The sequence below is a fragment of the Elgaria multicarinata genome, chromosome 1, assembly GCF_023053635.1.
Source record: "Elgaria multicarinata webbii isolate HBS135686 ecotype San Diego chromosome 1, rElgMul1.1.pri, whole genome shotgun sequence".
Lineage (NCBI taxonomy): Eukaryota > Metazoa > Chordata > Lepidosauria > Squamata > Anguidae > Elgaria > Elgaria multicarinata.
Window position 1 is genome coordinate 83959358 of NC_086171.1, and position 60948 is coordinate 84020305.

General features: G+C 41.3%; 1 protein-coding gene across 1 annotated transcript; it reads right to left on the minus strand.

Annotated features, from left to right (window-relative positions):
• Window positions 1–21817: 21817 nt before the first annotated feature.
• On the minus strand, window positions 21818–53439 carry INO80C (INO80 complex subunit C). The gene is made up of 5 exons (XM_063116474.1): window positions 53215–53439; window positions 36310–36420; window positions 33347–33458; window positions 29879–29946; window positions 21818–23881 (listed from the first exon to the last, which is right to left on the minus strand). The coding sequence occupies exons 1-5, from the start codon at window positions 53434–53436 to the stop codon at window positions 23750–23752; spliced, it is 645 nt and encodes a 214-aa protein (XP_062972544.1). The 5' UTR covers window positions 53437–53439; the 3' UTR covers window positions 21818–23749.
• Between the last annotated feature and the right edge of the window lie 7509 nt (window positions 53440–60948).

The window sequence follows — 60948 nt, forward strand, 5'->3', positions numbered from 1 at the left end:
GTTTTATTATCTGGGCTTGCAAACAGTATGTAAACCTCAACATTATCATGCAGAAACAGAAGTCATTCTTAGAGAAAAAGCTCAGATTTTTTTTTAAAAAGCCTTTTAAATAATAAAGGAGCGCCTAAGGTAATCTGTAAATACAAAGGATCTCAATATTCTTAATAGCAAACCAAGGTCTTGAACGTGGATACTTACATAATTTAATTTTAAAGCATTTTTCATTTAGGTAAATATAAATTCCATAGCTTTACATCTCCCACTAATGTGTGCCATATAATCATTTATAGCAGTAAAGATAATGTAACATTAAGATTACATTTGAAGTATCTTAGACCGGTTCTCTTCAGGACTTCATGCATTCCATAACTATAAAATTGGATATTTAGTGAATATCAACTTTTATTTTGTATCCTTTATAAGCCAGCATCTAGAGTCAGTTGTGGCAACAGAATTTTGCAAATGTTTGAATAAGAACAGAAGCATGAGCAAGGTTGTAGTAGCCAAGAAGTGGGGATCTTACACTCTGCTGCTTCTCATAGAGGACTTTGGTTTCTATTTAAATAATGATTTTCCAATGCTCCTACTGTGGATCAGATGAATTCCCAAATCTGCACAAGCTCTCCTCGATGGTTTATATGGCTACCAGATCAAACACTAACCAAATTAACACTGATGTGCCTTTGGTACTATGAAGCAGCTCTTGCAACACAATCCTAAGCGTATTTGCTCAGAAGTAAACCCCAATGAACTCAAAAGGAGTTACTCCCTAGTAAGTGTACAATTGCCTGTGTAGAGCTAGATCATATGGACGTTAACTTTGCAGTAAATCCAACTTTGTTCCATAGGACTTACAGTCCCAGGAAAGTATACATACAATTGCAACCTGAAAACTGAATTCTATGCACTTAATTGCACCTAAGATAATTGAAATCAATAGGCTTAGGGACACCTAACTGTGCATAGCTGCAATCCTATGCATCCTTACTTCAGAGCAGTGGAGGCTGTCGGATCCAATTTTGGCGAGACGGTGACCCTTCTGGGTTTGAGTCAGATCCAGCCAGACCTGTAAAGGAGCTTTCCAAGGTACTGAACCCCATCCCAAACTACTTTTAGCCCCTCTGATAGCTCCTTTAGCATTCTGGCTGATTCTTACTGAAACCAAGAAAGGATTCACAGCCCCACTGAAATCACAGCCAACAGCCTCAACTGCATCAGAGCAAACCCCTACGAATTCAGTGGGAATTGCTTCCAAATAAACATACATAGGATCAGGCTGTAAATCTCTCTTCTTCTTTTTTTGGAAGCCCAAATACGTCAAACCCAATACAGTTCCTCACCTACCCCCCCTTCTCAATCCAGACATGCCCTTAAATCAGTCCAAAATCTATACACCATTTCCATTCATGGACATCAGTTCGCAAGATTCATTGCTTCTGTACATTCCAGCTACTTTTCTATGCAGTTGCCTGCTCAGCTGGGCATTTAAGCTCTGTACTTGATTTATATTGTTCATTTTATAAGCAGTTAAAGCCCTTGGCAGGAAGAAAGATTTGGTTACACTGCTATAAAGCAACTGACATACTGTCAACACTCAATGCATGTTCAAAAGAAAGGAAGTAGGAAGATGCTAACTTTGCAACAAATGATAGACTGAAGCTAATGGTTCCATTGGAGAGGGCAACAGTGGCTTACAATAAGCCTGTTATTGTTAAATCAAAAACGGTTAAATCATAAGGACTTTCCAAATATGGTACAAGCATTTCCTGGTTTATTATGCATCTTTAAAACTAGGGCTGTGCTCCACTTTGCTTTGGAGTGTAGAAGCAATAGCGAGGTGGCCTGATTCGCCTCTGACAAAGGCGGAGTCAAAGCGGGTCGGGGGGGCTGCAGATCGAGGCGAAGAGGATCAAGACCATGTAGATCCTTTGCCTCGATCCGGAGCTCCGAAAAAAAGGTAAGTGGGGGCTTACCTGGCACTGCCACAGTCCGTGTGGTGATGGTGGCAGAGCCAGGTAAGGGGGCAGAGGGGAGGGGGGGCTTACCTGCCTCTGTTGTGGTCTAGCAGCGGCTTCAACTGAGGCTGAGGCTCAAACCGGAAGACCTGGCTGCAAATATCCCTTCCGCTTTGAGCCTTGGCCTCAGGTGAAGCCGCTGCCGGAACGCGACAGATGCAGGTAAGGGGGGAGGAGGGAGGGGTGCCTTACCTGCCACCACCACCGCCACCGCAGTCTGTGCGACGACAGTTGCAGAACCAAGTAAGGCCCCCTCCCTCCTCCCCCCTTACCTGCATCTGTCGCGGTCCAGCAGCGGCTTTAACTGAGCCCAAGGACTCAAACCATGGCCTGGTCTTCCTGTTTGAGTCCTCGAGCTCAGTTGAAGCGGCTGCTGGACCATGACAGATGCAGGTAAAGGGGGAGGAGGGAGGGGGCCTTACCTGCCACCGCTGCTACCGCTGCTGAGCTCTGATTCGGATCCGGAGCTCCACAGGGGAGTGGAGAGGACCATAGGCGGATCGATGCGGGGTGGAGCGGACCCGATCCAGAATTTGCAGATCGGGGGTCCGTGCACAGCCCTATTTAAAACCCTTGTTAAAGCTGAAAAGGCAAAGAAGAAGATTAGCACCCAATCACACAGGCAGTATCAGTGTATGGTAACCAAAATAAATCCACATAAACAGCTAAATAGGATGCATAGACCCAAAAGCAGAGGGGATGACTCCATGTTACTCATTATTGTACAGAACGGTACCCTAACACAGCTTTTTTTTAGGCTACTGCAGGAAGGGGAAATTTCGAGCGGAAAAGCAGAGGAGGGAGGAAAGATGTTTTTATTTTATTTTTCTGGCACACTTTTGAAACAATGAAAAAAAATGAGAGCCAGGCTCTGGTGCCATGAAACCACCTTTTCTTTTAATCTTGAATGATTTCTTCGCTCTGCTCTACGTGTTTCAGAAACACAGCCTTCATCAGGAGCTGAGGGAAAATGCACTTTACTGTGATTTTGCAGACATTAGTGCAATATTAAAACAACGAACCCTAAATGCAAAGGAGAGCAGTTCTCGAAACACTCCTCCTCCTACGCTCTAAGGGGGAAGCCACTTACGGGGCACAATTTGGAGCAGACAAAGAGCAGGCGGAGAAAGGTTAAGCACCCCCCCCTCCCGTGCTGTGTTTTTGCTCTCAACTCCCCTGCTGCTTCCTGAAGTGTCTTTGCCTATAAAGAATCAATCTGTAGTTGGCAACAGCCGTGGCTGATCTCTGTGTGTGGGCATGGCAGCACCCTCCCACGACCACCAGTCCATCCCCTGAAAATTACTGGCATTGCTGTTCTTTGCAGCTGCAAGCTTCTTCTTGCCAGAGAGTCACTCACTGTTGATGCTGGGCTGGAGACTGGACCTATGTGGTGAGTGTGCCTGTGTAACCCTTCTACTTTCACAGTGAGTTGGCATAGGAGGCAAGCAGTGCGCCTCTGTGGACTACTTTGTTTGTCTCCCATAATGGGCACAAAAATGTTCCTCTGTGCTTGCACAGGGTCCCAGTGGTGCTTACTTAGTGAATGAGCAACAGTGGGTGCCAGTAGTACTTTTTTTAAACAAACACATTTTTATTGAATTTTACATTTATAACAAAAGGATGTAACATCTAATCGCATCAAACATAACACAATAATCAAACATGAGATACCCTTGATACACGCAATCAATATCTATCCAAATTAATCAGGTGACACAGTGGACTGATTGTAATTGTATATATCCAAAGATAGAGGAAAATATATCAAAATGTCATCCCCCCACGGATTCTTATCCTAGCAGATCTTTCCAGCATGTTACATGAGTTGATGGAGGTACAATAACGCCTTTATTGCTATTAGCGCAATTGCAATACCAAGATTTATTTGTGCCTGATACATTCCTATTCATTATTTGTGCCTGATACATTCCTGATGGAGCCAGCAACCGAGTAAGTGAGTGGAAGAGCGCTTGGTGGATTATTAGTGAGTGGGAGGAAAAGGGTTTCAGGGGTGGATTGGAAAAGGATAGAGCTGAATTCTTTTCCAGCTTGGATTAAAAATGCAGCACAGCAATAACACAGATGTGAGATTGGGAATGGAGAATTGCCATGGTCTGTAGGGATTCCATCTTTCTCCCCAGGAAACCTAGGGACAGGCTAAATGGTCTATTGGTGTAGAAATCACCTGGTGGCCCAATAGTCGTCCAAAGCAGATCCAGAAACAAAACAAAACCTTACTGCATTATAAGCCAACTCCCATTAATGCAACCAAGAACAATGCAGCACTGTTGATAACAGGATGAGAGCTATGAATGCGAGTGAACCTGGCGGAAATCTACGAAGGCTTGCACCGTACAAGTTCCATACTTTTTGGAAAGGTAGCCTTCAAGTTCCATTTTCATAAACATCACAGGGTAAAAGTTTTACAAAAGCATTACAAAAGTGGCATCCTTTTTCATGGGAATCAGGTGACTGTAGGGAGCCAGCCAATCCCACGCCACTCCCTGTTATAAAGCTCCCATATCTGCTGCACCTCTTCATTCAGGGTAGCTTGTAAGGGAGAACCTGACCTGAGTGCTTGACAGTGGAAGGTGGTTATAATTTAGATTTATTGTCCTATAGAAGGAGCCCTATTTACACCCATAAACATTTAAATCAGGAGAAGCTGGTCCTCCTCACTTCCCTTTGTGTCTAAACTATAAACAATATTAATGTTTATGTGACTGAGGAAGTGTCGTGTGCAATGCAGATGTGGATTCCGATTAAAATGCTACACCAATGAAAGGGACTAATTTAAGGAAGAATCGTTATTTGTTCCTGGCAGAGTTGCAATATAACCCCTATATAAACTGGATTTCGAGTGCTCTTTTTGGCTATCAAAGCAGCAGCAGCAGCAGATCAGTGGTAGAAAACTGCATGACAGCAGTTTTGCCTTAAAAAGCATTTTTTTGGCATCCAGCATGAAATATTTTGCATATATTAGAAAGCTATAGTCTCTGCTTCTTTGTGAAAAACAACAACTGCCAGGTTCCTAGCTGTTGTAGTTGTGGAGACAACCTTAATTTATGGACAGTGGCCACAGTTCAGAAAGCTCCTTTTAGAAGTCAAGGAGACTGAGGTTCAAGTTCTGCTCAGCCTTGAAGCTCACTGGGTTCCTTTGGGCCAGTCAGTAGGGGTGTGCTCCGCTCCATTACGGATCCCCGGATCTGATGTGGAGCGGGCCAATCTGGACCTCCTAAGCCCGGTTCCGGAGCAGATCAGGGGAGATCCAGATTGGCCCGAAGTGGTTTGGAACAGTCTGAAGCGGTTCAGACTGTTCTGAAGCTTCAGAGCCAGGTAAGTGGGGAGGGGGGAGGGGCTTACCTGGCTCCGCTGCTGTTGCCGCAGTCCGGCCTTAGGCATGGGTGGCAGTTGAAGCCCCCGCACGGACCACAGTGGACAACAGAGCCAGGTAAGTGGGGGAGGGGGCTTACCTGGCTCCACCGTCTACTGCTGCTGCTGCGGTCTGTGTGGCGGCAGATGGAACAGCCAGATAAGGGGGGAGGGGGGCTTATTCGGCCCCCATTTTGTCCCCCGTCCCCCCTTACCTGCCTCTGCCATCCACTGCAGAGGCAAGAAAGTGGGGCAGGAGGGGCAAAATGGCGTCCGAATATTGACCCAGACCTCCGAATCTCACCCCAGATCTGGTTCCAGAGTGGATCGGGGGAGGTCCGGATCGACCCAAACCGGTTCAGACCCGATCCGGAAGGTCCGAATCAGGATCCAAAGTGGTTCGGGGAGGGCATGCACAGCCCTACCAGTCAGTCTTCCTTCCTAGTAAGATAAAAGAAGGTGGGGAAACTATACTCCCCTGAGCTCTGTGGAGGAAAGGGGGGGGGATATGAGATCCAGATTTAGTCATACTTAAAATAGATGCATTGAAATCAGTGGGACAGAACTAGTCGCAATTAAAAAGTCCCATTGATTTCAATGGGTCTACTCTAACTAAGTCTGGATCATACCCATACACACAGTGTATATATTGCAAGAAAGCAATTCATTAATGTAAATAAAATGAATCATAGCTAAATTGCTCAGACTATATAATGTATTCTAATAGATGATGATGATGATGATGGTGATGATAATGATGATGATTTATTCAGTGCTGATCCCCAAGGGCTTCCAGGTGCAACCCAAAGACTGTGTCTTTAAATTGTCAGTGCCTTGGCTGGCAAAGCAGCAAAGCCTTTTTATGCCTGATTTCCCTTGATGGTTTCATCTGCTCACCTTCCATCCCTCCACTTCCTGCTGGGGAGGGGGAAGGGGCAGGAGATATTGCTGTCGTGTCATTTCCCAAGAGAATAACAGATTGGAAAGAGAGAGGATCTTCGATGTCGTCTGCCAAGGACATCCTTTTCAGAGGGCAGAGCAAGATGTAAGGTCACAATTTGTGTTTTCAAATGTTGTTGCAAGCTACCTTGAGTGCAGGGTACATGGAATAGAAATATTTTAAATATGTAAATTGACCATAATTGAGTGAAGAGGTAGATTTATACCTAACGTTAATAGCATTAATAGATATTAGGAGTGTGCACCAACCACAAGATGCAGTCAACTTGCAATTCGGAAAACAGTCCAATTAATCTTGGACCAATTCAGAGGCTGCATGATTCAACTTGGGGCTGAATACGAATCGTGATCTGGAAATCCAAAACTTTATGCTCCTCATCGACTATCACTGAAAATCTACAAATAACTATATGGTTTTTTTGTGTTTTTTTGGGTGTTCCACAGAACTGGATGAAAGTCTCTGAGGTCGCATTCCTGACTTACAAGGGCAGCTGACGTGGTTCCTTCTGCTCCAGCCATGTGTGTGTGTGTGTGTGTGTGTGTGTGTGGAAGAGAGCGCTGATTCCCAGCTCCAAAGTTGGAGTGCTGTCCCCGAACTATCCGAATCTGAATCCAAACTATCCTATGGCTCCTTATATGCTGTCTAGGGACCATGGGATTGCTCCCAAAGTGTGTATAGGATAACAGCCTCAGTCGACACAGGGTAAAGATGGACTCAGTCCCACCTCTGCTAGGCTGTGTTTGCTTCCCTCAGCTTGCACGGGGCAGGCCCAGTTCTGCTAACCACTGTGTCTGTGGCCCAATTTACCTTCAATTCCTAGTGCAGTATAATTTGCTACTTGTCCATTAAGAACCTGTTTCACTTCTATCCTTCTGTCTCATTTCAAAGTCAAAATTTAATTGAAACGAGACACAGCTGGCATTAAGAGATTCTATTAATAGTTTATAAAATGTCATTTTTACAGGCAGAGGCGTGACCCACTTCAAATACCAGGAGGCGGGGGAAATAGCCATGTGAGGGATTTTATTCTTTCATGGTTATTTATTTAAGCCGGTTGAAGCAGATGATGACATTTTCTGGTTTGGTGCCTTGTAAATTTATTTTACAAATAGCTTGATGCATTTACCAGTTTAAATGGCACTCAGATCTCTTGAACAGAAACGGCAATGCTTTTACGTTCCTATCTTCAGCCATACATATGGCTGCATATTATGTTGCCTTATAACTAGAAAGTAGACTCTTTCCAGGTTTTTTGTTTTGTTTTCCTCCCATTTCACGGATGTTTTTGTACATGTCTATTCAAAGTTATCCGGAGGGCTAATCTTTTCTGAATATTTCTGAAATTTGGTTATTTACCCCAATTCCTTGCTTTTCCAGAGTTGGACCCAGATTTCAGCTGGATCAACTGTGCTGATGGGAATGGACTTTTCCGGTCTCCCCTTCCCATGAGATCCCCTCCATCGTGAACATGACCAGTCACAAAGCACTCATTTCGTAGAAGGCAGAATGGGGAGACCAAAAGAAAGATTATCTTGCCCAAGAACCTAAGTCCAAGGCAGAGGTGGGGTCTGAGCTTCAAAACACAAAACCGCACTTTGGAACCCAAATAAACATGGTGCTGGAGGGCAGCACTTTGCTTTGCAGCATGCCTGCCTCCCCGATCACTTTTTTAAAATTAAAAACAACAGCAACTTAAGAAATAAAATAAAAATCAGGAGGGACAGGGAACCTGGTGGGTGATGAGAGAGGTGTCTAGAGGCACTTTGGTGCCCATGGCCACTATCCTGGAGACCCCAGCTCCATACTACGTGTGCAACTGTCATTACTCATTGACACCCGTACAATGTGCTAACTTAAATAGTGAGAGGAATGTGTATGGCTTGTTGCTCATTTAACAGTGTGGGTGTGGAGGTTTTATGGGGCACAGTTATGCATAGGGTCAAGGGAAATGGATTAATATTCACCTCCCTGAGTTACTAACCAAGGAGCTTACTGAATTACTCTACTTCTCCTTTTCATCTTCATCAGGTGTGGATGTGGATGTGCTGAACCAGTGCCTGGCTGCGACAATGGACTGGATGAGGGCTAATAAACTGAAACTCAATCCAGACAAGACTGAGATGCTGCTGGTGGGTGGTTCTTCTGATCGGATGGGGGGGGGGGGTGTTCAACCAGTTCTGGATGGAGTTACACTCTCCCTGAAGGAGTAGGTTCGTAGCTTGGGGCTTCTCCTAGAACCATCTCTGTCACTTGAGGCTCAGGCATGGAGTGCCTTCTACCAACTCCAGTTGGTGGCCTAGCTACACCCCTATCTGGACAGGGATAACCTAGCTTCAGTTGTCCATACTCTGGTAACCTCCAAATTAGATTACTGCAATGCCCTCTACATGGGGCAGCCTTTGAAGATGGTTCGGAAGCTGTAGCTTGTGCAGAATGTGGCAGCCAGATTGATAGCTGAAACAGGGAGGTTTGAGCATATAACACCGATTCCGGCCTGCTTGCGTTGGCTGCCTATACATTTCCGAGGCCAATTCAAGGTGCTGGTTTTAACCTATAAAGCCCTACATGGCTTGGGACCGCAATACCTGATGGAACGCCTCTCCCGACATGAACCTACCCGTACACTGCGCTCAACATCTAAGGTCCTCCTCCAAGTGCCTACTCCAAGGGAAGCTTGGAGGATGGCAACAAGGGAGAGGGCCTTCTCGGTGGTGGCCCCCCGACTGTGGAATGATCTCCCCAATGAGGCTCGCCTGGCACCAACATTGTTATCTTTTTGGTGCCAGGTCAAGACTTTTCTCTTCTCCCAGGCATTTTAACATTTTAACAGCATTTTAACAGCATTTAACAACGTTAAGTTTGTTTTTAATGGACCCCAGAATTGTTGTTTTTTAAATGAATACTGTTGTTTTTATACCGTTTTTATGTTTCTGATGGTTTTTAAAATCTTGTATACTTTTTAATGTTTCCTAATTTTAACTGTTGTAAACCGCCCAGAGAGCTTCGGCTGGGGGGCAGTATATAAATGTAATAAATAAATATAAAATAATTTTCTGTTGGCCACAAACCATAGGATGCTTTCAATCAACATGGTCAGGCAAGACCAGGAGAAACTCTTCCTACAGTCCTTTATGTACACACAGTAAACAAATTCATCCACTCATTCACCTGCTCCAGGGCAGTAAACCAATATACACCAGTTGCTGAGGAACATGGGCAGTAGGGTGCTGTTGCACCTGTGTCTTGCTTGTGGGTTCCTGGTCGAGAGCTGGTTGGCCACTGTGTGAATGGAGTGGTGGACTAGATGGACCCTTGGTCAGATCCAGCATGCCTCTTCTTAGGATCTTAAATTAGCTAATCTTGCATAACAGCAACAAATGATTACCCAATGCATGTTATATAAGGAATCAGGGACCTTTGCTATGAATAACAGAGATACAGCCAAGACTGAACATCTGAAAATACATATGAAGCTCAGTGAGCCTTGTGCAGTACAGAGAAGGAATAATATTAAACACTTCCAAGACCACTCTAGGAGGTTACGCCTATGTGCAGGATTCACTGAATGGTAATTTGTGGCTTTTCATTGACTACCATGAGCTACATTGAAAGATTTTGCCAGATTGTCAACCTCTTCCATGCTTCAAGTCCTGTTAAATTGATCGGGGGTGGAGAGAGTTATGGGTCTATTAGAGTAAGGTAGCAAAGGTTCATGAGTACTGAAAGTAGTCCTCTTACTGCTTTCATTACACCTCCAGGACTAAATGAATGAGTTATGGTGACTCCACTGCTTTCCAAAGATATATGGACTGTTGTCTGGAACAGTTGATAATATTTGCCCCCAAGCATACACCTCCAGCTGGTCTACAGTATGACTTACAAAGAATGTATTGAACACGTTTGGAGAATTCTGTAGTGATTTCAGAAATATGGCATTAAATTGAAAGCTGAGGCTGTGGGTGAGGAAAAATTTTCATGGGATAAAGGAAACATGGTATCTTGAGGTTCTTCCTCTTTATAACCATGGCCATCTCTGTTTCCTGAAACATGAAAAATTGCTGGTAGGAAGACATCCTTGACCAAGTGAGGGGAAGTTAGACAATCATGGGTCCTTAGTTTTCTTGACTAATGCAGAATAATACCAGCCTGTGGTTCTGTTTTCGCAATTGCTAGCTCTGTGAATGTCAGCTTTCTAAGCATTAAAAATGATATATTAAATTGCTATCCTTTAAAACAGGGGTGAGCAACTTCAGGGGGCCACTTTTGATCCCCCCCCAGACACCCCCTCCCCAAGTAGGCCATTGAAGTCAGTGCCCCAAGAACAGAACAAAACAAAACAAAACTGGTGGTATACCACTGTGGAGCCTTAGAGAGGACACATTTAGCTTGAAAACCTTTTCTTTTTGCTGCGGTCACACAACCAAATTCAGTGGAATGGGGGCAGGGGTGGAGAGTCTGGCCTACCTCTTCCTTAAAACGTTTTAATTGTCCTCTCTTCTCATTAATAGTAGTTAAAGCATACGGCAGAACTCTACATTCTGCCTTTCTAAAACCTACTTTAAGCCATCTTATGCTAACTGGTATTTCATTAAAATTGGATTGAACTGATATTGGCTCAAAGTTGAATGCTACTGTATGGCCATAGCTAGACCTAAGGTTTATCCCAGGATTGTCCTGGGATCAAACCTGTTCATCTAAGTGCCACACAGGGCATCCAGCGCTCAGGCAGGGACGAACCTGGGATGATCCTGGGATAAACCTTCGGTCTAGCGACAGCCTATGTTTTATTTGCTATCTTTGAGGTGGAATGTAGAGTACACTCTATATTTAACTATTCTGTCTGTGTGAAGAAAACAGCTGTTCAAAGTGCATTGGAGGTGGAATGAGTTTGAATGGTTCCTGATTGAGAAAAAAAGGGCTAAATCTCAGTTATTCTTCAACAACATCACAGGGAGTGCTCCTGGACGCTCAAGGGGGGCGGGCAGGAATGCTACTGGATGCTCAGGAGTGCTTGCTATCAGCTTTGGCTGATAAGCTGTCTAGAATTCTTCTTGTACTCCATGAACTGGTCACCTCCAGATTGGACTACTACAATACTCACTAGGTGGGATGCCCTTGAAAGCAAAACCCTGCAGCCTGGCAATTAAACCGGCTGGGCTGCAAAGTGCATATCACCCAGGTGTTGGTTTAGCTGCAGTGTCTGCCAGTTAGAGCCTAGCTGCACATTATGCTAGGGATACACAACCTGGTACTTTCCAGATGTTTTGGATGATAACCCCTGTATTTCCTGAACATTGGCCATGCTTCTTGGGGCTAATGGCAACTGTAGCCCAAAACATCTGGAGGGCATTGAATTGCCTACCCCTGCATTATACTCATGTGAAGAGTATCCACTTGTAAGCCAGACTCTGGGTACTGAGAATTTTGCACCTCCCCTGGAGATAGGCAGAGAAACCTGTCCGTTGGTCGCCTTTCTCCGTCCGTTGTGTAGCTCTGCTGACATTACCATTCCTTAATTAACCCATCTCCCCCTTGTTTTGAAAAAACTAGTTAAAATTAACTCAAGCAGTCACTCTCTACTAATGGAGAGATAAGAATAAATAGTGGATGGAGAAATGTTGCAGCAACTCTTAGATCCCCTTCAGCTTTCACTGCCTGTCTAAAGGGGGGCTTTCAGAATCTCCAACTGTTAAAACTCTTGCTTTTGGGGACAACTTTCAATGTCATACTTTTCATGTAATTACCATAAAGTGTAGCCAGGCTGTTAGCTTTGGGGCATAACTCTGGTGACCCTTAAGGCCTAATTTATTCCCCATGCTGTTTAATGTCTACATCAGAGGTGGGCATCTTCTAGGGGTCAGGGCATTGCCGTTGCCCCCTTGACTCCATGTGGGCCACATCCTTTAGCAGAGACCATCTGTTGTTTTGTCCAATAGTATGATATTCCCCATTTCTGGCCTAGCCAGCAAATCAGAAAATTATTCTGTGGCTGGGCCCATCTTCATGACCCTACACTTCAGGTAGAAAAGAGCTGGCCAGTTCAAACTGCATAAACCATTGTGTAAAAGAGCTTAAGTTGTGGGCAGGGCCAGTGCTACCATAGAGGCCACTCAGGCGGCCGTCTAGAGCGCCAAGCTAAGAGGGGCACCGGGCACAGCGCAGCACTCATGCATGTTGGCTGTGAGCCAGCCCGGCCCGAGGATTCAGCTGGGCCTGGGCGAGCGAGATGGCGCCCTGCGCCCGCCCAGCTGAAGGGAAGCCAGGGACACTGGGGTGGGTGAGTGGCAGCTCCACATTCGGACTTCCGGAATGCACCCAGAAGAGAGAGAGAGAATGTATGGATGACTGGGGTGCATGGGGTCTTTGAGTGAATGCATGTTCATGCGTGTGTTTGTTTGGAGTGAGTGATGCTGAGTGTGTGTGTGTGTGTGTGTGTGTGTGTGTGTGTGTGTGTGTGTGCACTCGTGTGTGTGAGTTTGGGGGGATGATTTGGAGGTGACATTCCTATTAAATAATGCATTTTAGACCCATAGACGTTCCTTTCCAATTTGTTTGCTATAATTGGCATGACATATTTCTTGTGCTTTAAAATAAATTTAGCAGTTTCAAGTTCTGTGCTTCTTATTTTTTCCAGGAAACATATGTTCTTAAAAATCAAAGTTGGCATTTTGGGGTGTGTATGTGTGTGTGTGTGTGAAAGTAGCTCACCTTGCCTAGGGTGCAAAATAGTCTGGCACCAGCCCTGGTTGTGGGTGCACATTGGGGGGAACCCCTCCCGAAAGAGATCTGGCCTCTCCAGGTGCCTGGCATGGTGACAACTTACCAGACACTCTAGGGGGCACTGCTGAGTGACATTGCAAAATGCTGAGTGGCATAACCAACTTGTAGCAACATACTCCACCTGTTCTGAGGCAGTTGCGCTGCCTGCCAAATTTAAGGTGCTTGTGCTGACATATACAGCCCTACATGGCTTAGGAGCTGGATACCTGTTGGAGGGCCTTCTCCCTTATGCGCCTGCCCGGATAGTAAGATTGAGTGGGGATGTTCTCTTGAAGGTGCTGCATTTCCCTAGAGTTTGTTGTGCTGCAATCCAGGAGAGGGCCTTCTCACTATGGGCAAACTGACTGTGGAACTTGGACCTCTGTCATATACAGACAGCACCAAGTCTCACAACGAAAGACCTCTCTGTTCACTCCAGCTTTTGATTGAATTGCTTTGTTTTTGCTGTATCCTATGAATGGTTACTGTATTTGCGTGAGCTGTTCTCCCATTTGATTGTTTTGTCAGTTGATGTCGTGCATGCTTTTATTGTGTTCAACTGGTTGTGGTACCCCACTTTGGGATTATTTTATAATGTAAAATAGGTAATTTCATAATGAAATAGTTTGGATCATGAAGGTTTATTGAGGCGTCAGGTTGATAAGCAGAAAAGCTCCGTTTGTTTTGGTGAGTCAAAACAGCTTGGAGATTGCTGGTGCCCAGTTGTGGCCCTGCTATGACTCCTTCCTCTGTGACCAGGAGAGCGATTCAAAACAAAGGGCTGTTTGTTGTAGGCTGTAAACTAACTTGCAATAGGTGGAACCACCTGTTTCTGACTAATTCCAAGCCAAACAACCTACTTCCTGGAGCCTTCCATTTGGGAAGAGTGGAAGAATGTGACTCAGTACTTGGAGGGGAAATCAGGCAGTGAGGAGACGGGGACATGGCAAATCTGCCTGTGTGTATCCAGCACTGAAATGGCTTTCTAAATGCATCATTGATGACAGTAAAAGGCTCTTTCCTGTAACCAACAGACACGGCATGAGTTTTCCCCTTAGCTATCTGTATATGTATAACCAAACATCTGTGTCTTCTGAGAGGCAGCTGAACAAGGGCCGCTGCCCATTCTTCCATAGAACATTCCAGCTGCCCAAGTCTGGTGTTGGGAGCAGAGCACAATTAAAGGAACAGTTGACTGAAAAATCTGAGTCCCATTTTTTTCTTTTAAAAACATTTCTCCCATTTTTTTTATAGCCTTGATATTTGGCCTTCGAAAATCAATATATGAATAGGGGGCGGGAATGTAATGATGCAAGTAAATAATAGATGGGACATTGCTAAATAGGTGTGCATTGTGAATGTCAGCTCTGCTTGATTTGATTGCTAATGTGAATCCATCTTTCCCCATTAATTGGATGTACTGCTCTTACAAAACATTGTGAATTCTACTAACTGCTTTTCTACAACCTCCTTGTTCAGGTGGATACGAGGGTGTGCATTACACCAGTGCGCCAGGATCTACTCTGGAGTACTACTACCTTCAGCTATCTGAAGGAACGCCTCCTTCCGTATGTACCTGCCCAGACCCTAAGGTCATCCTCAGGGGTCCTTCTCCGCGAGCCCCTGCCAAAGGAAGTGAGGCAGGTGGCTACCAGGAGGAGGGCCTTCTCTGCTGTGGCACCCCAGCTGTGGAATGAGCTCCCTAAGGAGGTTCGCTTGGCACCTACATTATATGCCTTTAGATGCCAGGTGAAGACCTTTTTATTCTCCCAGCATTTTAACAGTCTATAAATAAATTTTAACTTGGTGTTTTAAATTTGTAATTTTGCATTGCTGCTGTTTTTATCTGGTTGAGGTTTTATATTGTATTTTATATTATGGTTTCATACTGTTGTTTTATATTTCGAATGGTTTTAATTTTTGTGAACTGCCCAGAGAGCTCCGGCTATTGGGCAGTATAGAAATGTAATAAACAATTCAAGGAGCTATTTTTGATTCATAAAGCCCTTACCAGTTTGAGCCCAACACATCTCAGGGTCTGTTCTCTCTTCTTTGTACGAACCCAACCATTAAGATCAACTGAAAACTCCTTCTTTTCTGTACTGCCCATGCATCAAGCTCAAATAACAAGAGCACATAGAGACTGCAGAACCCTTTCCCGTTAGAGGTCCGTTAAGAGTTCAAACTGCTTGGACTGATGGATGATCAGTTAAAAGATAAAGGATTAGTATTCCAATATATGACAACAGTAGCAAGATTATTATATGCTCAATATTGGAAAAAACACACAAGTATCATCAACGGAAGAATGGCTCCTCAAGGTGTTGGAATTGGCGGAGATGGCAAAATTAACGGTGTTAGTAAAAGAAAGAACAATAGCTTTATATGTAATGGACTGGAAACCTTTTATTGAAAATATAAAAGAACTGCAAAAGGATGATTTATATGTATGTGGATTTTATATATAACTTGTATTCTTGCCTTTGTTAAATATACTTGCTTGCTTTTATGAAATTCGGACTTGGTATACTAGAAATATGACACTTGCCGTCTGACACAAAGATCGCTTTAAATGGAATATAGCTTTATTAGGGTGACCATATGAAAAGGAGGATAGGGCTCCTGTATCTTAAACAGTTGCACAGAAAAGGGAATTTCTGCAGGTGTCATTTGTATGCATGTCGCACCTGGTGAAATTTCTTCTTCATCACAACAGTTAAAGCTGCAGGTGCCCTGCCCTCTTTTAAATCTGGTCACAGTATAGCTGCAGTATAGCTCCTGTATCTTTAACTGTTGTGATGAAGAGGAAATTCACGAGGTGCGACATGCATACAAATGACACCTGCAGAAATTCCCTTTTCTATGCAACTGTTAAAGATACAGGAGCCCTGTCGTCCTTTTCATATGGTCACCCTAGCTTTATGTATTTGTAACCATTTTAGTAGTTGTTTACGTTGTGATGTAGTTTGTATAGTTTATATTGCTATTTTACCTTTCCTTCTGTGTTCTGTTTTTGTGGAAAATTAATAAAAGTATTAATGGGGGGGGAGAGTCCAAATTGCCATACTTCCTGGAAGGACTGTAAAATTTGCCTTGTTTACTGTTATTCAACGGCCAGGATTAAGCAGGTTTATGGTAACTTTAATCTAACAGGGTGCACTATTTTTCCTGTATTTTATTTTTGCTATCCTACCAAAGGGGAGGGATGAAAAGCAAAGCAAACTAAGTAATCTGGGACTGTTCCTTTAAATCAAATATAGTTGAATTGGTTTCTTTCCAAAGATACGAACTGTAAAAAAGGAACCAAAGAAAAAATGGACTTTTTGTTTGAATAACCTAATATAGCCTATTTCTGAGACAGGGGAAAAATCTAAAGAAATTGCTAACATACCCTCCTCCTATGGAACAATATAATCTTCAAACCGCTGGCCAGGCTGTCTGTACATAATTATACATCTGTTTTCATTTATCAGCATACTAGCGGAAAGACTTACAGTGCAACCTTACTTGCAAGTCCCATTGGGTTCAATGAGGCTTACTTCCAGGTAAGTGGATATAGGATTGCAGCCTTAAAGGCATTTCCATTGGATGTATGCAGTACCTCTTAGCTACAGTTTTCTTATTGGCTGCTACTTTCAGAGATTTTAGACAGCAGCTTGTCTCATGGAAAAGAGTGAAAGGTCAACACAACGTTAAGAGAAAATGAAAGGGGCCTAAAAAACACCCAGAAATAAAATATTGCTAAAAAGCAAGAAGTACTGAACATATGGTTTGCTCTGATTCTTAGCAAATGGGGAACTATTAAATTAATATTTGATTGTTTGTAACAGGTACCTGAAGCCATTCATTTAGTTTACTAGGATACACCGGGATGCTGTTTTTGCTGGAAATAAAGAACAACACTAAGCCATCCAAAGTCTTAATAAAAAGGGAGCTTTAAGAATCAAACTACGTATAATGATAATTGTGTGGACACAATTAATGCGCACATTTCTTTTGTCATGTAAATAACAACCATAGGAAAGCTGAGCAGCCTCTGGATTGGGGTAGTGGGTTAATACCATTGACATCAATGGATGTTTCCCTTGAAATGTAAATAGTAGCTTGGAGAAGTGTTTTTTGGTCAGAATTGTAGCCGTGAAAGAAAGTGTTAAATCCCTCCTCTACTGCGGAGTCTACTATTTCTATGACAAAAATATGCACATCAATTGCCTTCACTCTGTTCATATCATAACCATGCTTATGTAACGAGGTGGACTTTGGATGAGTGCAATGTCTTGATGGTGGAGCAGGACAAAATGGGGTCAAAGGAGTGCTTTTGGCTGTTGTTCTGGGTGCTCTGCTTTGCACTGCTGAGGTTAGTTAACTTTCTTGCCTTAGTTTCCTGTTTCTGTGTGATGTGTTGCTGCTGTACCAGAGAAATGTGAGTGCAAACTAATGTTTTAGTGTGTTGCTGGGATCAGACCCAAACTCTCCCTTGTAATTATGACCTCCATTTCACCTTTTGCAAAATGGGTTGTTGTTGGGTTAAAAACAGTTATCTTACACTGTGCAGATTCAACCCCCTGCTCTCACATTCGCATACAGTGCTTTGCATATACGATCAATCTTGCAGTGAATATACTTCAATTTTTCATGGTGCGATGGGTTCTTCTTTCTCTTTTCTATGTGATGTATTTCCACTGTGCCAGACAAATGTGATTGCAAGCTAATTCTTTAGTGTATTGTTGGGATCAACAATACTTTTGTTGTTGTGATCCTACACATTTCACTCCGAAGTAAGTCCCATTTTGTTCAAATGGGCTTACTGTCATATGAGCGTGCACAGGATTGCAGCCTTGCACTGGAATGCATTTTCCTGTAAGTAAACTCTTTTCCTTTTTCTAGGGCTGAGAGCTCTGCAGCCAGATTGGTGTGCTTAACCAGAGCATTGGTGAAAGCTACACACAATTTCCACCAGTGAGGGAGGGAGCAGCAGCCAGACACCTCTCCATCGTGCCTGGGTCCAGCTCCAGCTCAGAGCCCCCTCCCTCCTGATACCAACTGTCTCTGCAGAGGCCACCAGTGAGGGAGGAAGCAGCAGCCAGGCACCTCTCCATCGTGCCTGGGTCCAGCTCCAGCTGAGAGCCCCCTCCCTCCTCCTACCAACTGTCACTGCTGAACTTTGCAACTAAGATTGTAGTGCCTAAATTTGCTTTCCTTTCCCCCCTCCTCCTCCCTCCCAGTCCCCTTTCCTTTTGTGTCATGTCTTTTAGATTGTAAGCCTGTGGGCAGGGACTGTCAAGAAACACTTTTGTAAGCCACCGTGAGAGCCTATTTTGGCTGAATGGCAGCATAAAAATGCTTAAATAAATAAATTTCCCCCACTATAGAACCAAGTGTGACAGCACCCAGATCTTCTGAAGTACTAATCATCAGCGAATTATAATGCATTACTTAACAGAGCAATCCTTTGCATGACTACCTTCTCAGTCCCATTGAGTTCAATGGAACTTACGCCCAGGTATAGGAGCGCAGACTGATTATTTAGAGCGTGCAAGCGAGGCATTGGTAACAAACTAGATGTAGCTGACTCCGCCTCTAGCGACTTGCCCTCCACCCCACTGGCCAATACAAAGAGGTATCCACTGTGCAGGTAGCACATTTCATTGACTGCTCTCACAATTACAGGGTGCGGCAAGTGAGTCTCTCTCTCACACATAAACACACCTCAAGATTTTCTTCAAGGCCTTAAAATCCTCTTTGCTTCCAGGCAGTGTCACCCAGGTTTGGAATTATTCCCATCTTCAGTTCTGACCTCCTCCTTCCCAAACCCACAATATCACCCACCCACCCCCGCCAATTGCATTTGTGGGATTTTCCTTCACCATATCCTTCTTATTCGACTTTATCAGATTTCTTCCTTTTCCATTCTACAGACCAGTGAGCAACTCGTAGGTTGTGTTTCACTGACTGCCCAAGCTCACCCAACCACAAGGTGGGGGTGGAGGTGAGGGAGGCGAATTCCTTATAGTTCCTTTCCTACCTCAAAGTCAGTTTGATGGTGCTGAGCACAAAATTGCTGCAGCTATTGTTCTTTTATATGGCAGGTTTCATCAGTCTCTGCTATTTTTATATAAACTGGCCATCAAACAATAGGGGAAATTAGCACACTTTCTTTTACCATTCCCAAAATGTAAAGGCTTCCCATGTGCACACACACACCCCTGCACTTATCTGTTATTAATTTGACAGGCTTTATCCCCATGGAAAAGGTAACTATGCCTGCAAATGTCATCTAATTCTATCAACAAACAAACAAACACCAAGTTATAGGCACTTTTCCTTTTAACAAAATCAAATATTTAAAGGAGCCTAGCACCAAAACCATTTTTTTCCACTTGTAAAGGCCTACTATGTTTTCACATTACATAGAATCATAGAATAGCAGAGTTGGAAGGGGCCTACAAGGCCATTGAGTCCAACCTCCTGCTCAATGCAGGAATCCACCTTAAAGCATCCCTGACAGATGGTTGTCCAGCTGCCTCTTGAATGCCTCTAGTGTGGGAGAGCCCACAACCTCCCTAGGTAACTGATTTCATTGTCGTACTGCTCTAACAATCAGGGAGTTTTTCCTGATGTCCAGCTGGAATCTGGCTTCCTTTAACTTGAGCCCGTTAGCCCCTGATCATCCTGGTTGCCCTCCTCTGAACACGCTCCAGCTTGTCTGCGTCCTTCTTGAATTGTGGAGCCTAGAACTGGATGCAATACTCTAGATGAGGCCTAACCAGGGCCAAACAGAGAGGAACCAGTACCTCACGTGATTTGGAAGCTATACAGTTCTGTTAAAATATTAGAAGGTTACAGCCATTTGTGAAGTTCCCATATTAGTTAACGGGAGACATGGAACTTGGATGGCTTTAAAAGATTAGAAAAAATCCTAGAGAAGGCTATCAATGGCTACTAGTCTTGATGGCTATGTGCTATCTCCAGTAAAAGGACAGTTTACCTATGCGCACCAGTTGCCGGGAACACGGGCAGGAGGGTGCTGATGCACTCATGTCCTACTTGTGAGTTCCCGGTCAACAGCTGGTTGGCCACTGTGTGACCAGAATGCTGGACAGGATGGAACCTTGGTCTGATGCAACATGGCTCTTTTTAACTTTGGATTTCCAAATTTTGCTTCAGATTCCAAATCCTGCTACCAAATTCAAATTGATGGTGTTGAGTGTTAGTTGAGAATAACAGTTGAAAAGGACCAGGTAGCAAATGGTATGGAGAGGTTGGGTCAGTATATTAGATAGAAACATTATTTTGTTTTTTTTTATTGTATGGTGGTTTCATGTTCCTGGTTATGTTCCTTAAATAAATACAATAATTGTTTAAAATATTAATATATTCTGGTCTGGATAGGTTCTGGGATAACACATCTTAACCCATTCTGACCTTGATTTACAGTTAAACTCGCTGTGTTCAGTAGGTAGTAGCAGCAGCCTGTTTTTGATAAGGTTATGGGGAATCTGGCCTTGATAGACAGGATGGACAATTTACCCAGTTACCTGTATGCCCCGCCCCCATTCCACTATCCTTCCCCAAATCTGACTTACTTTATGCAGACTGATAGACTGAAGAAAGTTCATTCCAGTGATCCATCTGGAAGGATTTCATAGTGATCATGGAATGAAGGTTCTGCTACTCTATGTAGAGGGTAGTCACTTAAACTATGGGCCTGTTCAGATGACATGCTAAGCCATGGTTAGGCCGCTAACCCTTTGGCGGCAAATGGTTAATGAGTGTGGTTATGTAGCCACCATGGGTAGGAATGGTTCACATGACATTCTAAGCCAAAATGTTTAATTCAAAATGCTTAACCACTGTGGCTTAGTATGTGGTCTGAACAGGGACTATGAAGGGGTTGGCATCTAGGAACACGTGGATCAAACTACATTCTCTAAGGTGCTGCGTTTTGTAGCACTAGAGAAACTTAGGCCTTAGCTAGACCTAAGGTTTGTCCCAGGGTCGTCCCTGCCTGCTCCCGGGATATCCTGTGTGTCATTTACATGAACAGGGATGACCCCGGGACGATCCCAGGATAAACCTTAGGTCTAGCTAAGGCCTTACTTAATATTGCAAGTATTTCAAGGTTTTGGAAATGTCTGTTTAGGTGTTCGTCTGGAGTTAGAATGGGAGTGGGTGCAGGAAGGTTGAAACTAGAGGTAGAGATAAATGCCGCAATCCTGTATAATGAGTGTAACTACACTGAATTCTGAGGACTGTGACCACTGGGACAATGGAAGGGCATAAATTATTGAAGAAACAGCAACAGATGCAGGAACCTAGGACTCACTGGCCAAAAGAAACCGAAAAAGAGCTATGCAAGGGAGTAATGTTTCACCCAACTAGTAGAAACCTGAAGTTTCAACATAAATAGCCTATATATTTTAGAACTGGTAAAAAGATGGTAAACAAAGCAAAAGGGGAGGCAGAATTGCTGACAATGAAGCCAAATAGTCTGCATTTAGTCAGAATCTTAAGATGGAATGTGAGAGAATGCTGCAGACATGCAAATTAGGGTGTACCAGGTGCTGCATCACTCCTAGGATTGTCTCTAGGACTGCTGGAAGGAAGAAAAGTAATAAAATCCCCCCATTTTTTAAAATATAAAATTCATGTAGATATATTTTATTTATTTATTTATTTATTACACTTATATACCGCTCCCATAGCCAGGGCTCTCTGGGCGGTTTACAGAAATTCTAAAATTGAGGTAAAAACAAGTATACAAAATTTATAACTCTAAAACCCAGAACACACACACATAAAGCATTAAAAACCGATTAAAAACTAAACATGTGGGTAATTAGACTGTCCATGCTCATTTATTCTAATTTATACAAATACAATATACATTTTTGCTGCAGTCAAACAACTCATTAGTTCACGATAAACTACAATTGTATTTTTAAACCTTAAAAGTACTATTTAGGATCTTACAGGATATTATATCCTGTCATTTTTAAAGTACTTCCATAACGTGCTTCAAAAATGTTAAGACTGGGGGGGAGGGGTACATCCAAAACTATTATCATTGATAAAGCACCGATTTTTTTCTCGGTGCTGTACAAAGATTAAAAAATGACACCGGCCCTCCCCTCAGACATCTAAAAGGCAAGACGATAAAGAAAAAAATGATACGGGGAGGGGTGGCGAAAAGAAACAAATTGTAAACATTCCCATTACACACATTCCAAAATACATGGAGAATATCATCATATTGTGAATGGCAATGGCAGCAGTTCTCATATTGTAAATTATGTATCTGTCTTAGAAGAGTCAAGTATCAACAAAGCAGAATTTTATAAATATTTTCTTTCATGTTCATTAGATTTCAGAACGTGTTATGTCACATCCATGATCATTCTTCAAAGGGAATAAATGCACCAATATCAGTTTCCTATTTAAACCTATAATTTAAGCTTCTTTGAAGAAAGTCTGTTTTCTCTTTCTTTAATGATGTCAAATGTTTCCATCTTTTTATTGCCAAGATCAAACCTTTTATAGCGACAATACTTTGCAGTTCCCCATGATTACAAGTTATTACGGTTCATGTGTACTTGACTGAACTAAGAACTTAATACAGTACTTTATATTTTTGTGGGAAGACAAAACTAGTCTTTGTTTCTCTTTTGATTTGACAGAACAGTCTTAAATGGAGGAGTGTTTCAGGGTATCTAAAGGCTGCTGCGCCTTGTCAAGTTGTACAATGCCAACCCTGGGAGGCTATTTTTATTGACATTTCAGTGTGCTATCAAACTTGTTTGGTTCCTTGGTGTCTCCTCTTCCGGGGTCGCTGTTGGAAGAGGATCAGGGAGGGTTAAAAGGGGGTGGGATGGTGGGCAGGGAAAACAGGGAAGAGGAGAGATGTGCTAAATGCACCACTATCTTCTTGTTCCTGGGTAACAGGTAGCCTCTTTACAGCAAGACAGACTGCCAAGAATGGCTACTTGTCAAAGCCTTTCTTCTGGACCAATATCTGCTTTCCAGCCCTTCCATAACACTCCAACAGATTCTTTTTGCTTTCTAATTCAAGAGAAGAAAAATGAACCCATTCCTTTTCCCCATGAGAGTAGAGATTATACAAAGATCCAAGCTACTGGACTGGATCTAGACTTAAGTCCTGTTTAGAGTAGACCCACTGAAATCAGTGGGACTTAAAATTAGTCATGACTAAATTTTAAGTCCCATTGATTGCAATCGATCTACCCTAAGCATGACCTAAGTCTGGATTCAAACCAGGGGACAAAAACAGTACAGGACAAAAACTGTGGTCTTCAGAGTTCAAAATTGTGTTTTCAGTAAACCATGTAATATGCCCTAGGGGAAAATAACTTTGCTGTCAGAGATTTTAATGCCAATTAAGCAGAGCTCAATAGGTCCTAACTAAGTCTGGTTCTAATGCAGTGATATTAAATGAACAGAGTATATTGTTCAATCAATACAGTAAGCTTCATGGAAGCAAATAAATACAAATGTCAAGATTAAATCAGTAATTAGAATCTGTATATTAATTCTAACAACTTTGATCTAATACATACACACACATCTTGTGCCATTATTCCTGTGACCCACTTTTCAGAAAAGGCTTTGGCTTTGCTTCCGCTTCTTAGGGAACAACAGTTGCTGCTTTCCTGAGAGTGAGATAACCCATAACAACATCCGATGGCAGCATCCGAATGTAGGCAAATTCCTCAATGGTACTAAATCTCAGTTTGCTTTGTGGATCGGTATAGTTTGCCTAGGAGAGGAACACACACATTCACACATTTGAATGGAAGAGTGAAAATAGAGTTTTAAAGTCTGTGAAATTTAACATTTTAGAGGTATACCGTACACAAAGGGCTATTTAACTACTAGGAATGTTCTAGCATGCCTTGATGGCCAGACATTTTCGTTTCTCTTTTTTTACCCTCTGTTCATCATTCTTCATGATAATGAAATTATTTTGAATACAAAAGCTGTTGTATAATTGGAAAAAGACCTCCCAGAAGCTGTTATAAGAAAGGAGACAATGGACCAGTTCACACGATAGCGCATCCCACTGTGTGTTGTTTAACCCTTGGTGAGGCTGTGATGCAATGTGTGCTGGCCACCAATTTGCATATTTATCCCATGCTTGGTGGTTGTCATATCACGCAAACTTGGCCACCATGGGTTATGTGAAGGTTAAACAGCCCTCACATAACCCATGGGAGGGTTTAGGGTCGCAGGTGTGTGTGTAGGCAGATGGTTGAAAGTTGAAGTTGTTTGAGTGCTTGTAGTGCTGCATATTTCTGATGATGAATATTCCAGACCCTGGCCTTACCCACCCCTGTTACGCAGCCCTCAAGATTTCCCCCAATGGAAAATTGGGGGAAAGAGGCAATTGGACAACCATCTGTAACGTATGCTTTAAGGTGGATTCCTGCATTGAGCAGGGGGTTGGACTCGATGGCCTTATAGGGCCCTTCCAACTCTACTATTCTATGATTCTATGGTCATCAACATTTAAATATATATATATATCCCTATATCAACTGCCTTAATAAGATTGTGATGTGATAAACCACATTAAAGCTGATAGATTTATTCCCAAAATTACTCAGTTCGTTAAATAAAATAGCATTGTGCTATAATGAGGGGAAAAGTCTTCTACTTCTGTCAACTTAGGTTAAAGGCTAGGCATAATTACTTGGAAGTACATGTCAGTATCTTTGTCTGTTGCTATAGCAACAGGGCTGGTTTATCTTTGAAAAGAGGCAGATGTTAGAGCATTTTAATACTTTTTTTTCCAGTATTGAGTGAAATTTCTGTTGCATTAATATAACCATGGGCTCATCTTCAAGAGAACTCTACAAAATGTTGTAATTCTCCCCGCTACCACCCCAATATTTTATCTTCTCTCTCTCTCTCAACATGGTCCTCTCCTGTTTTTATCCTCACAAGAATCCTGTGAAGTAGGTGGGCTGAGAGGCAGTGACCCTGTGAGCTTCATGGCTGAGTATGAATTTGAACATGGGTCTTCCAGTCGTAGTCCAACTACTACATGACGGTTGCACAAGTAATAAAAAAAATATGGAGAGCAAAAGTATTAATTGCATTATCCCTTCCTCCATTCCTGCTTGTGGAAGAACTTCCCCTATAGTGAACTCCCTGAACTCTTCCCTCCCACCAAATATGCCATGCACTGCAGCAAACCCTGTTTTACTTATACAACCCTTGCAAGCCATATACAGAGGTAGCCATGAGCTATCTGCCCCTCTCCATACTCCTAATCAAAGGATTGAAAACTGCCTGTGCACGGGAGCCCTAATGAACCAGGCTGATGGATGCCTTTATGTGAGGTGCGAAGTGGTCTCAGTTCACAACAAGAGCTGGACATGTTCCAGATGTATTGATGAAGCTGCTTTTTATTGAGTCAGGCCATTGGTCCATCTAGAAGAAGAAGGACCGAGGGGACAGAAGCAGGCAGAAGTAACATCGGGGCCTGCTCCTCTTGGACTCTTCCCCCACCCCCCACAGGGCAAACTGCCATCTTGGCCCTGTGGGGAAGAAGAAGGACCGAGGGGACAGGAGCAGGCAGAAGTAACATCGGGGCCTGCTCCTGCTGGACTCTTCCCCCCCCCCCACAGGGCAAACTGCCATCTTGGCCCTGTGGGGAAGAAGAAGGACCGAGGGGACAGGAGCAGGCAGAAGTAACATCGGGGCCTGCTCCTGCTGGACTCTTCCCCCCCCCCCCACAGGACAAACTGCCATCTTGGCCCTGTGGGGAAGAAGAAGGACCGAGGGGACAGGAGCAGGCAGAAGTAACATCGGGGCCTGCTCCTGCTGGACTCTTCCCCCCCCCCCACAGGACAAACTGCCATCTTGGCCCTGTGGGGAAGAAGAAGGACCGAGGGGACAGGAGCAGGCAGAAGTAACATCGGGGCCTGCTCCTGCTGGACTCTTCCCCCCCCCCCCCACAGGACAAACTGCCATCTTGGCCCTGTGGGGAAGAAGAAGGACCGAGGGGACAGGAGCAGGCAGAAGTAACATCGGGGCCTGCTCCTCTTGGACTCTTCCCCCACCCCCCACAGGGCAAACTGTCATCTTGGCCCTGTGGGGAAGAAGAAGGACCGAGGGGACAGGAGCAGGCAGAAGTAACATCGGGGCCTGCTCCTGTTGGACTCTCTCTCTCTCTTTCTCTCTCCTCCCTCCCTCCCTCCTTGACTCCTTTTCCTTGTGTGTCATGTCTTTATTAGATTGTAAGCCTGAGGGCAGGGACTGTCTTTTTTCCTAAGTGTAAGCCGCTCTGAGAGCCTTTTTTGGCTGAGGAGCGGGGTATAAGTATGATAAATAAAATAAATAAATAAATAATAAATAAACGTCCAAAGTAAGCAGAACTTGACTTATACTGACTTAAACCTTTGCCCATCTGGAAAAAAACATTGCTTATTTGTGTTCAATTTATGCTTTTAGGTTATACTGATTAGGCATGTGCTCTGCTCCGATTAGAAGCGCAGAAGCAGGAGCGAATTGGCCTGCTCCGCCTTGCCCAGAGGTGGAGTAGAAGCGGACCCCTAGAAGCAAGGCGAAGAGAAGCGCCCATTTTTGGAGCGCTCCGGTTTCCGCGGTCCGATCCGATCACCATCTTGAAACATTTCGCCCATAGGATTGCATTGCGTAAAAGAAAGGGGGATAACTGTGTTGTTTTTGAAGCTATCTTTCTGAAAATTATTGTGCTTGGAGAGTCGTGGATGGGGGTCATTTTGAGACTACTCTCAGCTCTCTGCGTGCTGCGGTTCGTGTGCTAGAATTTTTTAAAAATTCCCTCCCTCCTTGACTCCTTTTCCTTGTGTGTCATGTCTTTATTAGACTGTAAGCCTGAGGGCAGGGACTGTCTTTTTTGCTAAGTGTAAGCCGCTCCGAGAGCCTTTTTTGGCTGAGGAGCGGGGTATAAATATGATTAATAATAATAATAATAATAATAATCTAGCCCAGCACTGTCTGAGTGATTGCACTCTCCCGTGTCTCAGGCAAGGGTCATCTCCAGTCCTGAGGGATTGAACCTGGGGCTTCCTACATGCCCTACAGGATGCGTTCTGCCACTGAGCTATACCCCCTCCTCTCAGTAGTGTGCTTAGTTAAGGGATGCAGGTGGGTGAGGGAACGGCTCTATGGACTCATAGAATCATAGAATAGTAGAGTTGGAAGGGGCATATAAGGCCATCGAGTCCAACCCCCTGCTCAATGACTCCCTAAAGGCACATATATAACTCTGCATACCCTAACCATTTTCAAACGCGGATTTATAAGTAGATCAGACATCCTGATGAAAGTGCTTATAGCATTCTTCATTTTAATAGCTAAGTCCCAAGCATTACTGAGAAAGCAATGAAATTCACAGTATATATGATTTATTACAGGATCCTGCAGTTCTAACCAAATACATGGTCTCAACAAGGTCAACTGCACATACCAGTAAGGAGAGAAAGGAATGTTATATGAGGCTTCTGCAATGTCCCTTTTGCGCCTTCTCATTAGGAAGCGTACGAAGTTAAATTCAGGGCTTCTTTTGAAAAACTTCCTGCTTGATTATTTGAAACTTGAATTATTTTAATAAAATAGGTCATATTGGGAGTCCTTATTAGAGGCAAGGAGGCTTCTGCTCACAACCATATAGGAATTGTCACAAGGTAGATCCAGAAGGTGGAGGGGAAACATCAGGAAACTCTTAGGAGAGCAAAGAGGTAACAGAAAACTTTTTTAAAATATGGGCTAAATTTGGTAATCTCTGTGTCACTTCATGTGGTAAATATTCAAAATTCCCAGATTTGGAGGCAAAATAAAAGACAACACAAGCCTTTTGAAGCCAGTCAGAAGTCTGCTTGCTCCACATGCAAGAATTACAGCTTCTGGTGTTAATTAAGAAATATATTTATTTTATTGCATTTATTTAAAACGTTTATCCTGACTTGTACCTCAATTTCTCTCCCCTTTCTCTGTTTCCCTTGTATTTTTAGACTGTAAGCACCTTGGGTAGTGATCTGCCCTCTCCTTCTCTGTCAAGCACCGTGTACATAATGGCTTGTGTGTGTGTGTGTGTGTGTGTGTGCATGTGTGTGAGTGTGTGTGTATGAAACTCAAACTTGGGGCATGTCTACACCAGCCCTATATCTCGGGATCGTTCCTGTGCATCCAAATGCCACACAGGGGATCCCGGGAGCAGGCAGGGACAATCCCTCCATTTTCCTGGAATAACCCTTACGTGTAGAAAGGGCCTATTTAACACTGGCAATACAATCATCACAACCAATACAGCTGACGAGAAGTTAAGCCAATCCATAACCCTAGCCTGCCTCCACCTGCAATTTAAGCAGCAAATTTATTTATTTATTATTTATTTAAGACATTTATATCCCACCCTATATCATTAAGATCTCAGGGTGGCGTACAGATAAAAACATACAGTATAAAACAATAAATATACACAGTTAAAAACAAATTAAACCATAATCCAAGTTAAAACAATATATAATTTAAAAGCAATAAAAGCAGTTAAAACAACGTGCCAGTGAGTTTAACCATCAAAGGCTTTGTTAAAAAGCCATGCTTTTACTTGGCGTCGAAATGAAATCAATGTTGGCGCCAATCGGGCCTCCAGGGGGAGGGCATTCCACAGTCGGGGTGCCACAACAGAGAAAGCCCTCTCCCTTGTCCCTGCACACTCTTAGGGAATGAACTGCACAACGCATCTAAAAATGTACCTTAAGAAAGACGTACTGAGTAGCATAAGATTAGCAGCACAAGAAGTTGAATCTGAGCAGGAGAAAGGTACTTCATCCTTTGCCTGACTTGCTTCTCTCCTGCACTACCCTCACCCCATCATTTTTCTCCAACTTGCGGTAAACATGTGTCTAGGAACCTCAGGGTAGGCAGGGGAAAAGTTAGGCACCATTCACCTGCACTGCATTTCTCCCCTACCAATTATATCCTTGCCTGCTGCTTTTCAGATTTTTGGTCTAGTTTACTCTTCTGAATTGTGCCTTATTAAGGCCTTAGTCTGTGTTTGAACTAGTAGCAATCAACACAGGGATTGATGCAGGGTGCATAGAATCAGCACACCTAACACTCAGAAAGCCTTTATTAGTGACTCAGAATTTATTCCTATTTGGCAACTAACCTTTTGAATTTCCCAGTTTTCAACCAGACCTTGAAAAAACATGCATTTGCACCTTATTGTTTGCTTTGCAAACACTAGTCAACCAGTTTTTGGTGGATGTGTGAGTTGTGCTCCTCTAGGAAGGGATTTTAGTGCTGGCCTAAAGCTCAGAACTCAAAAGGGCCCTATATCTTTGGGCTGATTTTGTTTAAAATCACTTTGCTAGAGAGCTACACAGCCATTGTTTTCAGGGTTTTTTTACCTTCAGGGAATGCAAGCATGTTGTAGATGTCTCTGGGGCATACACGTTCACTGCTCCCATGGGTTTGTTTGGCCTCATCATTGCCCTGCGGCCCTGTATCTTGGTCAATGCTACGCTGTGGCTACATTTTAAATGGCAAGATTGGTAGAGGCAAACTGTCTTTCAAAGAAGCTTGCTGCCATTACAATCTTCTCATTGACCCAGTTGGAGCTAAACTGTGGATTAATTAACTTACAATTCGCCATTCCAGGGTTCCCCAGATTTTGAGAACTACTGTTATGAAGGATCCTCCTTCAGTGCAGAGGTTTGCACCAGTGCTTGTACCAATCCTAGAAATATAAACAAATACTTACAGGAAGTCCAGAAATATCAGAGTATTTCTTGGCTGGTTTAAAAGAAGGAGGAGCATCAATACTGAAGTCTGGAGGTATGCCAGAAAGAGAGAGAAAAGGGGGTATTAAATTCAGTATCTTTATTTAATTCAGTTCTTAATTTACAAGTTTCTGGGACTCAAACATGATTGGCATCCAATTTCAATTCCTTAACAATACAAAACCTTAATCCAAATGCAATAGGCTAGCCGTAGTGATGGCAGACCATTCTGCACATTCTTAGTGGTAACTGCCCAGAGAGCTTCAGCTATGGGGCGGTATATAAATTTAATAAATAAATAAATAACATCTTTGCCAGCCAGCATGCATGTGCAAAGAGGAGTTGTCCTGACTAAGTACAGACATGGAAGATTTAGGTTCCACTGCCTAACAACTACTTACGAAACTCTGTGGCGTGTAACTAGCAAGCGCCAGTTCAAATTAAATGCTACAAGTATACAAATTATGGACGTAAATTGGGTGTTTGCTAAAAATGTGGTGTCAAATGACAGGATGCCTCTCCTAAAAGCCCTACACTGCTTTTTGTTCACATTTGTACCTTCAAATGCCTCCCAGTCTTATTTCTCCACCCATACATCCCCATCCTTGTCATTCATTCCTCTGGATCCACCACTTTCAGGCATACAAAGTTATCTTATTTTATTTGTTACATTTATATGCTGCCTTTTCCTCCAAGGTAGTATACATAACCCTCCTCCTCTCCATTTTATCCTCACAACAACCCTGTGAGGTACGGTCAGTGACTAACCCAAAGTCAGCCAGTGAGCTTCATGGCCAAGTGGGGACTAGAATCTGGATTTCCCCAGTCCAGCATTCTAACAACTACCCCACACTGGCTCTCAGGATGCAATCCTATATCTACTAAGCCCCATTGAACTGTTTGGACTTCCTTTTGAGTAGACACATATAGGATTGAGTTATCAATCTCTCGAATAACCCTGCCTTTTCTCTCTGACTGTCTATTTTGCCTGGAACTCACTCCCAGAAAATTACATAACATTTGTCTCTCTTCCTTCAAATTTTTCCTTAAATTCCCCCTTTTCTACGAAGCCATTGACTTTATTCCTTACTCCTCATCTACGACAAAAAAATAAGCCAAAGTGTGAGCAAATCAACTGAACAGAAATTCTTCCACTGTTTACTTTTCCTCCTTGTATTGCCTCCCTGTGTCAAATTTTAGATTGTAAGTTCCTTCGGCAGGGATCTGTCTTTTTGTTGTTATTGTGTGCAAAAAACACCATGCACACTGATGATGCCAAATAATTACTGCTATTACTACTACTACCTAGAATCCTTGTTAGAAGCAAGACAAAAAGATAAAAACAGGATGCTGTAGATGTGAGCAATTCGTCACGTGCAACAACTAGTGGCAACAGATGCTCCATCCACATTGAAAGACAGATCATGGCAGTTCAAAAGGGTTCTCCAGATGTGCACTTGCTTTTGCGTTGGCTATTGGTGCAGATCTCTATCGCTAGATCATTTTCAGTTATTTTTCTTAGTTTATCTACGGATTAGAAACTAGAACCTAAATGAAGGCAACTGGTAGGAAGAGATGGTGTGTTCAACAGCACTGTATATGCAAGTGACGGCATGTGCCCATCATATGCTAAGAACGTAAAACATTTCTCAAGACTAATATGCTATAATCCAGGGGGTGGGGAGAGAAGCACAGAATAATCTTTTAAAATCAGATAAATCTTTAAGCACATGCCACTTTAAGTCTGGTCAATGACCTAGAAAAATTGTGAGAATGCGTAAATGTGAGGCTGGAAATTACTATTCTCTGGAGTTGTTTAGGGAGCAATTGCAAACTGTGCCACAAGCAAACATTTCTACAGCCTTGAGTTCCAGCATTTACAATATCCTTAACTTCACCATATATTGACCACAAATCTATTTTGTGCCTGTGTAGCTGCATTTGGTACATTTGGTAGATGCATTTGGTACAGATTTTATGGCAGAAACACTTCCAAGTTAGCAGATCAACTCCTTTTAATCATCATGTATGGCACTAACAACTTCTGAACTATGGTCTTGTACAGCTGTTTTTATATCTTTCAACTAGTTGCTTTTTAAAAATCATTTTAATATGTGCAAATTTATTTCAGAAACCAGAGTAATGCAGTAGATACAGCATCAGCAGCAAATGTCCATAAAATACACTAGGGACACACTGCAGGCTCTATAATTCCAGAGTATGAAAACACTTAGTGGCAAATTTATTTCTGGACAAAGGATTCAAACTTTAATACAACTCCTGCCTTGAACTGACATTTTCCTTTAACCTTAATGAAGTTGCTGGATTAAAAATGGCACGACACTTTATACTGGAAGTTGGTCCAGATCAGGGGTAGGCAAACTGTGCCCTCCAGACGTTTTGGGCAACAGCTTCATTCAGCCCTAGCCAGCTCAGCCAAGGGTGAAGAAACATTGGAGTTGTAGGCCAAACCCACCCCAGTCTAAATGGTACTGTCACTTGAGGACACAGCATCCCAATGGCTAATTCTGCCCCGCCCACTGCATCGTTAGGAACAACTCTCCTCGTGAGTTGGGGCCACTGCATTGCAAGTTACTCTGCCCATGTTCCACATCAGTGGGCCCCATAGTGATCCCGATGGCAACAATAGAAGGTTGGTTTCATTAGGGAAAGTGTATAACAACATTTTAAATAAATGAAGTATAATAATCTGGAAGTGTAGAATCATATACTGAATAAGACACTAATCAGCTTGAATAGTATCCTAACTTAAAGCTGTATTAGAACTACAAGCTTTTCAGCTACTTAACACATGCATTTAGTTTGTGTTTTTAGTTTGGTCATGTGTGATATTATGTTACGTATATATTTAGTAAAGGCACTTTTCTTTTTCTCTAAACCTATGTCTTGAATAGCCCCTCAGGGAACTTATCAGAGTTGGCTTGACTGTTCAGGAACTGCCAGTCCAGACCAAGAGTTCTTAAACCGTGTTTCTAGGAAGCCTGGTGTTCCTTGCTAGCTTATTAGTATAATGGCCAGCTCATTAGCCGTTATTGATATTGTGGAAGACAGTTTTTCCAACACTACTGATCACCTCATTAAATGCACAGCCTCAGGCTGCAATCTGGTTTGCCGAGGGTAGGCAACTTGGTGCCTTCCAGATGTTTTAGACTACAAGATCCAAACAGTAGCAAAACATCTGGAAGACACCAAGTTGCCTACACCTCTAGCAATGTTTGTTCCTATTTCTGTTCACCTTTCTTACTCGTGTGCAAAATTTATAGAGCAACTCCATGCCACATCATTCATGTTCCTTTCAGTTGTGAAAGTGTCTACCCAACCTTCAATTGCTGAGGGCCACATTGCATCTCACAGAGATAAACCAATTTATGTAGAATTTCAAGGAAGTTGTTATTTATAAATATATGGAAAGCATCTAAGAAGCTTACAGCTTGGATCATTTAGTTGCCACGGCAATGCCCTTTCTGATGCAAGGATTTGTTTCAGGTTTTTCCAGGTTCTGTTCTTCTTGCCAGCTGCAGCTCCACCAATGCCAGAGTGCTGGAATGGTTAAAAAGTGCATTTACAAACAAATGCTCTATTAATTCGTTACAAAAGGATTGCTTTTTGGTGCACTGCATTTTTACTAACATGTTTCCATGCATCTATTTAAAGTTAGACAAATGCAGTGCATTTTTTTCATAACTGTAAGAAACAGGAGGAAATTTTGGTCTCTATCAAAGCCAGTGTGCTCAGAATTAATTTCAGAAAATGAAAAAAAACACACCACCTTTTGCATGAAAAGCCTTCTGGAAACTCCAACCACCTCCCCGCCCCCAAATAAAGGAAGACTGATTGAAATAGAGTTCTCTTAACAGAGCAATGTACTGTTGTCAAGAACAGTCTCGAGTTTTCAAAGTTACTTGGAAACATAAAAGCTTTTGCTATTGCTGTTATGTTAATTTTGCTTATCAAATACCCTTGCTTTGGAGCAATTTATTTAGGTCCCCAAAGATTTATATAATATAAAACGTGCTGTACTTTTCCCACATAGTAAAAAGTATTCAGCTTTCAGTGTTTTGTTAGTCTTAGAACTGGAAAGTCCTTATCACGAAATAATTACCAGCTGCCATATCACCTTATCTCAAAACTCACACAAGGCTCTCCAAAGACATTAATGGTGTGAAGGTCTTGTGAATTAATGTTTGAAAGCAGAAAGTGGCAGCTACGGTAGACTAAGTCTGCAATCCTATACAGACTTACCCTAAGAATGAGTCCCATTTCACTCAATGAGACTTTCTTCTGAATTGACAAGCATAAGATTACACTGTAAGAGAACAGGATTTAGCCGAGGAATGTTTTCCAACAACATAATATTTAAGGACAGAAGCTGCAATACTATATATCCATTGATTTCACTAAGGGCTTACTCCCAAGGAACAGTATGAAGGTTTAACAGGTGCTGTACTTCGATCAGATGCTGACAATTTAGTTAATGCCACAATGTAGTATTTCCTAGTAAATGCAGTATTATGTCAAAAGCATATGTTCTACAAGGTGATGGTTTTGAGACTGCTGGGATCCAATCCTAGCCACAAGCTACAACACTTTTGAAATTTTACACCATGCACATCCACCTATAATTAATTAGCATAACTACCAAACATTTGCATAATATACAAATTAGGCTGCCCGGATTTGAAGAAGACAGGAAACCCTAGTTGCACCACTTCCAAGTGAGGTGATTGTGTTTCAGATTGGTAATGGAATGGATGTAAGCTAACAAGCTGAGCCTTATGAGTTCCTATACAGCAGTGGCGGGCAAACTTTATGGGCCATGGTGGGCACATTTGGCAATTTGTGAAACTATCCTGAGCACCACCTGTAGCAAGCTGGTTGCTACAGGAGGCATGGCCAAGGACAAGTAACATAATAATAATAATAATAATAATAATAATTGAGTACAAGGAAGATATTTGATGTGTTTGAGTTCAGCCCCAAGTACCTTGAACTCACAATTTTCAGCACCAACAGAAACCTATTTCACAGCAGTCTTAGCTGTCGGTAAGAATATGTGTTAATTTTTATTTTAAGTTGGAGTGGCAGGATCCCACTGTGGACACTGCGTTGCCTAGCCCTGTTATACAGTCTGGCTGCACTCCCCTTGAAGAATCAGGCTCACAGTTTGGGTGTACTCCTGAATGGCCAGGTGGTAGTTGGGTCCAGGAGTACTTATTTATTTATTTACAATATTTATACTCTGCCCTTTAACCAAAAAGACTCCCAGAGTGGCTTATAGAGGTGATGATGATGATGATAATAATGATAAAAATGTGGCAATCCATGTCCGCAGGTTTATAATCTAAAAATTAAGACATGGCAAACAAGTAATAAGAGATGTGGGGAGAATTTGTATAATTAAAAATTGTTTAAAAGGCCTATTTGAAGTGATGGTGACATTTACTCCCTCTTCAGTTCACAGGGCAGAAGGTCGGACGGAATGTCTTCTGTAAAGAGAAAAAGGTCCCAGTCCCTAGTTCTTGAAGCAGATGGAGAAAGCAATGGTGACAATTTACTTGGCTAGCTGCTGCTTCCTCTCGTGCTCACAGGCAGTTGGATGGAATGGCTTCTGTGAGAGAAGGAAGAGTCCAGCTTAGGCTGGTGTGCCAACTGCACCTGAAGGCAAATTTGGCCATGATTACACATACCTTGAGCTAGATTAGTGCAGCACACTCTGAACACACTCTTACGTGAAGCTGCCTTTGAAAAGTGTTCAAAAGCTTCACCTAGTACAAAATGAGGCTGGTGTTTTGGAAGCATGTGACTCTATTATATACCAGTTTCACAGGCTCCCGGTCTGTTTCAAGCTCAGTTCAATGTTGTAAAACCCTGCACACTTGCTTGGCTTGCCTGGTATCCAAGAAAGGGCTTCTTTGTTGTGGCACCCAGTCTACAGAACTCCCTGCCCTGAAAGATCCAACTGGCTCCTCCTTAATGGCATTGACATGTCAAGTAAATACTGTTTTTATTTCAGCAAGACCGTTTTGTGACTGAGTTTTAGTTTTTTATTCTCAGATTTTATCTGTTCTTTTAAATTAGATTCCTGTTTTCCAATTGTTGTTATTAACTGCCTTGTGCATCCCAGCAATGGGATGGAAAAGCAGGATATAAACAAACAATAAAAATAATAAATAAGAGGGGAGGAGAAAAGGAAACATCAAGAGGAAACATCAAAGGAAACATTTAAAAAAATCAATCAGAGGTGCAGGGAGAAGGAAAGATGGGCATATACAGTCAAAAAATTAAGTGGGTCCCATGTTGCAGGTTTGGACTAAATGTAGACCCTAGATCTGAAAAACTTCAAAACTAGTAATGTAGTCACAGTGTTAGGTTTGTAAAAATAATTACATACAATGAAGCTTGGAGCCTTGAAAGGCAATGGTTTGATTGTAGTTTCTACTGCCCCCGTACTGGAATCTGTAGTCACGGATTTATTTTCATTTGCTGCCTCTGCACTGGTACTCTGGAAAAATAGGTAGGTTGAGTTTTGAGGGGAAACCCTGTGTAAGTGAACAAAAATGTAGTTTTCACAGGAGAATCCCCCCACCCACCAATCAACATTCATCCCACCTGTTATAGTCTCCTATTTACATTGCTTTACTTGCAGTTACTACTAGTCTTAAACCCACTTATGCACAAAGATACAGATACGTAATTTTGTGGACCATCACATTTATGGCAATGGTACCAGTCAGAGCAGTTACAATATTAAGGGGCAAAGTGTTCCACATAACTGTTGTAACATCTAGTTTTGTTTTCATTAGGTGATTTTAGGCAACCCACTTTCTCTCAGCTGGCCTACTTCCCTAATTTGTAGTATGAAAATATGTGCCTTTGCAACTGACACACAGAAAACAGAAGGTTTTCATAGCACAGTGTGGGGAGATATTTATATACATATATCCTAACCTTGCTAATAAACTCCCACTTCCACCAACATAGCTTAAAATAAATATTCCCTTGATTTCACATTTTCCTGTAACAACCTGATTAATATAACATAGGTGTGAGATTGACCTGCAACTGAGACAGAGCTAAAAGAATATATTATACAATTTAATATATGCAGAAATGGGATTTTAAAGATCACAGAATATGTTGTTGATGTTTTTAAGAAGTTGTAACTTAAATGTTCTGCGTTATTTATACTTGGTATAGTTACTAAATAAATGTGGCCTTTGTTTAAATCAAGGGCCTACATGCACACCCATTATTCTCTGCTGACCACAACCTCTGGGCAATAATACATGGCCACCTTGTAGCCACCCATCTATTCGTCTTTACTCAAGCACCAATAAAGTTCCTTTTAGGGTGATCCTCAAAGCACCAATCAGCTTAGTCGGAAGTACTAGTTCCTGTTGCGCAAGCAGTGAGCCCTGGTAGCACAAGAGAAATGGAAGCACTCAGCAGCAGCATTGGATATTGCCCAATATATGGAATTAAGCTGGTGAAGCTATTTTTTGGCATGGAGATAAAATAATGGTGGAAAGGATCTGCTTAATTTCTGTGTGTCAGATTGTTGTTTGTGCCAATATAAATAAGTAACAATCAATATGAATCAACACCAAAAATCTAGACAAAAGTAGCCTAATTTGTTCAAATTAAATGAACTTATAAGTTATTTTAATTAAAATTACGTGACAAATGTGAACCTCCCAGAGAGCTTCGGCCATGGGGCAGTATACAAATGCAATAAATAAATAAATAAATAAATGATCCTTTGTGAAAACACTGCAAGGTGAAACAGATTTACTTTTTACTAATCTGTTGGGCAGAATACTGCCTGTACACTTTCTTTATAACCTCTCTGCAAATAATAAGGCTACTTAACTTTTGTTCCGAATGAAAACTGAAAAGTCTGTGAAGGACTTGGAATATCCCTAAGGGATATTGCTATGCTTTGTATTGCTACCCTTGCGAAGTCCAAATACATTGACTGAGAAAGAAGTTCCATTAAAATGTGCTTGACTTTGTTTTTGAAGATGTATGTTTTAGGACCACAAGTTTAGGCTCTGTTATTGCAAGAGCTTTGCCATCACAAGCCTGTTCAATCTATCCACCACTGAGCCAAGAACAGTTTAGCTTCACTTTGAATGTAGAATTCTGGAAAGCAACAAGGCCCATTGTGTGCATACTTGTGTTAGTGTGACCAAAATTCCAGGCCTCACAAAGCATCTTTGAGTCTTGGTTTTAATTAGGGCTGTGTTATATAACCAGCAAAATTTGGAAGTGCCCAATTATCAGCTCCTGGCCCCAGAGTACACACTGGCATCATAAAACCAACTTTCCTCCTCTCCAACTTTGCTACAGTGCAAACATTTAGGACAAAAATATCCTTAGGGAGTCTAGAGAAAAGGATCGATAGTCTTAACAAAGAATTCTTCAAATATCTGCAGAATATCCCTCATATTGAGCAATTGTTAAAAATTGAGTTTTGGACCAGAGGGTATCTCTCGATGTAAGTTTAGCCAAGGAGAGAAACTTTTTGCCTTTACTACTCTGTGGGAGTTTGGCAAATACAATGCTGGTACTTTATCAGACCTGCCTTTTGCTTTGAAACAGCTAGAAAGAGCAGTGATCTATCACAGCTTAAACCATTTGAAGTGCAATAGCAGGCAACATTTGCCCTTACACAAATCTGTGATGTCTGAATTCTAGATCTTTAGAGGCAATGGGACAAGGATGGCCAGAAGGTAGATCTGGGTAGATATCTGGGTGATTTACAGTAGATCGGCAAGGATTTCTTACTCCCAATTCTTTAACAAAACAGCAACAACAAAATTTCTACCCCCATCACCCTAAATTAAAATGTCCAAGAAAGCTTGGGGTAGCCAAAAACTGATTTTTTTGTGAGGTCCATCCAGTTTTGGTACTCAAAACAAATTACTGGATTCAGAATTCTTTTTTAAAAAATGTTTTGAGTTTTTTTTAAAAAAAAAAATACAGTGAAAACAAAAACAAAACACATTAATACCAATTCAGAATCCCTTCCCAAGCTTGGTCAATTAAAAAAAAATCATCTTTCATTTTCTTTTTCTATTCCAGGGTGGCATGTTATATTTTTCTATTTATAATCTTCTTTGCATGGGTCCCACAAATTTCTATAAGCTTCTGCCAAAGTTATTCTGTTCGATTTTTTTCATATAGTCTATGTATTTTTGCCAGACCATCCTAAAGGTATCTCTTTTATTTATTCCTCTATGCATGCTTAACTTCTGTGCCAACTTTTCGTTTATTGCTATATTCTAAATTTTCTTTTTCCACATAGACATCCAAGGTATCTTCCAGTTACTTGCTATTAATTGCCTCGCGGTTGTCAACAAAAATCAAATTAATATTTTTTTCTTTTTTCTCTCTATTTTCTTTAATAAACATATTCAATAAAGCTAACTCTGGTGTTTTGCAAATCTATTTCTTGAAAAGTCTTGTCCCAGAACTTCCTTAACCTTCCTACAGTCCCACCACATATGAATTTGGGTTCCATTAGTTTCACACTCTCTCCAACACAAAGGTGATAGATTCTTATTCATTTTTGCCAACTTCACCACTTCTGAACTAATTTTAGTGCACCTTCTTTTATTCCTGTGGATATTTTTGAAAGGGGAATCTATAATTCTTTAATTCTAAGTGTATGTCTTTTGCCCAAGCATCACTTTGGGGCTATTCACATATAATGGTGGCATATTTTGGGTTAATTAATCTATGGTTTGCTAATAAATGCTGCTGCAAACCATATTGTTATGTTAATTACACAAGGGTAGTCATGTTAGTTTTATTTTTAAATATATTAAAAGAGAATGAAACGATTTTATCAATAAAATTATTTGTATATGGTTACATATTTCATCAGATGCTAAGGGTGTAAATGTGGGCTACAAGTCACATACATCAGTTAATGGAAAGTTTATATTCCCATCTTTAAGGGAAGATCTACCTACATTATGAATGATCAGAAATTCATTGTACAAAAATCATTACTGCTTCTATAAGAATTTATGATGCAACAGGAAACCATAATCTTTGACTCATACAGTCTATTTTTCTTGAATAAATTCCTGATCTGCCACCTCATGATCCATGAGAAGACCACCAGAATTGAATTTCTTGAGATTGTTTACTCTAAAGTTTCTGACAGAGTGTCTGAGTAGGTTAAAATGTTCACTAATATAAGTTTTAAAATATCATATATGTGTACATTCATTCTTCTGTCTTAACATAGCAAGGTGCAAAATAGTAGCGTGGTACTTGAATTAAGCTTATCAATCTTTTCATAGATTGATAAACTTGTTTCCCCAAAGCGTTCTTTTTCAATAATTTAATTTAGGAGGGGGAAAGCATTTTAGCTTTTTCTATTGTTACACAATTGGGAATCAGAAAGCCTTATTGGTCTTTTTGCAAGTCTCCCAGAGACCAATGAGTAGATCATGAACTACCTTTGGACCAACCCTGATGAATACCTTATGAACTAGCTTCTTAGCTGAGTCAACAACCCATGACTTGCCAGAAGTTATTGACTTTCTTTAATCTGCCTTGATTTGTCCTTTGAGTATATGAACAAATTGAAAGCTGAAGTGAATTCAAAGGTTGTTGTCTCAGGTTAATTCCTGCACAGCAAGCTTTGAATATCTTCACTTTACTGGGAATGATCATTAAGTAGGCAGGTGAACAAATTACTGTGTATGGTAAAGCATCTGTACCTGTCATTGCTCCTACCCTATTCAATTCCTATGCATGCTTACCTGAGAGTAATATCACAATCCTATACATCTCTACTCAAAAGTAATACCCATTGAGTTCAATAGAGCTTGCTCCCGGGTATGTGGGTAGAATTGCATACGTGGACAGGGTGTGACTTCAGAGTAAGCATACATAGGCTAGCCTGCAGATAGTCTTAGGAATATCTGTATGTATACTGTACAGACACTGGGAATTTTATCTATGGGATTTGAGTAAGCATTGCCCTGTACACACTTTAAGAATATATTTGTGGCCATTTGTACTCAAAATCGGCTTTTGTTTTAAAATGGAAGCTGAAGTTCTCAGGAAACTTAGTTCAATACCCAATACCATATTCTTCGCTTTTTCTCTCTCAATTTCACCCTTAACTTTTGATCCCAGCCATATGGGAAGGTGTAGGTAACACCACATCCCCACCCCCCAAGAAGTACAGAGAAGTGCTCCAGTCAAAGAGTCTTTAATTATACCTCTAGTGTAGCTCTTTGTGGAACAACTGCTCAGCAGGCAAGTACTTTATGTGAACTAACTCAGTGGTTCCCAATTAGCTAAGTACTGTGGACCCCTTGTTTTTCATATGCCAAGCCATGGACCCCCTACTTTTGAAAAATCTATTATCTCTATGGTAGTTACCTGTGTGAAGCAATTTTTTGGAGAAAATAAGGGGTAGCCCCTAATAAGCAAAGGATTTTAGGTATACTAAAAAACAGACCATAAAATTTGTGATATTTGTGATAGTCTCACGCAAAAAATGGCAATGATTTAGTTAGGAATATAAAGACGAATTTAATTTTACTAATGTCTATTTTACAATTGAAAAAAATTATGACATGTCTAGCAGCTACTAAACCTAAATATGATGGGAGAAATCATGCCTCTTTTTGTCCCGAACAATCCCTTGCACATCCGGTTCAATATTTCCTACTTTTAATCTCAAATCTGGATCAACATTGAGCCGATTTCTATGCTTGTTCTTCATGTAACAAAATGTCAAAAATGTTCCCCTTACAGGCTTTTGGTCCTACTGTTTAGAAACAGTTTTCTCTTTATGTAATATATTTGTTAGGCTTTGAAGGACCACAGGGCACTTCAGGCTCAATTCAGACATCATGCCAAACCATGGTTTATGCTAATCATAGTTTACAACCCAAGCTATGGATTGACACCCCCCACCCCCCAAACTACTAGTAAAATAATCATTGAGAGATGTCTGTTTTCATTTTCTTTCTGCTCATCATTTCTGTTTCTCCAGTGCCATCATTTGCTGGTCCCGAAAAAGCAGTAAAGTATGTTTACCATAAACCGGGAAAGAAGAGATGGAATCATAGTACATGAAAGGAGTGTGCAAGCCTGATGCTTGCACACATAAAAAATTGGTGCTACATCTGAATTACTTCAATATGGAGTATTTATTCTTCTTCTACAGCAAGTTAATATAGCTGGGTATCCTGTTTTGTGAAGGCCTGAGGATCATAGGGAACAGGGCTAAACTTACTTAGGGGAAAACTCATTAAGTAGAGTCTTGGTGGGCAAGGACTTGTAAGGCAAAGTGCATCAATAGGATCGCATCTGATACAGTCACAGTGGGCAAAATCACATTTGGTAAGGTCATGGTAAGTATAGTCACATCAGGTAATGGTTTGGGTTGAGGGAACTCTAGCATGGAGCATTCAAGTTCACATAAACTGGATCAGAACTCAGTATAGATATTGTCTTAGAAGGGTTGGAAGTAACTGAAGCCTTCTACACCAAGCAAGACTTGTATTGCATTACGGCCCACTTCCTTGAAGGAGCTGGCTGTTTTCCTTAAAAGGCCCCAGTCTGGTTTTATCTCCTTGGGATTCTGCGAGGTTGAGGAAATGGAAGTGCTGCTGGGGAGGGCACAGAGCTTCTTCCCCAAGAAAAGCAGATTGAACCCTGTCCACATCTGAGTTCTCTTCGGAGCCCTGTGGGATCCTAGGCTTTTGAAGTTTGAATGTGTGTTTAAATTGCAAATTTAAGTCTTTTGTGCTATATTCAAACAACTCCTAAATATTGGTGGGTAGCCAGAAATAGCATATACATTCAGCACTGGCAAATTGGAATAGTTATTTGCATCAAAGGAATTTCTGGATGAAGCTTGGAAATTATTTCGGAGGGGGGGGGTCTGTAACAATATCAATCAATCAATTTATTGAAGGCAACCAAATACAGGTTTCAGCCAATTACATACACAAAAGTTATACACAGATTATAAAAGAGTTATACACAGAGTATAAGAATATAAGCGAAGTCTTGTGGCACCTTATAAACCAACACACTTATTATAGCATAAGCTTTCATGGACTCAGTAGTGATTGTGTGGGGTAGGGACTGCTAGCTAGCAGGCACAATCAGTTAATGGGATCCAGAAAGGCCCACTGTGATCAATTTGCATTGCATTTCCCAGATAAAAACCTTTCCTTTCTTCTAATGGTTTTCTCAGAGTCAAGGGAAGAATACAATTAAGGCAGAATGCAGCAGCCCTGCTGGTGGTAGAGAAAAGTCATTTAGATACATTACACTTATTTTGCACTGGCTATTTAGTACTTGCTTTTAAAGCCCTGAATAGTTTGGGACAGAGTTACTCAAACTCTGCCTGCACCCATATGAATATGCCCAAGCATTAAGATCCATGACAGGGCCCCTACTTGTAGTAGCTACTAGATTAGCAGCTGCAAAGCATAGGGCCTTTTCAGTGTTGGCCCCTTACTTATGGAATTCCCTCTCCCAAGATGTAGATGAGTCCTTAAGACCTTTTTATTTCTGACTGCTTCTTGTTAAGAAGGATTATTAGTCTGTTATGACAAGGTTATTTTAGTTGGCTGGCTTTTTAACACTGGGAATGCTTTAAATGTTAATGTTTTTATTCCTACCACCACCATTGTGTATATGCACCTGCAACTGAGAAACACTTCATGCATCTAATGAAATGGTCTTTTCCACAATAAATTTATTAGGTTTTAAGGTGGCACAAGACTCTTTTGGTTTTGCTGTCTACAAAAGTTTTCATACTGCTTCAGTTGCATGATTGCAACGGAATGGAAAAGTGTCCTTCTCCAGTAACCATTATTTCCTTTTTAATTGTAGGTAGTCAAGCAGATCATAAAGCATTTGTGTTGCATGAATTAACTCAAAACAGGTTACTGATGCTTACAAGTCATGCAATTTTGCATTCCCATTAAGGCTACAGACTATATTGAAGTTAGACAACTAAATCTTTCTACAGACCAGAAGCCCATGGGCTATGTCCAGCCCCTGCAACCATTTAACTTAACCTAGCAGCCCTACCAAATTTTAATCAAAATATAATAAGATGCTCAATTCCATTCATAAGGGAAAAAGAAAATTCCACAATGCCTTACATACAAAATCAAAAAGAGATGTTGAAACGATGTACAGGATTAGGAGACAGACCAAGACTTTGGCTGGGGATGAACTGCTTTTCCATATCCCAGAAATAAAGACTACCCCACCTTGAAACCACTAGTGAAAATAAATTCTGAACTTACTGGAAATTGACATTCTCAGTGGTTCTGGGATGGGGCAGTCTTTCCACCTGTGTTTGTTAGAAAGAGACAGGGTGGGGGGAAGTGAAAGAAAACCTATCCGAGACAGTTGCCTATGGTTTGTCATTTTTGGATGCCCACATTTCCCCTTCCCCACCCAAAATAGTTTCCCTTGTGTTTTTATATGTAGTTTCCTCTTATTCAGGCTAAGGGGCTTTCTTCCAAGCTCAGTATGAGAGCTGAGAAGCCCCCCCTCCACTTAGTGCTGTAAAGTTGTCCCTGCTGCATAACTGGGTAGCCCTTATTGCTAGATACTGACTGGGTTCAGACAACACGATAACCAATGGTGGTTTAAACAGTCAACAGTTGGTTATTTAACCCACCATGGATTATCGTGTTGTGTGGAGGGAGTTTTTTAACCTACGGTTGGTTATTTGGCCAAAATAACCTAGGCAAATAACAAAACCTGTGCACAGTTGGCTATTTGAACCACCATTGGTTATCATGTTGTTTGGAGGGCACTGTTGGTTATTTCATCAACCACAGAGTCGCAAGACAAGAGCAATCAAAGTGATGGCTACCACTCAAGTCCAGTTGGCAGGATAGATTGTCGGCAGCAATGGCTGATATGATACTACTGGGAGGGACTAAGGGGGGGGAGAGAAGGCGGGGGATGAGTCAACTCAGCGTGGACTAATAGTCAACTCAATGCTGAACATAATCCACACGGTTTATTATTCTGCTGTGTGGGAAGTACCCCCTAAATAAACACCTGTAGAGTTGATTATCACCCCCACCATTGAGTATTGTGTTGTCTGAACGCAGCCACTAACTTTAGTGGAGTCAGACCACTTGGAAGGGGGTCAGATTATGTGACAAAATACACTTCTGGGCCACTATCGGGAAAACAGTGTGCCTCCCCCCCACCCTGAATCCAGATGTTGATCACCTCTTGCATACATTCTAGATGTTGATTTACATATTACCCTTCTTAAACTAATGATTTGAGATAGAATATAAATTGGTCCAAGAAAGGCTGTTTACAATTTCCATCTTCCAACTGGACTGTCACCAAGTGATGTATAGCTTTACTATGTTCTCTGTAGGGCTTTCTGACAGCAAAGCACAACTCTAGTGCTCTCGTTTAAAGGGCGATGTCCTCCAGGGTCCCATCACTGCCTTACTTTGAAATCATTATCTTTCACCTAGGTTGGTGCCTCGTGCGACAAAATACTTAAATTAAATGTTTGAAATATTAATTGCTTTAGTCATGTCAGTGGCGAGATAAAGTTGCCTCAGGCAAGCTCTACAACAGAGTATGCAAGATTTTGAAAATTTAAAATGTAGTTGAAAAGCTGGTAACATTTTAATTAAGTTCCTGGAGGAAACAGATGCATGACACAGGAAGTTCCACTGCACTGGCAGAACTCTCCCGGCCTCCTTTTTTAAGTATAGCCGTATTCAACTTGGAAATCCCTCGTTTCACAACACAATGCTTGGCTGAACTTTAAAAATGTGATTTATTTATTTTTTTAAAAGAAGAGATGTTCAGGATTTAAGATGGGTTCTCTTAAGTCATATTAACGGCATACTGTATAATAGGTTTGCTGCAATAAATATTTTAACATCTGCAAACTGGAACTCCCCCAAATTTCCAGCAGTGCAGGAATGGTTGCATAAAATACAGAAGGGATATAGAGCCCTCTAGATTTTTGGACTACAACTCGCATAAACGCAAGCCATCCAAATAGAGAGCAAGCAACTCGTGACACCATCAGTTACAGAGTTATTAACAGAGATGTCCAGGTCCATCCCTACTTCAATTTTATAGAACGTTTTTGCTTGCCCTACTGCATGTTGGCTAAATTCATGACCAACTTGGCTTGTATTGAAGAGCTAGGAGAAACTGCTTGCCTGTTTAATCAATGCTTTGAAAGGACATTGTTACAGCTAGTTTGCAAAAAGTAGTAATGAGACTTCTGCTAAAACAAAGAAAAGAAAAAGCTCTTATTTGATCCCCATAAGCCATATGTTAGGGAACTATATAGTGATTTTTATTCTCCAATTTTGGCCAATATGGTTGAGTGAGCTGTGGCTGAACAATTCCAGATACTACTAAGACCCTTTCTACACCTCCTGGCATTCCGGGAAAGAAGGGGGAGGACCTCACGACATTCTGCTATCGAGATCCTCCCCTAAGTCCACACATGTGCGTGACATCCCAGGAGGAAGGAAGAATGTAATGCCCGCCATTTTCTTTTCTTTCTTTTTTTTAACAGAGATGAGACCACGGAAAGAATCAGGTTTTCCCAGGGATTATTTATCCCTGGGAAAGCCCATGCTTGTTTCCCCTGCCCCCCAGGAGTCCCTGTGTATCATTTGGATGCACAGGGGCTCAGCCATGACCAGCCCGGATTTTCGGGTCAGTGTGGAAACAGCCTAAATGATGAATTAACTGGACCCATTTCAATTTGGCTTCCAGCAACATTTGTAAATCAGATAGCTTAGGTTTGTTCTGCTAAATACCTTCACTGAGACAGCGAGATAGTGGTATAATATTATTAATTATTTTTATTGTTGATGCTCTTGGACATTTGGGTGGCTTTCAATATCGATGATGGTATGTTTCTAGATGACCGCATGGGTTGAGGAGGTGGCAATGCATGCTTTTTCTCCTTCCTAGAAGTTGTTCTGCTCCTTCCTTGCTGGATGATCCTGGAAGTTGGCTGCTATTCTTCCCCATAGAATTACTCTCATGCAGAGCTCCACAGAGAATCTATTCAGTCTCCTATGAGACAGAAACCCTTCAGAGAGGTTGTCTGGAATTATGCTTATGCTAATGACACCCAGTTCTGTTTCTCCATTCTATTAACCAGCTGTGGTAGTGCCAATCTTGAATGACTGCCCAAGGTTGGTATGTGCTGGATGAGTGTCAATAAAATGAAATAATCCAGACAAGATGGAGTAGCACATGATGGGTGGTCTTAAGCTAGATAAGTGATAGAACTGTCTTCCTGGATAGAGTTGTACATCCTGAAATAGCAAGTTAGCTATTTAGGAGTGCTCCTAGATCCTAGTATTCTTCAGGAGCAATGAAAAGCTCTATTAGTCACTAGGTTAGTGTAATGAGCTATATCCGGGTCTGTCTGTGAAGGCAATTCAGAAACAGTTTAATTGACATTGTAAAAATGAAAGATAAAATAAAGAATGATTAAATGTTATATAATTTACAGTGCAATCCTAGGAATGTTTACTCAGAAGCAGTGAGACCTACTTTTTAACTTGGTTTATTATTATGCAGATCTGTATTTTAATGTGCCAATGTGTCTATTTTTCTATTGAAATATGTTTTTAGTCTTCAAGCTGCCTATTTTTTTAAAATGGGGCTTTCTCCTTTTTCTTTTTCCCGTAACTGTAGCTTGATCTGCAGACATTAGCAGATGATACAATGCTGCACTGATTCCTGCAGATCAAGGTATTGTTAAGAGTACAAGATCAAGCTAGGTTGTTTTTAGTTAGTGAGCAATCATAATCTTATTGTTGGCAATCATACTCTTTTGCATTTTCTGGAAGTAAAAAATTTAAAGGTTTTTTTTCTATTTCAAAGTCTTAAATCAACATGATGTGCAAAGTTTTATAATCTGTTCTTGTTTGATTCCAAGGCAGGGGTAATCCTACTGCAAAGTTAACGAGGAAGCAGTTCTTTCTTAAATCTTTGCAATTTGCCAGGACAGGCTCTTTTAGATTGATTTTTCACAAATCCTCTTTGGGGTAGCTGTGAAAGACTGTTCATTTTTAGATTACATCCCTATTTATAATGTGGCTGTCGTCTTTATTCAGAAAGTTGATAGAGTGACTGGATGCAAAAGAGGACAGGCCTCCTGCATAGCTTAATCGTTTCTAGAAGTAGGAACTTGGGCAAGTGCATCTTATCATACCAGAGCAAAAAGCTCCTTTCTCTGGACAATTATTCAAGATACCAGAATAGTTGGATCTGGTCAACCTAGAAACAAAAATCCAAGATCCACAGTTGGGCAATATCTTGGGCCATCCAAAATTCCACAAGAATGTGCAAGCTTCTGAATAGTCCAGAAATCTTCATCTGGGTAGATGGTACAAAAAGCAGAGGATGAGAGGAAGAAACAGAAAATTCCAAAAATGCGATCAGATGTTATGGCCATGAGGGTAGATATTGCAGGTTTCAGATTACACCTAGCTATTAAAGATTGTCATATTTCCCTGCATTTCTGCTCTATTCCAACTGAAGAAATTGTGTGTTTCGTCCAAGGCAAAACAGGTCAGAGTTACAGCCAGGTTTTGTGGAGATCAGCCATTGGTTCTCTATCCCAAAATGCATTGCTCAGTGTAATCTGAAACTTGTCACCAGGGGGAACAGCGATTTCTGTTGTGGTGTCCTGCAATTTGGAATTTTATCACGCCTGCAATGCAACAGGAGCCAACCTTGATGGGGTTTCAACACCTCTTAAAAACTTATCAGTTTACCCAAGGATTTGCTGATTTTAATACCTAGCTTAGTATATATTTGTTTTTATCTTTATCTTTATTGTTTTAATGAATATTGGCCCTGTGATTTGGCGATGAAGGGCAGTATATACTTTAAATAAAATTTAAAAAGGAGACATACATTTATAAAGCATGACTCCAAATCATTAAAGTTCTGTAACAGAAAAAGAACTCTGCAATTCGCATATTCAAACAATATTCTTAAAATGATAAAATAAAATAACTTACAAAAACTCAGAAAAAGATTTTTTTCAGATTTGAGTATGCTGGCTGTTTGTTTTATATTTTGTAAACAGATATTGCTTATGTGATTTTTTCTATATTATTGCAGGATTTTGTGTTTGTGTGTTTGTTTACCAAAAGTTATTTGTACATATATTCTAGATTTCTCCAATGAAGGACTATTAGGGTCTGAAAGGAGTGGATTAGAATAAAGGTTTCCTCTCGTTTACCCCATTGTTTTTCTACGTTGTCAGCACCAAATAGCTTTTGAACAATCCTAGTCTAAATATATGTTTTAAGTACATGTTTACAAGACAATCCTGTGGCCCAATCTTCAAAGGCTACACTACACCAGACCTTAGACTGGTATAACTAGTCAGTATCATACACACTCGCAGTACCAATTTTAAAAACAAAATAACAGAAGAGCGCTAACATAAATCAATGGCTACAGCCATAAACTTCCTAGCAATGCTGTCAATATCCTCCAATCACAACACTAGAGTAACAACCCCACAATGCCCATATATGGAAGGCACCAATCAGGAAGTCTTGACTTAATTATTCCACACACAGTGGACACCCACATTGCTAGAAATAGTTCATGGTGTCTCCTTTTACATACCAAGTGCTATAATGTATCAAGTTATATGGGCAACAGTTATGCCTGCTGGAAAAAGTTTGGATTCCCCAGCTGCTGAAGCAAAGACAATAAGTTTAGCAGGGGAAATGGCAGGGCCACACAATGGCATTCACAGGGGATGCCATTCAAATTGCAGCAGCCAGACAGTTCCACAAAGAGGAGCAATTCATGGAAAACCCATGGCACCCCAGTAAATGAGTTCAAATCCCACTGAAGCAACAATGCCCATGTGAGGGGAATAAGCTTTTTGCAAGGAAGAAGAAAGAGAGCCACTTGGATAAGCAAGAATGGAAGCTACAACACAATCCCCAGGAATATACATGTCTCCTCTTACTCACCATTTACTCAAGAACTCCCCTGTGAGGAAAGTTTACCATGTTTAGGGACCCTGATCATTTTGGTTGCTCTTTTCTGCACTTTTTTTTTGTCTGTACCTCCTTTAAGGTGTGGTGATTAGACCTGTACACAGTATTCTAAGTGTAGTCACATCAGAGATATGTATAAAACCATTACGATATTGGCAGTTTATTTTTTATTCCTTTCCTAATAATTCCCAACATGGAATTTGCCTTTTTTCACAGCAGCCATACATTGGGCCGGCTCGTTCATCGAGTTATCCACCACCACCCCAGGATCCCTTTGCTGGTCAGTAAATATACTAATGCTGTCACTGATTAGCTGTCAAATAAAGTTGCACATTTTAATTATTTTTACAGTTTTGGGTGTGAATTTATTTTTTATTAAGGACTCTGTGATAATTCAGACAACCTTAAATTCCCTTAAAAGTATAAGTAGAAAACTAGAATGGGGAAAAATCTAGTAAAACTCCCTGTTATTTAAATGTCAATTATCCAAATCTCCCCAAGAGTATTATATCAGAAACGTGATTTTAAAAACATACCTTTCTGGAAATATGCTCATTATATGTGGAATGATTTGGCAAGGAGATGAATACACCAGCCACATATTATTATTTTTTGCGCAAAAGATAAAGATGGTGAACATGATCATGGATTAATAGTCTGATGAGATATCAAGATCAAGTTTCTTCTGCTGGGGATGGGTGGGCATTGTTCAATACCGTTAAGTGTTTAAGGTTTCAAAGCCCTATTGAACTCAACAGAACTTAATTCTGAGTAGTTCTGATGTATAGGATTGTGCTATAAATTTTGAAATACACCATTAATGCCAAATATTAAATGAAACAACATTGGTACAATTCAGAAATAATGCTCAACCATAGTTTAGCATTATAAGAACATGCCAAGGTGAGTCTCTGGGTCATGTATTCTCACTCCTTTGCACACATGGGTAAGTGATTTAAAGTCTCCAAATGAAATTTGCTCCAAACTACATTTTCCTATTTCATTGAAATATTCAGCTAAAATAGGAAACTGTCCCAATTGGAAGCTTTAGATCTCCTTATCTCAAACCTGAAGGAATCCGAGTGTATGAACCAAGGATTGCTATAGCACAGTCTCATCACATCCATCCATTTCATTTCATTCATTACATTTCTATCCCGCCCAAGAGCCAAAGCTCCCTGGGCAGTTTATAAAGATTGAAACCCTAAAAATACAATAAGGCAACATAATTTTATAAAATTGATTAACGTACAAAAATATGAAAACAATTTTAAACAAACAACAATAAAAAACCTATGACCCATTTAAAAGCCTCATAATATGCTATCAAATGTTTGGGAGTATTTATTTATTAAAATTTTTGTATCCTGCCCTATATCACTGGGATTTCAGAGCAGCATACAGATAGGGAAAGTCTTAACCTGATGCCCAGATGAGGAAGTTGGCACCAGGTGGACCTCACTGGGGAGAATGTTCCACAATCAGGGGACTACCACCAAGAAAGGCCATCTTCCAGCCCTCTCACAGGGGATGCATTTGAAGGGCTTCAGATGAATATTGTAGTGCATGGGATGACATACTGCACTCTATCAAATGTTGTGGTCCTGAGCTGCGCAAAGATTTCTGTGCACAGTTTAAACCATAAACCATGGTTAATTGTGAAATCTGAATGTGGCCACTATATCAGTATCCTATATTGCATAGAATACAATATTCTATACAATATTGTATTGAGTGCCATTTTAGGGTAGAAAGGCAAGGAACAAATCAAATAAATATTGCACTTGTACTAAAGCCATTCATTCTGATTAGCTGAGCTGGTGTGATGGCATAGGATGTTTGAAAACATTACATCTGTTCGGTGAATAAAGCTGTCAGTATAGTTCAACTTCTTTGAGAGAAGAAAAAGTTGTCTGTTTGGGATAAAAATCTCATAGGTCCTGGGGACATGAATAATTTCTGAGGCCTAGTTGAAGACTGGGGAGGGGGGCGGAATCTCCAGAAGGCAGGGAAATTAAGGGGCAGGGAGCCCAGAAGCAAGGTGGCTGAAGGAAGGTTGCAGAGCAGTGCAATGGCCTGAGAATCAGGAACTTGAAGGAAAATCAGTTGAAAGAAGAGGTGGCTTGCAGAAGATGCCAAAGACAGGGAACTGAGACAATTTCACATATTGACTTGAATTAACCACCCATTTCTTTGACTGTAGTTTCTAGAACACTATGAAATAGTTACCCTATTTCTTCGATTCTAAGACACACTTTTCCCCCCATATAAACATCTCTAAAAATGGGGTGCGTCTTAGAATCGCGGGTGTGTCTTAGGTTTTTTTTTCTGTTGGTGGTACTGAAATTAGTGTGCGTCTCACAATCGATGGCGTCTTACAATCGAAGAAATACGGTATTGCACTGTGCCAAAGGTTAACAGTGAAAGTTACTCAAATTTGTGGACATGTTAGCTCTTCTCTATTTCCAAATTGTAAATGGGTTTGCATTACATTTGCTCAGTCTCAAAAGTATCTGCAAGTAATACAGACATATTTTCTTTTTTTCCAGGGAAGTAATTGTGCATTCAGCATTTACCCCCCAAACCCAACTAAATTGTGTGCAAACCTTATCCGTTTTTGCAATAAATAAAGGAATAAATAAATTAATAAAAAATAATCCTACCCAGTACATAAATCCAAATAAATACATAGAGGTTTCTTCCATAATGGTGACTGACAACCAAACACCAATTGCAAAGTTTGGAGCATCGACTCAGGCCATAGCTAGACTTAAGGTTTATCCCTGGATCGTCCAGGGGTCAAACCTGTTCTAGGTGACACACAGGGGATCTAGGTGACACACAGGGGATCCAGTGCTCAGGCAGGGGCGAACCCTGGATGAGCCCAGGATAAACCTTAGGTCTAGCTGTGGCCTCAGTTGCAAAGTTTAAGGAAGGGCGTTGAACATAAAAATAAAAAATAAAAAAGTTACACACTTCCACAAAACTATGATTGGATCTAGGGGGTTGCACCACCTTTATCTCCAACCCGTAACACGCTCTCAGAGGGTCAACTTGTTCTTCCAAGTCAAGCCTTCCACCGAATTCAATAGGACTTGCTCCTGAGCCCCAAATAAGCGTGTGCCATGGTCACAACCAGACGTAACACACCGAGGCATTTCCTACCCACACATGCGCAACTCTCTCCCGAAAAAGTCTGTGGGGGTGGGCCTCCCACTCTCGCGCGCGCCAGCAGCCGGTACCTGAAAGAAACTCCCTCCGCCTCCGCCTCCGCCACCCGGCGTCGCCACCCGCTTCTTCTTCCCGGTGCTACCGTTCCCAGGGCTGGAAGGGCGTTTTTTACCGCGAGCCACTGGGGCCCCTGCCCCTGCCCCTGCCCCTGCCCCTGCCCCTGCAGGCGCGGCCGGCATGGGGAGCGGTGGCGCGGCGGGAGGGGAAGCAGCGGCAGGGCTCGAAGCCGCCATGCTGACGGCGGTCTCCTGGCAGAGACTCAGAGCAGTCTCCTTCCTTCCCTCGGCTGGCTGTTAGCGCATGCGTACTTCCGAATATCCTCAGTGGTGCCTGGGTCCTTTCTCGGTGCCTGAGCCCAAAAGACCAGGCCAACCAATGCATGCCCCCATCTGATGCAGAGGCAAGTTTCCAATAGACGCTTCCGGGAAGCCCGCAGGCAGGTGGGCGTTAAAACCCCTTCCAGGTTCCTGCCGCAGAAACTTACGTTAAGAAGTACACAGCTGTTGACAGACCTACTCTCAATGAATTTGTCTAATCCTCCTTACACCAGTGTGGTGTAGTGTTTAGAGTGGTGGACTGGGGGGACCTGGGGGACCTCTACCATCACTGGGTGACTTTAGGCTAATCGCTGACTCTCAGCCTAACCTACCTTACAGGGTTGCTGTGGAGATAAAATGTTATTTATTTATTTGAGCATTTTTATGCCGCCATTCAGCCAAAAAAGGCTCTCACGGCGGCTTACAAAATTATTTCTTGACAGTCCCTGCCCACAGGCTTACAATCTAAAAGACATGACACAAAAGGAAAGGGGATTGGGAGGGAGTTGGAGTGGGGGGACCAAAGCAAATTCAGGCACTGTAATCTTAATTGCAAAACATATATGCAAATGCAAAGAAAATAGGAAAAAACAATGGAAAAAAAGTTGGAACATAAATGAAATAATAGTAATAATACGCCACCCAAGCCGGTAGCCATCACCACATTTCGTGGCAGTGAATCCAAAAGTCTAGACATGCCTGCCTTGATTGCCTCCAATGGAAACTTGTGTCATGCCATGTTCACATAGTCTTGTACTTTGTGCTAATTAATTCAGTAAAAACTAGCTCTGGATATACTGCTTTAAAATCACTTACAAAAATTGGAATCAATAGTTCATTCAGAAACATAGATATTTAATTAGCCTATCAATTTATCAACTTAATATATAGCCCACCCCCATCCTAAATTCTTAGAGTAGATAGCAAGACGGTAACTAATTTATCATATGCCTGTACAGCAAGGGTTATACACCAGATCTTTCAGCCTACAATTCCCATCACCCTTAGCCAACATAGCCAATGGTGAGGGATCAAGAGAGTTCTAGGGCCCGAAAAAAACTGGTGGGCCACAAGTTGCTCACCCCTATTCTACGCCAAAAGGCAGTTTGTTTGTTTATTGTTTTGTCTTCAAAGTCTTACATTTTTTGTGCACAGGCTTAGGCTTTGTTGAGTCTCCAGCAGAAGAGAATTCCAAAGTGGTGGGGCAGCTCTTGAGAAGGCATCTCAGTGTGCCCTTGTGAATTTGGGTTTCCACATAAATGGTGTACTTAAAAGTATTTGTGGCTAATCTTGAGGATTACGGTGAAACATGAAGGTGGAGTTTGTTTCTACTTTGACATTTATTTTATGTTTTACAGTCATGTTTGCAAAATATACACTAGTGTCTTGGGCACAAACTGTAGGCATGTGCTGGGGGCTACGATGGGTTACAGTTCTTTGGCTTGCATCCAACATTTTACCTGAAAAAGCTATTCTATAATAGCTTTCCTACCCTTCAAATTTTAGTGTGTTCACTACAGCAAATGTTGGTGTATGTGCAGCAGCCATGACTGTCATGTAAAGTGTGTTTGGTCCCCAACTAGTAGTGAGTATGTGACAGTGTTAGAGGGGATAGCTAATTTGTATTATGACCTTGAAGATGCCTTTACAGAGGATATAATACTGTTTTCCAAAGATGCTACAAGTTGCATGCTTTTAAATTATTAGAGATACATTTGGGTTAGTAGTAAGTGATTTCAAAGTCAAAGGTTTCTGTTCTCATTCTAGCAGTTGAATTAAAGCTTTCAGGATGTTAAACCTCTATTATATAAGATACCAAAGTGATGGACCAAGTAATAATACATTCTTTTGATTTCAGGGCCGCTGCTCACAAGGCCACCATTCTGACCTCTGAAAAAGCAGCAACGCTTAAGCACAGTCTCTCCAGCTGATCAATAAAAAGATCCCCAAACTTACTCTTTTTTCTTTCTTTCCCTTATTAAAGAATCTTATGATTAGCTCGATTTCTTCACTTTAGGAGTATGGCTTGTAATACCTGCCATTTCCCCATTAACTCCAGTGGTAATGATGGAGAATTTTCCAGTAAATTTAAAAAAGGTGGTAGGGAAGGTATTAAAGGAACGGAATATAAACAGGTTGGAAAGCGTGGTTAAAATAGAGGAGTTAGATCAAATAAAAGAAATATTGATGGGGGAAAAGTTGTCATGGTTTAACTACATGCAGTTAGAACAATGGGTAAAGAAATGGATAAAAGAAAATAAACAATCTAGAGAGTATACGAGTTTTGAAAAAATGATAGTACAAAGACAAGAGAAAGAAGGGAATTTGATTTACAAAGGGAATAACGAGTGAAATATATAGAATATTGATGGCAAGAGGGGATCAGGAAGATGGTTATAAATTGGTATGGGAAAATGATGTTAAATTTAAAATAAGTAACCAGAGTTGGGATAAGATATGGAAAGCACGGAATTTGAAAACCTTATCAGTAAGGATAAAAATTTTTTTTATATAAATTGGTATGGTGGTGGTACCTAACACCAGTTAAACTAAATCAAATCGAGAAGAAATATTATGTTGGAGAGGATGTCAGGAGGTGGGCACTTATGTTCATATGTGGTGGGCATGTAAATGTGTACAAAAATTCTGGCAATCGGTGTATAAAGAGATAAAAGAGATAACTGAAATAAGTCTAGAGTTATCCCTAAGCGTAGCACTGTTGTCAATATATGATGGGGTGAACTGCATACAACCTATTAAGGATTTGATTACGAACTTATTAACAGCAGCAAGACTAATAATAGCTAGGAAATGGAAGATACAAAGTGAATATCAGATTGAGGAATGGTATAAAGAATTATGGGATATAGCTATCAATGATAAATTAACATCTAATATTAAAATAGAAAAAGGAAGGTGTAATTATAATGAATTTGAGATTATATGGAAACCGTTTTTGGAATTTGTTTTGTTAAGAGGGAAAGGATGTACACCTGTACAAGAAATATTACAATTTTGGGGAAAGGGATGAAGGTGTAGTTGGTCCTGGTGATGGGTGCATTGTTGTTTTATTTAATGTAATGTAACTATATAAAATAAACTATATATAGGAGTACGGCTTGTAAAAAAATTTTAATCCTGGCACAGGCAATTTTGCTTTCCCTCAGTTAAATTTAATCTTTTCTTTTACACCCCTGAAGCATTTCACTGAAATAACCACTTGCTGAACAGTATAAAATACTTACAACAAAAGTATCATGTTCAGGTTTAGACTACAGTGTGGTATATCTATTTTTCACAAGGACTCTTCAAAAGTAAAAACAATTTAAGTTCTTAGCGTTACAGACCATCAGGTGAAAATACTGGATGCCTACGGTGCAACTTGTGAAATCACCTGCCATTTTTCGGCTTTTTCTTTCACATACGGATTAGATGCTTTGATTGCTTTATAGAGCCTACGGAGCAAACTCCCTTGATTTGCATTTATTCTTTGCATTTTGCTACAAGCACTGAAGTAGCTTTGTTCAAATATGACAAGTATCTTTAAAAAAAAGTATTTGAACTTTGGATTACAGAAGACTAATAAAAATGCTTTTTAGTCTTACTAGAGAATCAACGTCAGATCTCTACCTTTTGAACTCAGTCTTTTAGTTCTTAACTTTCAGATTCCACTCTCCAGGCTATTGCTATGAAAACCATAAAAAAAGCATTGCTTAATAAAAATGGTGCTGTGTTTTGACTGTATTTTTAATAGTTGCTGGCTCATAACATATTAAAATGGGCAATAAAGATAGTTTAGTGTTCTATGCTGTACATATATTTGATATATGTGGGGGAGGGGTTATGTTCAGTTATATTTACTTGATAGTCATCTGTGTTGTTGTTTTTACTATCCAAGATCACTATCCCTGTACTGCAGTCCCATTGACTGTGTATACAAGGGAACAAATTGAGTGGGGACAATGAATGGCTCCTTCCCATGGAAACGTTTTCGTCTTTTCCAGCCCTTCAAAAAGGAGTGCCAAAGGATCACATCAGAGGGAGACAGTCCTATCGTACTTGATGGGTTATTCCTTAAAAAGACAGAAATCGTATCGGGGGTGATAGAAGTACTGGCTTCCTGTCAAGAAATAACCAGTCTTTAAAATGGATGGAGAAAATAGTTTTCCTCATTGCAAGTTGGAGAAGAGAAGCCTGGAAAAATAGGAGAACTGGCGTTTAAGCTATGTGTGTTAAGCTGTGCTCTTGGAAAGAACTAAGTCAGGACATTGGTACAAGCTACAACCACCTGACAGGAAAAGCTGGATAAGGAAGAAACATACATTGATTTTGTCGATATAGCACACAGTTAAGTAACTTGAGAGTTGTTTCACACATTGCACAGCAGCAAACCCAGGTTTGCTACCAAGTATACATTTGGCAGGGTGGTGCAGCAACTCTGGTTCTCTAACAAGCTTATCTGTATGACACACACATCCCCTTTGTAGCCTTCATACCTTTAAAACAGTTTGTGGATATACACAAAAAGCATAGTGGGCAGGATCCAGAGAGCTATGGACAGAATTACACTCATATTGTGGGCCTCTCTTCACTGCATCCTCTTGAACCCCCCACCCCCAACTCTCCTGGGCCTGCTGTGTTAGGGACAAGTGATGAGAGGGCTGCAGCTGGGGTAGGGGCTGAAATTAGTGGAAATTGGAAACCGCTTCCTTGAGGGGTTACACCGGAAGACATGGTGAGGAGTATAGTGAGTTTCCACAGTTATGGTATAAATTTAGTATGCTTCTATGTCTTCCGGTGTAACCTACTACAAGTGCCTCTTACTTGCATAAGGAACTCTCTGGATCCCACATAATATGTGAAGTGGCCTTGAGAATTCATACTATAAGATATGTATCGTATAAAGATTCCTCATGTCTAAATCCTGTGTTTATATTTACTTTATTTCTGAATACCAATACCATAAAATGTTTTTTGCCCCTAAATCCTAACCATGGATTTTGTCTTTTAGAAACACAAATGTATAAACCTGAGTAATATTTATATCATATTTAATAGGCATGGCACTTTCAAAAGCCTTACTCATCTTCATAACAGTTCTGTGAGATCTAGCCCTAGTCTACACCAAGCAGGATATTGCACTATGAAAGCAGTATAAAAGGCAGGAGCCACACCAAGCAGGATATAGCACTATGAAAGTGGTATGAAAGCAGTATATGGTATGTGTCAGTGGGCCCCAAAGGTTGTCGGTGCACTTCAATATCACTATGAAGCAGTAGGGTGGCTCCTGCCCTTTATATACTGCTTGGTGTAGATTAGGCCCTAGATTTTGTCTCTGGAAGAGTTCCAAGGCAATGCAGAACCAGATTTTTCTTTGCAGACTAGAATATCTTTCTTCCTGATGACCAGGAATAGCTCCAGGTAACATCAGGAACAGTGTGGGGGAGCAAGTGTTCTGATCATAGTTGCCTCTGTTCCTCTTTGCCTCAAAAGCCTGAACTGTATCCTGGGACCAACTGAAAAGCATCAATCCAATCATGTAGCCATTTTCATTTCATAGATGGGGAATTAAAGTTGGAAATAATGGCTTTCCTCAGACCAACAACAGAGTAGTGCTGTGCCGAAAATTTCTACCATGAAAGTTCCGGCCATTCTCATTCAATTTGATAGAAAAGAAATTGCTTTTGGGGAGAAATTCAAAGAAGAAATTCCTGAGAAATTCCCATGGGTTTGGTTCATGGTTCTTGTGCTTATGGAGAGTACCCTTAGCCACCTCGTAGTGTTTAGTTAAGGTAAAAACACCACCCTCACAGATTCAAAATAAATTATAAAATGCCCTAAGAATGAGGCAGAAAAAATAGTAGCCCTTTTCATGGGGAAAGAGAACTTTCAGTAAATCCTTCAGAATTTTCTTTTCTTACCTGCTAGAAATAAAAGGACACTTCAGAATTTTCTCACCATTATTTTTTGCGATGGCTGCAATCCCACCGAGTGATGCTAGGTATATGGGGCATTGTGGAGGATGCAAAATGCGGCCCAAGCTGCTAACATAGCTGCTGCTGCTGCCATTTGCAGTGGCAGTGCAGAAAAAAACATAAACCCATTGGGGGGGGGGGGAATAAGCTGTTCTAAATCTCTTGCCAATGGCGATGCCTACCTGTGAGAAAATATTGGAGAATTTCTCCTCCCCCCAGAGAAATTTGGTGAAATTGTCCTTACAATTTCTATGCCCACAAATAGGGTGGAGAATTTTGAGAGGCCACTTGCACACAGCTCTAACTGAGAGGAACTTGCCGAAAGAGGTGGTAGAATTCTGGATTGGAGCACTTTAGACTGCAAGGGACATATGTTTGAATACTTCCACACAAAAAATGCTCTCTTCATGTAATGAAGTAACACATCAGGTAGAGCACTCTTGTGGAGGAGAAGGCTATGAATGGCTACTAGTCATGATTTATTTATTTGTTGCATTTTTATACCGCCCAATAGCCGAAGCTCCCTGGGCGGTTCACAATGATGGCTAGAGATTACCTCCAGATTCAGAGGCATTACGCTTCTATATACCAGGTTTGGGGGAACACGAATGGGAGGGTGCTGTTGCACTCATGTCCTGATTGTGGGCTTCCCAGAGGCATCCGGTTGGTCACAATGCAAACAGAATGCCTGACTAGATAGGCCTTTGATCTGATCCTGCATGGCTCCTCATGTTCTTAAGATGTGCTCATTTACTTCATGAAAGGAGTTATATATGTGGGAGAACATGTCAAAATGCAGTTCTTGTTCCTGCAGTCCAAAGTAGTACAGTCCAGGGTTCTACCACCTCATTCTGTGTATCATTTAAAGGCTGGTTCTTACGTTACTCCGGCTGCAGTACTTCTTTTTCCCAGTACTGCCAAGTAATGTTAGAAGCCACGCGCCTCCTCTGCCGGGTCTACGATTTTTCATGTTTATGTGGCAATGCAGGAAGGTGCAACACTGCACTAGTTCCCATGCTGCCAGAATAACATAAGAAGCCACTCTAAAGCCCGGTTTGCAAATGCAAAAGAATGAAATGGGAGTGAGGAATTCTAAAATGTCTTGAGATGTAAAATGTCTCACCTTGTTGCAGAGGGCTGGGAGGGAGATCAGATTATTATTTTTTACCCTTCCCCTGTGTTAAAAAATAAACTTCTCTGTAATCAGAAAACCTGGGGTTGATCCAGATTTATGTTGGATCAATTGTGCTGACAAAGTGGATTTTTCTGCCCCCTGCTTCTCACAGCAGCCCGTCCAGTCCCCTGAAAATGCGGGACAGTCAGAAGATACTGCTGAATGGGATGAGCTGTAGTGGGGGGGGGAGAGGGATCCCCAAAGAAACAGGCGGAGGGACCTTCCATGAGCAGAGCCCTTCCTCTCATGGAAGGAAGATCCCAGATCCAAACCCTGGAC

Bases quoted from the DNA above. Each gene is read 5' to 3' on its own strand.
- INO80C (XM_063116474.1), bottom strand. From the start codon at position 53,436: ATGGCGGCTTCGAGCCCTGCCGCTGCTTCCCCTCCCGCCGCGCCACCG. The intron at 33,459-36,309 runs GTATGTAATTAT...TAACCATTCCAG, and splicing joins TCAAGGCTCCAAGCTTCATT to CACTCTGGCATTGGTGGAGC. The intron at 23,882-29,878 runs GTAAGTATTTGT...TTCCTCTCCTAG, and splicing joins CTGATATTTCTGGACTTCCT to GCAAACTATACCGATCCACA.